Below are 69,614 nucleotides of genomic sequence, written 5' to 3'. Positions count from 1 at the left end.
GGCTGGGTGGCTGAGCAGACAACGACCTTGTGCGCCATTTTTAGCAGCAGTGCTCAACTTTACAGGACCATGAACCCGTACACAGAAGACCACTAGAAACTAGTGATTACACGCAGGTTTGTTTAAGTAAGGATTAATACTGTGTAGAAACAAAGTTCTGTAAAAACGCAAGCAAACAAGACTTGACTGTAGAGTTACACTGTACAGATTGGCGAACGCTCGGCGTGACAGTCGTAGCGATGGAATGATAAACTGATGAGAAGACGTCTGAACATTTTCTGTGGCAGAAATGAAAATGAGTGTTCCAGTCTCGAGGTTCCCACCCTCACAAACGACCGAGGCTTTGTTTTGGCGACTTAGCGAGCATCCACGGAGGACAGACCATAAACTGTTGTGACACTTGAGGAACTGCAGCCAACCGTGAGTAATGTTAAGGTTCACGAAATGCCTCGGAGACTGCAAATAAAACCGTGCAGTCAAAGGCTTGTCACAACTCTACGTTCTCGGCTCCATTCTTGGATTTTTTTGGGGGGGGGTCGTAGGAGGATGTTCTTAATTTAAAGGTTGCCTTGGGGTCAAAGAGCACATCAACTCACTCCTTCAGCAACATGTGTAAACATGTGTCTGGACTGGATTATTTCAAAGGCTTGTGTGATGTTGATCATGTTTTTTTTCAGACACCAAGATTAACTTTTGAAAAGCTCTGAGCACTCAGAATGCCCACCAAGTGCCCTTGTGCACCAATGGGGAGGTGGGGGGGGGACCACACACACCGTCTGTGCTTCATTCCTGCAGCCTGGCACAGAGGGCAGTGGAGGAGAGACACAGATGAGGGCTGAAAGGCCCGTGCAGGGATGTTAGCCAGAGCCTCCTAGAAACACAGGAGTTAATGGATGCAGCCAGAAGTCAGCAGCTGCAGCTCCACTACCCCACTGAAGCTGCTCTCTGCACAGGAAAATAAAATGAAAAAAAAAAAAAAAGAGGCAGGAATGGCTCACCAAGTACAACAAATGGACTGGGATTTGTCTTGGATATTACAAGGAGAACATTATATCACATATCCAGGCAGGAAAATGTCTCCGAATAGCTACGTGTGTGTTCCTGTGTGAGGCGTGTGATGTAACAGCCTCTCTACCGTGGGCAGGAATGACTCCGGGCTGATCCGAGCACATTCGCATTAATTAAGTTGATGCATCGTGGCAACTCACATGTGAACAGACATGTATAATCACACAGCCGCAGCAAAGCAAGCTGTCGGTGAGCACACATGTTCGCAAACGGAAGGCAAAAACACAAAAATTCATGTATGAAAGCTCGTTGTGGATATGGACGAGTCCGCCGCGTTCTTGAGGGTCTAACGTGAAGAGCACTCAGGGCGACGCATGACCCTTTCACGTTTGTTTCACTTTGCTTCAGCGGCTGATGTGTTCCTGTGCCGATTGGTGGTTTTACTTCAGCGCTGCTTTTTTAGAGGTTGCTTTGTGTGGAAACTGTGATAATGGGATAGATGTTGCATTATTGCATGATTATGGCTATCCTCGTTATTGTGCGGAATATAATGATTGTGATAATCAACTAAACTATAATTATTCTTGAGATTGGTGTCACCAATATCCCTGCTTTGCTTCAGTGCAGATACTCCTTTTCCTTGTTCTCTGCTTGGCTGTTATTTTTGTTACTTTTTCCCTTGTCTCAACACTTTTAAGGAGGTTTCCTGTAGCAGGTAAATTATTAGGAGGATAACTTATGACTCTAACCTGTGCCTTGGACTGCACTTGGCCTCCCTGCTCATCAGAATCGATGAAGGAAACGTGAACGTCACTCTTTGGTTTGTAGACATCAGCATTTTTGGCTGTTGCCATGTTGGACACGAGAGTGACTGGAGAGCAATTGTTATGTACAATCGAACACTGAATAAGACATTTTAGCTGAACAAACAATGAACTTTCATGGAGTCGACTTTCAACTAAAAAACACATCGTGAAAGGGTTAAAGTGCTAAGATGAAAACACGGACAATTCCCATCATGCTGTACTGAAGAAGACTTCAAATTACAGATTGAAACCATAAACTCATGTTTATAATGTTCACTGAGATAATAAATCAAGTGAGAAGTTGAATCATTTTCTCATTGAGTTTTTGCAATAAGAGTTGCCCCCTGATGGACAGCAGGAGTAATGCAAGTTTAAGGCTCTTCAGCTTTAGCTTCTTGAGGTTGCCGCCTGGTGCCAGTGTTACCCAGCTGACTAATTTTCAACTGTGTCATTGTTTTTATTACTGAAGAAGTGCCAGAGGACTGGCTCTGTAAAACCTGTGTATGAAAATAAATATTTCTACCTTTAATCTGTCCTGGGGGATGTAGGCATTTTTTCAGGGCAGATGGCAGATCTGGAGTACTGGTGTACCATTTATGGGACACCCATCAGACAGGACTCAGAGGGCGCACAGTGATGAACAACAGCCACGGCGCCAAGAAGACAAAACATCACAGCTTCAAAGTCAGCGTGTTAAAAACCAGTCAGTCAGTCCTCCCTTCACTCTCAGCCAGTCTCACCCCTTTTGGGATGCACTGATGAAACGCTGGTTAACGCTGGCATTATATCCGTCCCCCATCTCTCGACACATCCTGTCACTGCACACAACTAAACACATTCTGTAACACCAAGTTTGCTGATAACGAAGATGACAAAAAGAGAAAACGGCTCCGCCAGCAAGGTCACTGATAGTTGGTCTCCTCCGTCTCCCCCAAGCTACCCTCTGGGGGATATCTCTAGCCAACTAAGATCGGATATTAGGGAAGTGGATGTGATGTAAATGGATGCCCCAAGGCTGCAGTGCAACGTCTCGAATCACCGCCATTCAAATCAACACAAAGTTCAGTAGCAGTTCAATCCTACTTCTACTGTCTGCAATATGCCTCTTCTTCCTCTTGTTGGGCATGGACCATAGACTATGGACTGTATAAGTGGACACGGTCATCATGATGGCACCCATTGGTTTGTGGACTACGGTTCGAGTTTGGCATTTTGGCCATGGCCATCTTGGATTTTTGCAACTAGTTAACAGCAGTGACTGAAGTTATCTTAGTAGCTAATTGCATTGGTTCATTGGTGGTAGCGATGGTGTGCTAGCTCCGTAGTGATCAGTCAATCATAAGGTAGCCTAAAGCATACTCTGCTTTCTCGTCTATTGGACTCTAAATGGACCATTTAATGAAATGAACATAATGCAATTTTGAAGAAACACAATGTTTACTGAGATAATAAATCAAGTGCGAAAGTAAGGTCATTTTCTCACAGACGTCTGTGCAATCATACTTCTTTTTGCAACCAGGAGTCGCCCCCTGATGGCCAGCAGAGATAATTTAAGTTTAAGGCACTTCAGCGTTGGCTTCACTTTGACAGAAGTTGCTGCCTGGCGGGGACCCACTGGCTCGTACATTGGCCCTCAACCAACTCCCAAAAGCAGGTTTTCAGGTTCCTATTCCTGTTTTGATAAGCAGGAGAAAGTAGTAGCATATATGAATTGTTGTCAGACACAAAATGCTAAATTTAGCTTTATTATCAGGTCTTGTTGAGCACAATTTGACTTCATGTTTATGACTGGCAGATACCAGGGCAGCAGTACCGAGTTCACCCCTCCCAGCAGTTTTATGAGCGAGTGCGAGGAAGGAGGCAGAGTCTTTGTTTAATAACACTAACCAGTGTAGGCAGATGTCTTATGGGAAATTTGCTCCTTTTGAATATGTTGCTTTTCATGTCGAGCTGCATTTCCAAACACCTGCCACCTAAATATAGCGATGGCTGTCTGATGACTTTGCTGAGCTGCTGTCAATCATCTGCATTGCCTTTGACTGTGTAGTTGAGTCTCAGTCAACCATCTTGTGGCTCAGCAGAAGGTTCTTTTCTGTCAATCAAACAAATCCACAAATAGTTAGCTCGGCGGTGGGTTGAGTGACTTGGTTTGGCTGCTATCTGACCCTTGGTACAGCTGACAGTCGTGACCTCAGTCCACTGATACACTTTACGTAAGAATTACACGCAACCTTTGTTGTTCATACGGCCCGGGGCCAGGTTTACGTCACTGCCTTCGTGCTCTTGCAGCCACTCTGCTGCGGAATAAGTCCCTTTGCGTTCAGTCAGGCTATATTAATGAGCCACTATCCTTTAATATTGCATTAAGACACTGAAACCTTGAATGGGATCAAACTCGCTCGTCTCTGCATTAGATGTCATTAACCTGGTCTGTGCTTCAATGTTTCCCCCCCCTCCGCTGAGACTTAGCTTCAAAGGCTCGCCTCCCGCCTCGGCCCATGCTGGATTACTCATCAGCCCCCACACACAGACGTGGGCAGCGGCGTTGTGCATGACTCACGTGGCTCCCAAATATGTTCATTTTGAAATGCACTGACTAGGAGAGACGGGAACATTGTTTGCCGCCACGGTGAAAATGGAAATTAGATGTTTGCGGTACATAAAGGGCTCCTGAGTGGCCCCTTGGAAAAATGTATGCATGTACCTGCCTTCATAGTGAGCCAGTCGGAATGAGCTAAATAGACAGCGCTGTTTTCCATGACCTTGAGCTCATTCATCTGCGATTGTTCTTTACATATTGAGCCGTATTTATTCCCATCCACTGAGAGCTGAATAGCCCACTGGAGCGTTCACGGGGAGTAGTCTTGCTCAAGAGCACCTCAGCATCAGCAGAGACAAGTGAAGGATTTAAAAGTCCACAGATTTAAACCAGCAGTCAAAAGTATATTTTCAGAGATATTAAAGGACTTCAACACCCTCATGCCAACTAATATTTAGTTATTTTCTTCCTTGTCCATCAACCGAGGACGTTTGCTGCGTAGTTCTCTGGCTACAGGCTGAATCACTACTGTGACGGCGACGGTTCGAATGTTCAGCTTTGAGAGGAAAAAGGAAAGAAAAAGAATGACGTCCGTCATCTCAGATAACACGTGAGGAGATGGGGCTGTGAAAGCGCTGCTGTCAATCCATCACAAACAGCAGCTCCGTGGCACGCGGGCTTCTGTGTCTGGTTTCCTTGGGCACACAAAGAGCATGTTAAACATGCAGATATGACGTTGACAAGGTAACATTTCATTGATGAGGATTAACTGAAGACACTCAGACCTTCAAGACCCACCCTGGTTTGCTGCCCTTTACACCTGTGCTTTGTCCATCCATGGCTTTGAAGACTTTTCAAAGAAATACTCAAGCCTTCCCAAATACGTCGTGAATATGCTCTCTTGCGATTCGATTCTTTGTATTGGTCTTGTTGGGATGTTTATATAACTCCTGATGTGTCAGCCAGGTGTGCGGTGCTGGACTGTGACAGGTCGCATGGTTCGCGGGGACAAGCCGTGACGGACACTCTCTCCCAGCTGCGAGGGAAGCATCTACGCGCGGCCGTCTGCGTCACGTGGCCAACAAGGCCATCGCCTTGGCGAGGTCCATGACGCTCAGGAATGCTAATGTCTTCAGGCAGCCTGTCACATAAATCCCACATCCTGTCCAGCCTCCGGAAGTTTGATGGCTCCGGCATCCGTCCCTGACTCCTCAGACGTCGTCGGCCCGAGCTCGGGAGCTCACCTTACCTTCACCTTCAGCCGTGACACGTGCAGAGACGCTCTGATTGAGCCAGAGTTAATTGAATTTGGTGAGCAAAAGGTCTGACAGTGGGGGAAGAGGCAGGAGAGGACGGGACGCTAGCGCTCCAGCAGGGTTGAAGATGATGAGTTTGCCTTTGGGCTGAAGGCTTGATTCAGTAGAGCATATGAGCTGTTTTCAGTGGGTTTCATCCGAGCTGGCCGCATGTTGTTTGGGTTGGGTAGGGGGTAGAACGGTTACCAATACACAGGATCTTATGTAACGACTCCTTGTACTGCACCGGGCGAGTGGCTCAAAGTTTGGATTAGAGGGACGTATTTGTTTTGCTTTTCTGTAGCCAACATTGGGGGAAAACGTCATTTGGCTATAAAAGTAAATGTTCTTATGATGACAACATACATCAGTTGGGCTGGAATTACCAAGCTAGCTATCTTGTCCACTTTCTCCACACCAACACGATGGAGGAAAATTCATTTTACCTTGCAGGGCTGCAGCACAGACCCTTTATTTGAATTTCAAAAGGACCATTTTGTAAAACCCCCAAATACACACATTTCCCCTATTTTACCTTGCTGTGTTTCATTTTGCTAATTTATTTAAACCCAAATCTATACATTATACACCATAAAGTGTAATATCAACTGAAAGGTTTGATTCAATTTATTTCGTATTGAACTAGATCTCATAAGACAGGGCTAGAAGCCACCTTAAGTTAAATTTTTGTTATGCTGCTTACTTTTGCAGAAATGTAGATAGACAGAAGATAAGTCCTACAGAAACTGAAATGATTTGTTACTGTGAAGATTTTTGTTTTGTGCTTTGAGCACAACAAACTGAATGATATGTTCATTGTTAAATCAGAGTTCAATTTAAGGCCAAATAAAAGCAGAACTATTGTATCTGCTTGACTAAATATTATTAGAGGCAATATGTTTCTGTTGTAATTGTGGTGAACTGAGCCTTTGATGAATAACTACAATGTGTCTGTGTCTCCAGATAACAAACTGATTGTTCATGATCATTTCAGCTTGCATCATTGCTCGCTTTGCTATATCTATTCCTTCCTCTCCTGTTGCTGGTGCTAATTACAGAAACGAGGCTTTGCTCTACTGTGGTGTTGCTTGTACATCCGGTGTTTTGACACATCTTAACATAGCAAGGACTTCTTGTGACCATCAGTGAGAGGCGAAGAAAGAGGAGGCCGATACATTTGTCAGTCAGTCTGTAGTCTGCTGTTTGTCTGCTGCAAAGTCGCCACAGAACCTGAGCAGGCAGACAAACAGAGGAAGTGACAGGATGAGGATGAGCCCCACCTCCACCCAACCCCCCCGATACACGTGCACACAGACACACACTGACTCATACTCCCTCCTCACAGGAACAACACAGCCTCCCGCTAAATCACTGTCTGTGTGTGTCTGTGTGTGTGTGTTAATATTTGGTGTTTACAGATATGAGGCCTCTAAGGATAACGGGGATTCAGAAGCAGTGATGTGTGAGGGCTGAGATCAGATGAGGTCATCAGGCAAGGCGAGCTTAGAGGAGTTTGTCCCGAGCTGCAGCTCTGTGAGGAAGCAAGCTGTTTGTGTGTTGTTTTTTTACGATATGGGAGAGGATGCTCTTAGTTACGGCATATGTCAGGGTTTGTCAACATGATTTGTCCAACATTTAACGTAGGAAAAACATCAAATAGATCAATAGATGATCAGATGAATCTGGTAGTTACAGCAGGTGGAGATGGGCGGATTGACAGTACCAAAGTGTATGTGCTTCAAACCATAATGAGTTAGGGTTAAAACACAATTTTCACGGCGGCGTTAACAAGCTCGCCATTTGCATGATTGGAAACAAATGTCGGACACCTATTTATAGCCTAAAAGAATGCCCCCGTTCCGACGTGTCCCGACTCCACAAGGCCTTGGGTTTGCGGTGGTTCAGCTGTTCTCCGATTGGTTGTGTCCGCTGAGACCGTGTAAACATCAGTGCTCAAAAAAAACCTTTCCAGTGAATGGACAGACAGAGAGGCTGCACGCAAAGGCAAACAAACATGCACACGTGGTCAGTGAGGATGTTTTGGCGGGAGTTGGGTCAGTGTGGCAGACAGTTAAGACTTCAGAGGCTGCAGGCGGCGCATCTTTGCCATAAGGGGCTCAGAAATCCAGAAAATTGCTCTCATTCCTGAGGCGAACGCTCTCTTGTCTGCCCTCTTCCCTCTTGTTTGCTTTGAATCCTAGAATTCACCCATTTTTTGGGGAGGAGGCTGGCCACGGCAAAGGCTGGCCAATGTGGAGGTTTTCTGAGGTCGGAGTGTGGGAGTTGGTGCTCATGGTGTAAACACACCGAGACTGTGTTTATTTGAATGTAAATACAAGCCGAGCTCTGCTGTGACTCAACGGCATGTGACTGGGAAGCGTCATCGCTCCAGTGACGGCAAAGCATGTTTGTGTGTGAGGATGTGAGCGTTTGTGTTTGCAGGAGAAACGGGAAAGAGGAGCGTGTTACACACTTGGGGTCATAACTTCTGTCATAACTTCTCATTGTGCTGGTGGGGGATGGGGAGTTATGTAACAAGGAGAAAGGGATGCATGTTGCTGGCATGGGCGTGTGTGTGTGTGGGTGTGTGTGAGAGAGAGAGAGAGAGAGATGAAGCTCTATAACACACAAGAAACAGATGGAGTATGAGGCTTCAGGCAGACCTCAGGGGTCATAACAAGATGACAAGATATATAGAGAAGATACAGCATGCTGCATCATGGGAAATATGAAGTGTGTAATGAGTCAATTGAGAATGGCATTAAACTGAAGGTACAGGACGCCATATGGATTAATTAGCCCAATAGGCTTGATTTAAAAAAAAAAAAAAAAAAAAATCTTTGTGATGAACGTTAATGAGACAAACAATCACATAGGATGTTAATTTGCCAGCTCGAGACAGGGATCTAAAGAGGTCAGATTATTAAGTGCCCAAACAGACGCATCAGTTATGCAAGCTTGTGTAACTGAAGTTAATAGTCAATGCTAAAATGTAGTGTAACAATTGCACAAGTAGAGAAGAGTCGTAGTCATAAAATTGTGTCAGTAAAAGCAGTTCACAGCGATAACTATCTAAAGTTTGGTAACATTAGCTAATTTTAGCCACCATAAGTAATGGTCTTAACAGGCCAAGTAAGGCTGAAGCAGCACAATCCATGAGAGCAGGCCCGCCCGAAGAGCAGGGATGTTTAAAGAGACTTTAATACAGCGTTGGATGCAGGGCCCCATTCACTCCTATGAAAGTTCCTCAGTGAAGTAAGAAATCTTCTTCCACTTCCGTGGGGCCCTGAGAGCTAGTTTCCTTGAAGCCCTCAATCCAGCCTCTGTCTCCTGTCATCCACGTGGACGGAGGAAGGATATTAACTCCTGACCTGGCTGTTTGTGCATTTTACAAGTTTTCGGACCTCGTGATAAGGGCAATTAGTGTTTGTGGTCAGAGCGGTGGTCAATGTTTACAACTTCAATGAGAGGATTAACTATCCACGAAAAGAAAAAACACAATGAGAGTGACTTGCTGGAACAACAATCAGGCAGACATATGTTCTTTCCACTTCAATGACTGGCATTAACCTTAAGTTGTGTGCTAGCTTGCATCTCTCAAGCATGTCTGTCATGCTCACCTAGCTGCTAGCTGCCAGTGTTTTGCTTGCTAGCCTCTTCCAGGGCTGTTCAGTGATGGAGAGTGAAATACAACTTGACCCATATCTGTTATGTTAGGTATCAACGCGTTTATGCATACATTCATGTGCATGTGTTACAATGATTTATTCTATTCTATAACTACTAATACACAGCACATATTTTCTGTGTTTTTCACTCAGTTAAAATGTGTTCAGAGGTTGCTTTTTTTACCACACAGAGCCAAACAACAAACCAGCTCATCCACCACTCAAAGCAAGGCGCTGTCACATTTAAAAATAATTGGTGATGTTTTCCTGGTTTCTGAGAATGTGTCTGTGTGAGACTTGAGAGGCCTGCTGTCTATATTGTTCATACGCATATCTTTATTTATTCTGCTCTAAGCCTGTCTATGCTGCTCACTTTGCACTTTCTGCTTGTTTTTGCACTTCTGGTTAGACACTAAATGCATTGCGTTGTCTCTGTACTTGCACAATGACAATACAGTTGAATCTTATCTAATCTAATCTAATGATGTGGAATGTTTATCTGTGGCATGCTAAAATGTGGTGTAACGTTAGCACAAGTAGATAAGAGTCAAAAGGTGCAAGCATAATAGCTAACATTAGCTAGTTTGTTTTGATTGTTTGTTTTGAGGTGTGAAAGAGAACAATGGTGTTTTTAATTATATAATCTCACTTTTACTGTTTACCAACCCTTACATTAAGGATAGAATTTGTCAAAGATAAGGACATTGTGGACATTTACCATCTAGCTAAACTCTGCTAACTAGCATCCAACCTAATGTGACCGATATATGTCGTTTTTTTCCCCCGATGTCATTAAAGTATAGCTGAAACAAATAATGCCCTTTTAACCCATTTATATCACATCCCTGGTCATATTTTGCACCTATTTAATAATATATGCTGAAAAGATTCCCACCAAATGTATTTTTTTGTATTTTTTATTTATTTATTCATCCTGTAAAACAAAATATGACACATGCTTACATCAGCTAGTAGCAACAAATTTCAACCAATATTATCATCCATCCATCAATCCATCAATCTGCAACTTCGAATGTTTTCTCTCTGAAATAAGTCATGATATGGAGGCTACATACTCTTGAAATGCCATTCCAGCTTAACTTTAACGTTTTTTTTAATAAAACTGCAATGGGGTATAGAAATGAGAGAATGTGGCCTCTGAACTTTAAAAACTCTTGAAAACTCATATAAATTAAAAGTTTAGTAAGAGGAGTGTTATTGAAATTATTTTCAAATAGAGGACCTTTCTCACAAGCATGGGATTATCTTCAATATATTAATAAACTGCAAATGTCACGAAAACAATTTATTGTAAAAAGGCTGTTGGAATTAAAACCCTTCATCATTCTCTGTTGCTCCCTCTCCACTGACCTTCACCCCATCTCCAGCCAGCTCGGCGGCCATTTTTCTCCATCCCTGTCTCACTATGCTTACTCTCCGGCTTGCTTTATCTCATCCTCCTGTCATCCGTTCACCCTCACACTGCCGATTGTTTGCACCTATTCATAAAAGGGAATTTTCCGGTTTTCTCATTCCATTTAAGCTCAGCCAGCACGAACCCATTGTGCTCTGATGTTCCTCTCAGGCAAGAGGTCTAAATGAGGCAGGGGAGACGGGGGAGGGATGGAAGGATGGAGGGAGAGAGGCTGGAGAGATGGAAGGATGGAGGGAGGGAGCATGGTGGGGATTTCAAGGGAGGAAGGAAGGAGGGCTGGGGGTGAGGAAGAAGGGGGAGAATGGAAAAGAAGGAAGGGTTAGAAGTGGAGGAAAGGCATAGTAAAGCAAATGTGTGAGCGCAGTGAGGGAGAGGTGTAAAAGAAGTACAAGGGGAAAGAAAAGCTAAATGAGCAGAGACATTAAAGCGCCTGAGCGGACTGAGCAGCCAGCCATATGCTCATTATGTGGACTCAGATCCCACCCATGACCTTTCCTGCTTGCCATCTCCTGCCCCTCTTCCCTGTCTCCTGAACATAAAACTGACTCTTGTCAAATTAAAATGTTCCTTATATAACATACTGACATCTCTCTCTCATTACTGTCACTACATTTCACTTTCGGCCGTAGTTGCTTGTAATTCTCCTGCTGGTTAACAGCTGCAACTAAGTGTCATAACCACTTAATTAAATGTGGATAAAAATCCACTTGTCATTCGACGTCCGACACACAGATGATATCGCAGACTGTCTCGCTGTGCAGCGACTGAGCCCACTTTAGCCCCGGCGGATACAGCCTTGCAATAAAGCTGCAATAAGGTTTAAACCTACTGGAGCTACTTAACGCTAATACAGGTTCACGCAGTTGAATGCACAGAATTGGAGCATGCTGATATTAATACTAGTCTGCACATACATGGAGATGGGAGCTGCACACGACGTAGGTTTTTTTAAGTGACTTTAGCAGGTTGGCAGCAGTTTTACAGAAAACTTGCTTAAGTGTGCAGTATGTGTGGATTAGACAACACTAGTCAAAGCATGTGTGGAGAGATATGGACAGGTGTGTGTGTGTGTGTGTGTGTGTGTGTGTGTGTGTGTGTGTGTGTGTGTGTGTGTGTGTGTGTGTGTGTGTGTGTGTGTGTGTGTGTGTGTGTGTGTGTGTGTGTGTGTGTGTGTGTGTGTGTGTGTGTGTGTGTGTGTGTAAATGGAACTTTTAACAGCACTGCCCCTTGCAAGAAGTGTAGTCGTATTGGATTGTGGTAAAATACACTATTGCCCAAAGTAACGAGGCAAGCAAACGCTGCACACATTTTGGATTTATGAACATCTCCTTCCAGACACATGTATGTTTATATGCTATTATATCCGCCTCGGCTTTTTGGAACCTGAATGCAGATTTTTGCCCTTATTCTATCGTGTCTTGATGAGGCTTCTCCACATGCTGGTGGTGTCCCCTCTGGTGTGTTTTGCTGTTTCAGCGCAGCAGCTATCAGCTATATCTCTGTAATCAGCTTCATGGAAAAGGTGATTATACCATTTTGCATGTTTCAACCTTTATTAAAACACTGTTCAGGGAGTATGCTAAGGACATACTGCAGTGGTGTTGTGGCAGAGTTCGTCTCTCGGCAGCTCCATTTATTTCAGTGAGCTGTTCCACAATGTTTCTGACCATTTGGGGTCTTTTTTTCCTCTTCACACTTAATTTCACAACCTAGTTCTGCCAATTCTCGCAACATTTGTGTTTCATCCTTCTCACTCTTGATCTGCACATTCTTCAGCTGTGAATTCTGTCACTCGTGCGTCTCTTGGCAACAGCTTTTCACACGTTCAACCTTGCCAATGTGTCATTTGAATCGTACGCTCGGCTCCTGATTTCAGTTCCTAAATGCATGCTTCTATACTGTAATAAGAAAAAATATGAATAAGAAGAACAATAATAACATGAACCCTCAAATAAGGTAGAAACTGTATAGGACAATTTGAGAGCATGAGGAATGAAGGAACGCTCGTTTCTTTTGGGCACATCCTGCGCCGACGAAGCGAGTGAGTTGCCTCGAGGCTGAAGACAACTGTTTTGAGTTTGTTGGTGAGGGTGCACAGGGTGACTCATCACGCCTTTCACTGAGTGATGGAGAAGAAGATAATCCCCTACCCTCTTCAAGCCCACTGCTATGACTTCTTATGACATACTATATTGTATATTTTTCATGATATTTGTATTCAAATTTGACACGGCAGGATAAAAACATGTTTTAAATCCTGAAATGTGTGACATAATGAGCAAAAACATGACAAGGAGAGATCTAATCTCAGTCGCTCACCACCATATTTTCATATTAGCATTCATATCTTGTTCGTTGCTGCCAGATTGTTGAGGAATAATAAAAATGTAAACACCGAAAAGGATAAATAGACTGTTTATTGTATCTTTTAGACTGTATTTGCTGAGCACATGCCCCATAAAATACAGTATTAATATAAACAGCTGTACTTAAGGGAAAACAAAAGGTGTTAAATCTGTGGTAACAAATCTCAAGAGAAGTTTCAGATCCAGTTGGATGCAGCTTTAAATGTCAACTCCAAATCTTCCAATGGTCTTCTTTTGCTGTGTCGCAGGGCGATAATAATCAGCTCATGGGGAAGTAGTTGATGTTCGCTGGGGGGACAGTTGCCATGCTGACATGCGGTGTAGTTCAACACCTCCTAGAAAGCCTGTGGGGCATCAAACCACCGCTGCTGGGGTGACTCGCTCCCCGCCATATGGTGCCGAGCTGCCGTGACCCCACCTGTCTGTTCGATCTCTGGTCAGGAGCTGATGCAGGGAGGGACAAATCCCAGAAAAACACCAGCCTGTCCAACTGGCCTCAGATGCTTTCTTGAATTTGTCATCGAGTACACAGAGCATTTTTCACTTCTAATGGGATTAGTGTGATATTTTGTCATCTCGCGAGGAGGGCGCCACTCAAACACTGCTTTCCTTAAGTCAGGCATCCCAGTGAGTTGCTAATGGCGCCGTGCCTTTGTCCCCGCCCGTGTGAATTAAAAAAACTCCCTGAACGTGCATATTGTTTGCTGCAGGGCACATGTGTTTGATGAGTCTAATCCCTCGAGTAAAGAAATAAGGGTGTAACATTCGGCTGCTGATGATAGGCGAGTGTTGGTGTGTGACGGTGTACATAAATCCATCTCCCAATCCCACACAGGCTCCTAATCCGAGAAGATCCAGTGTAACCAGGCTGGAAGTGTGACTGGGCGGGAGCCAGCATGATGCTTTCAGTTATGTTGACTCACAGTGTGATCCCTCCTGCCTCACAACAAACACAGTATGTCATACTTCTGTAAACATTCTTCTCATTTTTAGGAGGGCCAAATGTCCTTCTCTGTATTTTTCATCAGCATTCTACGTCCGCATCGTTTTTCCTACATTATTCCAGACGTATTTGAAAAAGACTCAATGCAGATGTGCATGCAGTAAGGGAAAGTAACGTGTCAGGTCTGTGTGCAGCCATGCATGGCTTTTGCAGTAAACATCTGTGTGAAGGCTTTGCATGCACTTAGCTTCATATACGCGTAACACGGAACTGTTAATTGTCACAGTACTGTAGGCAGTAAAACGAAGCAGAAGCAGGAGCCAGGGAGCAGTGTCATGAGCCTATTTCTAAATCAGGTGCTGTAAGCGCTGCTGTTTTTTCTCTGTATTTGACTGAAGGTCTAATTATCCTGCCACATGCCCCTTTTTAACAAAAGCATGTATATAAGAAGTGGCAATGAGTCAGCATGACGTCACCCATTGGTTTGTGGACGTTCTGAAGCCTAAAGTTTGGTATTTTAGCTGTCGTCACCACCAGAGTGACATGAGTGGGTGAAGTTAAGTTCAACCGAATGCTGAATAAGACATTCTGTTAGGCTACGATTATCTTTAATGAACTAAAAACACACGATGAAAGAGTTAAATATGTAAGACGAAAACACGGATAATGCTGTGTGAGTGATCTGTCAATCACAAAGTAGCCCCACCCTAAAGCATACCCTGCTTTATAGTCTATTTTACTCTTAGCGTTATGGTTTGTAGCAGATTTAATAATAAATATCATGATATCGATTATGAAGCCGAAACCCATCCCATCCCATCATTTCATGAGATTAAATAAAGGATTCAACCCAATTTTAGAAAATAATTTCTGGTTTACAGTCACTTATTGTTACATATACACTCATCAAGTGATCAATTATCAAAAAAAAAAAATTTCTTGATCTAATAACTACACACTAAACACACTAAACTTGTGTGAGTTTACACAATGAGACTGTGAAGGCCGACGAGTCGCCCTGATGAAGTTTTGTAGTCTCAATAAGGAACCGCCTTTTTTAAATAGGGAAAGCCTTAAAAATTCACGAGATAGTTTTTTACTTATTTGATATAGAATATAGATTTGAAATATCTTGATTTATGTTAACATCGGTCCTTATTTTAGGCATCTACCCAAAAACCCATTCAAGAAACCCATTGACTTTGAGACGAGGGAACTTGAAGTGCAAAAATGCTGACTCATTCCCAGGGTTTAAGACTAATTCCTGCAGCACACTATAGCTGTGTCCCAATTCAGCATCCGCATCCTTCAGATGCTGCATTCAAAGACCGAATGCGTCACAGCGGCTGCGACAAGGTTGTCCCGTTTCAACAACTTCAAATGCAGCCGAGAAATGTGGCCTTCTTTTACCGGATCCAGAGGGTTCCAACTGACGGATCCCTTATGGTCCAATTTATCCCAAGATTCATCGCGCGTCTGTGAAAATTTGATTTTTGATTTTTTTTAAATAAAAAAGAATTAATATGATCTCTGGCTCCATTTTTATCACATAACGTTACTTGCCTCGCAGCTGGTTTCTAGGCAACGGGGGCATCAAAAGGTGGGGGGAGGGAACAGCTGGTGATGCAAAAAGGAAATCCTCTGTAGACCAGACCGTCTCATTTCTCCATGTGGTCTTCAAAGGACGTGGTCGTCGTAGGCCGCAAAGACCACTGAATTGGGGCACAACAAACAGAATTTAAAGTCGAGTTGACATGATTGTGCACCAATATATGCCACAAAAATGTTTTATATCAAAATACAAACTCTTTTACATCCTTTAATACTAAATATGATGTGTGCTTACATCAGCTGGTACCAACCAATATCAATAACATCCATTAATCAATATGCAACTATAGCTAGAAAAGGTTGTGAGCTCATCTTTTGAACGGTCAAATCAAATCCCTCCCTATGTTTTGTCCCGCCTAACGATACTGCATCCACCACTTAGTCCGTTCACATCTCAGCTGATGACAGAGGTGACAGTGTATCACAGGAAGGAGGTTAATGCATTTCTTACAGAAAGGGAGTCTGCTCTGACTTTTAATGCCAACGTGATTTTTCTTTGAGGCTCAGCTGCCAGAACATGTCATCGTGTGACGACTGTAGTCGTGTGTGTAATTTACATCATCTTGGATTCAGACCTCCTGCTGGAGCACCTGTAGTCAAGGATCAGTCATAATCCATGAAGGGGGGGGAAATGAGTGAGACCTGCTGGAAACAGATCCCATGGATGTGAAAATCAAAAAGCGAAAAGATATAATGTGATGTAGAAACATGCTGGTTAGGCAAATTCTTTCTTATTATTAAATTTCACAGAGATTACAGTTTTGATCTTATTCACTGCGTTACGTTTCAATCTATTCTCCGGAGGCAGCTTTGAAGTTGGGGAGAGATTTAAAAAGCCAGGCAGGTATAGGCTAACAGGGCCTCTCTAAGCCTGTGACAAAAAGACACTGAGATGCTCTCTGTCTCTCCTGATCCACAGGGAACGGGGGAAAGTAGGCCAGGCTGGGTGTCAGACCGCTGCCAGGATCAGGACGCAGAAGTTGTTGACTTGTAATCAAAGTTCCTTTTCACACTTTGGATGTCAAGAATCTCACACACAGAGAGAGAGAGAGAATGATTTAAAATATTCCTCACACACACACACACACACACACACGCAGGTCATATTTTTAGAAGTGAGGCTTTCCAGCTGAACACTGCGTCACACAGTGTCATCCAGAATCACCCAGCCTTTAATAAATCATCTTTTCTGGTGATGGAAGTTGAACTGTTCCCCATCCAACGCACACAATCACACGAGAAGAAGTAGCACAGAAAGTCCTATAGGAGGCTTAATAAGCATACGACACTAATATTATAAACGGTACTACAGATACATGAGTCACTACAGGAGTATTATGGTGATGCAACTGGAGACAGATTTCTAATTATAGCAGCCCCGGCTCCTGAATGTTGGGGGTGTTGGGGATGTTTATTTACATTTAATGGAGGATGCGCTCAGACTGAACGGCGCATTTACTCGCGCACACGATTCCAGTAGAAATGAGCAAGCTCTGGGGAAGACAGCGACTCATCCTTTCCAAGCGATTATGCCAATAAACCGAACGCATGCCGTGGGTTAATTCGACTAATTTGCAATTAGGAAGCTCTTGACATCGCGGATGACCCTGGGAGAGACACGGAGCACCAACACAGCCAGGAGAAAAAAGCGAGGCTCGTCACGTGCTGTTTGTCCCCCCCGGAGTCCTGCCCGTCTCCACCGGGAGTATAGCATCAGACGGCGAATCACGGGAGCAGCCCACGATGCCGGCGCGCGCCATGCGAGCGCACACACAGTCCGGCGGTGCCTGGGATTGGGTGGAGGGAGTGGTGGCTGCGGACGGAGTCACAGGATTGGTAGAGTTCACCGCCAAACTTGTTGACTCATAACTGAGCAGCTCCTCTCCATCCTTCACGGCGCGGAGCTGTCCAGGGCCAGTGGTGCTGAAGCTGCCAGCTTCCTGGAGTCGATTCCCCCCCAACCACACACACACACGTTTGATTCCGAAAGTTTAAGCGTCACCTGACGGATATTTCTCCACCGTCAACGCTCTATCCAAGAGCGCATCCGAACCATCAGCCTCTCCGCCGACCACACAGAGGAGTCTCCAAAGCGCAGCCATGGCTTTCATGGTAAAACACATGGTGGGAGGACAGCTGAAGAACCTGACAGGCGGACTGACGGAGGAGAAACCCGAAGCGGAGAAATCAGACGCCGCCGCGCAGGGGATGACCCAAGAGGAATTTGAACAATATCAGCAACAGTTAGAGGAGGAAAAGTAAGGCACTGATTGCAGCTTTTGTGGTTGTGAAGTTGTGATGAAAACCCTACAGTATGTGTCGGAGGAGCGTGGCATATTTAAACGGTGCAGCTTTGTGTGTAAATAGCAGCGAGCTCCCAGTGCGCCTTTTTACGCATCATTGCAATAACAGCGCACAGCTGCTCGTCTCCGGCTCTCCGCTTCGGCAAATTGTGTAGTGCCGTTGTTAATTTGGGATTCCTGGAATTATTATTCCACGGAAAATGTCTACAGGGATTCGTGCCTGAGGCGAAACATGTTTCTCTGCGTGCGGCTGGATAATGAGTCCGACCGTGTGGCAAATAAAGTGGGGAGAGTAAAAACTCAAACAGCCATCATTATAAACTCATTTTCATCTCATCATTCATATATAAGTTACTGCTCAGGATTCATGTATATTTGATGTATTGCAGCCTTAAAAGGTGGCTGTTCAAACTGCTTTGGCCTCTGTTATATCTATAGGTTATTATAGTTTATACATCTTAATATTCACTGCTGTGATTCCAGCTGTGCAGCGTTTAATTCTTTCGTCATGCTTGCTGTTATCGTTCAAATCTTTGCTCTCACTTGCAAAAAGTGATTTTTTTTTTAAGTACATGTTGATGTTGCCCTAATTTACATCCTTGTTCTGGGGTTTATCTCCCAGAGGACAATATAAGGTAAAAAAAACAAGGTCACTTAACAAACAGAGTTCACCCAGCAGACAGCAACTCACTATTGATTAGCGTGATGCTTCCCTTAGAGCAGGGCTCCACGTCACATATCCACTGGTCACTGTCCTGGTCTTGAAATAAATCACCTGATGTTAATAACGTGGAATGAAGAACTCAGACCAGACTTTTCAAAAAACAAATTTCAGATTCTCATTATATATTTGAGCCGTTGGGCATCTAAAGCAGCAGTGCATGCTCTCTGCTGCAGGGCGCATGTTCTAAAGACACTGATTTATTTATTTAGTTTCCAATCCTCATTCCCATAAAAACACGTCTGATGAACACTTTTATCCAAAGTGGCTCACTGTGGGTTTTAAGCACGAGTGGGAGGTGAAGTCCTAACAGTATTAACACTCGGCTCAGCCCACCGAGCTCCACAGGAGGCGCGGCGAGATGCTTAACGCTCTGCCGTCATAATGTGACCTTCAGTGGAAGTGAGTTATTAGTCAGAGGTGCTAAACATGGAGCATATATCACAGAGAAACCCATCCTGCTCAGATTAAACTAGGGTTGGGGTTGGGGAGGGGGAGGAGGGGTCACACTGGCATGTCACATGTAGACATTTTATCACCCTCGGCACACGGGCCACAGTGACAGCCCTGGTCATCTGATGCCCTTGAGAGGGGAAGACACAAAGCTCTGCCCATTGGCTGCAAGTGAGCACTGCGTGGGCCATTCGGTGTTCGGCCCACTCATGTTAATAGAAAGTGAGCTCAGGCTCACACGAACAGCACCACGAATGCTTGCATCTCCAGATAAAACGACCTTCCCCTGACACATCGGGTACAAACACTTTGCAAACCGTGCCCATGGTCCTCCAGCATCCCCCTGCCTCTAAATTGTGATGCTGATGTATGTGCAACGCCACCTCTGCCACTTTGAAGAATGTCATCTTTATGTGTTTATTTTGTCACGAGCACCTTCACTGACTAAATAAAATGTGGTCCTTCGTTACTGTATTTGTGCTATGTTTGGCCCCAGGCCATATGAGCAACTTTGCTAATCATTATGTCATGTTGTTGACTCATGATGTTAGAGGCATTTCAGCAAATTTTGGCAAATTACGAGGGACAATTATGAACGACACTGAAGCCATAAATATTCCAGTGACGTTGAGGAGTGCCAGCAGCCTAAAGTCTGCCCTCTGCTGGAAGCATCACATACTGCAGGATGGATTGTTTACAGTGAGTTTTAAAAGAGAAATGTCAGCAGGCAGATTCATATCAGACAACATTTGGTTTCTCCAGGACAGATGCGTATAATTTTACCAGGCATTTAAGTGCAGCTAGGAAGGCAGACCATGGTGCTGCACAGCTAAAGCGAGGTAACAGGATATGTAGGATGAGTAGACAGCTGAAAGTGGGGGAGGGCAGATAGGTTACCTCTAGGGGTCTACATCCCAAGAGGACTAAAACCCTCAGAGGGCTGACAGGTTGCTGCATCTGGGGCTTCTCAACATCAGCAGAACATCTCTTCCTGTTTTTCCCCTCACAGCATCATTACTGCTTTAGTTAGAGTTAAGAGGAGACGATGGCAGAGGCCTCCAAGGTCCAAATCCAGCAGGAGCCTTACAATGCTCTTAAAACAGCACATAGCAGTAACTATGTGTGGTTTGTTTGTAACATCGTGGGGATGTTAATTGGACGTGCGCTTCTTTAGCGTTGCTTTTGCAGAGCTTCTCAAAGGTGAAATGTGCACAAACATTTTCGAGCAGACTGTGTTTTGGTTTTTGGATCTAAATATGTATGTTCAGTGAAATTTTGCCCTTCCAAAAAAATCCTTTTCCTCCTTTCTGGCAGACAAGAACGAGAAGCTAATTTTGCCCAGAAGAAAGCTGAGAGGGCCACAGTCAGAAGTCATTTCCGGGACAAGTATAGACTTCCAAAGGTAAACGAATCCAGCTCTGCTTTTGTAACGATTGAAGGGCAGATCATATCAGGACACACATACAAACGTCTCCAACGGGATCACTGCATTTGTAACAAACCCACACATTCTCGCAGCCAATAACCACATTTCTGTAAAGTACAGCGGGATATAAAAGCTTTCTGTTCTAAATGTGTTGTCTCTTGTTTCCCCCCCGTCCTCAGAACGAGACCGATGAGACCCAGATCCAGCAGGCAGGGGATGACGTAGTGTTGCCCACAGAGCTGGCTAAGATGATCGCTGAGGACAACCAGGAGGAAACGCACAAGCAGTCCGTGCTGGGCCAGCTGTCCAACATCCAGAACGTGGACATGGACCAGCTGAAAGACAAGGCCCAGGCCACGCTGGAAGACCTCAAAAAGCAGACGGAGAATTGCAGCCTCATGTGATCTGGCCAACTCTAAGTCCCAGAAGATTAGAGTTGTACTTGTACAAATATTTTCCAAAGGCAGAGCTACTCTGGAGGTAGACATATTCTTATTGCTTTAGTGGAATGTCAGTTGGCAGAGCCACATAATAACAGTTTTTCTAGACAGAGGCCCTGCGCAAAAGCAAGTAAAAGAAGAGGAAGCTGAAATCTGGAACTCGTTTTACTAATTTGGGGGGAAAAAAAAGATTTCTTTCCACAGAGGTTAGCTCGTTCAGTTAGCTTCCCTGTCGACCTTCAGATATCCCAAAAAATCATGAATGTCAACCATATAGTTTCTTTTTATTGAAATTAGCTTACTTGCACTCTGAAAGATTTATTTGGCTCTTCCCATTGAGATTTAACCAATGAGATTATTTCTGCCTTTAGAGCAACTCCTCCTCTGAGGAATATTAATCTATTAAATCCTTTACTCCCCTCATTCTCTAATTCCCCCTCCCTGTACCTCACGTGTCCAGTGATAACACAGTAGGATTCTGCAGCAGAGGTTTCAGGTGTGTGTGTGTGTGTGTGTGTGTGTGTGTGTGTGTGTGTGTGTGTGTGTGTGTGTGTGTGTGTGTGTGTGTGTGTGTGTGTGTGTGTGTGTGTGTGTGTGTGTGTGTGTGTGTGTGTGTGTGTGTGTGTGTGTCACACTGTGAGGAGGCCACATGTGTGTTGTGTTGAATTTGGGAAATTTGGCCATTTATTTAAGAAACAAATCAAATGAAGAAGCCATTTTGTGGGGTTGTTTATATTCCACACACAAAAGCACAAAATAATTTTCGAGCAACAAATGAGGCTGATTTTTGTCATAAGTAGCTTACTAATGTTGGCCCCCTGCTGCCCCGATTAAAGCTCCCTGTGAGCTGCATAAATGTTATTTTTAATCTTTCCCCGAGTCATATTGTAAAGGCTTTTTAAAAAAAAAAAGCTTTTTTCCGTACTTCAGCGTGCCTTGGACGTCCGTACAAGGTTGTCTTCTTTAGAGCTCCAACATCTGTAAGCTACTTTTTTTTTACGAAGACGGGCCTTCTGGTTGGTTTGTTTCTGCAGCAGATTTCTTGTTTTAAGTTTTATTAAAAGCAACAAATGGTTTGTGAGCAGGCAGAAATGATGCGCTGCATTTTGTAGGTTGTAAGATGTCACAGATAATGTGTGCATGATAACCGCTTCCACAATTTAACCTAGCATCAACTACAAGGGGAGGTTAAAGGGACAGTTCACCCCAAAAATAGACATTTTTCCTCTTACCTGTAGCGTGTTGTCTGTTGATTGTTTGAAATGGAATTTATTTGTTATTTTTATTTGTGTGTAATAACTTACACCAAAACAATATGGCTTGATAAATAGCACTACTATTTTTGATTTTGGCATGGACTGTCCCTTTAAAAAACAATGAAAGCTGCTCAGATGAGAGACATGTAAATGCTTGAGAGGTTATAATGCAAAGCTTTGTTGAAACATTTGACCGACATGAAGGGAAATCGCACAAATATGTCAAGCTGTGTTAACTGTGGTGTGAGTATAAATCCACGTACAAATATTTATGTTGTGTAAGATGTCAACGTATCTGCTGTGTGCCTATACCGTCAACAGCGGGTCGTTCTTCGCTCTGTTTTTATCAACTCGCTGGGTCTCGTAGTGTGGTCACGTGACCTTTGACCTGCCCTCTGTCCCGTTGAGCCCCCCGCGTCTCCGTGGTTTCGTGCTGGTGGATTCGTGTCGTTTAGCCGATGTGATGCGTTTCGTGGTGTGTTTGCAACAAAAAGAAAAACTGGTCCTGTGGCTGAGAGTGCTGGCCCGGAGTGTCAGACAGCACACAGTCGCCGTGGGCTTTACTGCGTAACTCAGTATTCTGTGTTGTTTTCTAGCCAAACGTACAGTAAGTGAAGGCGTGGGCGACTCAGGAGGGGATGCCGTTGATGTTGTGTTCCATCCATATACACAAGTGTTTGGTTTTATGTAGCAGTGGTGTCGAGGGTGATGTCAGCGTTGATCTCATGTCCGTCCTTGCTTTTCTTTGGGATTATAAAAGAGTAAATATTTTACTTTAAAGTGAATATGGGCACAAAAAAAGTTTTTTTCTCTAAGAGGAGTGGACTACTGCTGAATGAAAGCAACACTTAATCATTTCAGTACAGTAGTTGTTTTCATATGATAGACGAATAATATATTCATAATATTTCAGTGATATAAAGCAGAGCAAAAGTTGCAATAAGTCCTTTTATAATAGAACTGCTAGGATCTGTCATGTTTGATCAAGAGATATCAATAGGTGGAACAGAAGCCATAAAGTAAACTGTTTGCTTTGTATGAGTGTGTGTGACTTGAAATAATAGTTCAATAACTCAATTATAATAATAATAATATACAAATGTCATTTTTTTTGTGTTGTCATCTGTGGAAATGATGTTTCAGGACATGGCTGCCATGACACGCAGTTTCTTCTTGTTCTTTGTTTGACAGTATCTCTATCATTCTGTCTCTGAGATTATTTCAGTGATTTTTTGAGTTTTAACTGCAATAAACTGATTTTTAGAATAACAAACATTCTTTCTGTTTTTTTGTGATGTACGTATATATTTTTTGGTTGTGGCAAGTTGTCTTCAATTAGCAGTAACCACAGTTTGTAGTCATTTTATTGCTCTATTATATATATTTTAGTATTGAGGCTGTGCTGTATTATACTATATTAAGAATCAGAATCATCTTTATTGACATACAAGGAATGACTCTGTTTGTCTCCAACAGACACAACAAAGCTGGACAAATACAACTGAAGAATACACAGGACTGTTGTGTACATATTTTTAAATTTTAATTAAATTTTTTTTAATATAAATTAAATCTAAAAAACACACCTATGACCAACAGGAAATTAAGTAAAGTTGTAAATAGTGCTACTACGAAATAAACAGTAAATATTTGTACGTATACAAATATTTACTGTTTATTTCGTATATGATTATGCACGTTTTACTGCACAGTCGGGGAGAATATTGATAGAGACAGATTATATGTACGTATTTCTAACTGTAGAATTATTGACAGTGTGGCTGATTCGTGTGGTTGTTTTGGCACACAGTGTTCTGCAGCGCCCCCAGTGGGGAGACACTGAAACAGGTTGTGTCGTGATGTTTTGCCCTCAGACTGAACATGAGAAACTTTGCAGAGGTCGAATTGAAGGTGGAATGTTTGTATTGCAACAGCTATAAAACCCCCTAACGAGACTGGTATCCTTGAATTAGACCCAACTGTGTGTTTCCTACAGATATTTTCTGTTATTCTGAGAATGTACACACATGCAGGTCTAACGCTGAGCATGTGTCAGATACTGACCTGCTGCTACCTGTCATATTGTAGCCTGGAACAGATCTCAGGCTGGCCATCCATCTGGTTTAGTGGAGCTTGTGCAACACTGGCACAGACCCTCTCAGTGGGGGCAGACCTGAAGCTGCAGAAGGAGAAGGAATCAAGTTAGTTACCATGTGAATGGCAGAAAGGCCCTGGGATGTTGGTAGTTCTCAAGTGTGGTGTGAAAGGGGGGTAGCTGTAAAATATATTGATGCTGAAACCCCTTTCTATTGAACGGCCGCAATGCGTGGACAATCTTCAGCCCCGGGGAGACACTGGCCCACTGCATGGCCAGTCGGACACAATTGGGGTGAAGCGGTCCAGAAAATACTATTCTCTCCCATTCTCTTCTGTCAATCGGGGCTTAAAAAAACCCTGCAGAATGAGAGGCAGGGCTGGGGGGTTGGGGGGTTGGAGGGGGGGCAATTAGCGAGAAGCTTTGAGTGAAAACTCTCAGCGGCAGGGGCAGTTATCGCGGAGGTTTTCCCTCCTGCCCCTGTTTGCGGCTAAAAAGGAACAGATTTGTTTTTCCGCGCTGAAAAAACCGGAGCAGCAAAGTTGCAGATGTGAGCTTCTTGCAAAGGAATGCGTTTTGCAAGCCCCCCCACCCCCCACCCCCCCTCCTCTTCTTCTTCTTTCACTTGTGTTATTACAAGAGGAGCGGGGACCACACAGGTCCTGGGTTTAATGCAAGGAATATCGTAAACATTCTTTTTTATCCAGCCTATCTGGTCCTGTAGTGGGGAGGATTTGTGCTGCTGGAGGCCTGGAAATGGGTCCCACGGCTGACTCCTCAATGACGACCAATCGGTGGCCAGGGTTGTAAATGAGAGAGAGAGAGAGAGGGAGAGAGAGAGAGAGAGGGAGAGGGGGGGTGAAAACTTTTCTTTCTGTTTTTCGACAGGAGGAGGGGTGTAGAGGGCAAATGCTCGGCGGACCGTGAAGCGTAGCAGCGAGGAGCGGGACAAAGACGCACGTAGCGGGACAGAATGCGACAGACAGAAACCTCGTCCGGCTAAGAAAAAAAAACAACAACAACAGGAATGCGTGGATGGACGTTAAGAGTGGCCGAGCTGCGGCGGAGAGAGGAGTCGCAACCCGACACACGGCACGAAAACGATGAGTTCAAGTGTACAAACTTGAGTTGTGGACCATAATAACTGCGGAGTCGGAGTGCGCGTCCACGTCGGAGAGAGATAGCGCCGCGGCGCGTTTGTTCGGTGTCCGACCTCAGATCTGCGCCGGTGGCATGGAGCGCACACGGGCTGCAGCTCGGACTGCGGTTGCCCACTTTTGAATGGACATGCTTCCCGGAATGACTCTTCTCCTTCTCTCCGCTTTGCAGCCGCGCGTGGTGATTTCCCTGAGTCAGGTCCGGACTTCCACTGCTGGAAAGCTCGCGAGGGGGAGGCGGACTTAACGCGCGTGCAAGTTCGGCGACACTTTCCAAAAGGACCGAGTGTGTTTTCTTCGGGTGAGTTGGGAACGCATTTGGACGTATGGAATAGCTCTGGACTCCGGTGTGTGAGATCCAGCGTGACGCTTACACCCTGATCCGAATGTGCTGGTGGAGAAAGTGCACGTCACCGAGCTAGAACTCCATCCAAGCATGAAATGCTGGTGCAGCGCCCTGGCACTTCTCCCATGGGTGCTGGTGGCCTTAGATGCCCAGCTCATCTGCTGGCAGGCGCTCCTTCGGTGCCACGAGGAGCCCGAGTGCGATCTCGCGTACGGCCAATACTTGGCGGCGTGTGAGGGGAACATCAGGGGGACGAGGAGGCAGTGTCCGAGCCACTGCATCAACGCGCTGATCCGGCTCAACCACACCCGCAGCGGGCCAGACCTGGAGACCTGCGACTGCGCACAGGACCTGGAGTGCCTGGGCGCCAAGCGCGCCATCGAGCCGTGCCTCCCCCGCAGACACCCGAGCGACGCCGGGGGGATAGGGTGCATGGAGGCCCGGCAGCGCTGCGAGGAGGACAGCAACTGCCACACCTCCCTCACGGCCTACTTGTCATACTGCGGGCAGCTGTTCAACGGCAGGAAGTGCTCCTCCAAGTGTAAAGCCACCATTCAGCAGATGTTGTTCATCCCTAATGGCATGCTGCTGAACCGCTGTGTTTGTGATGGGGTGGAGAGGCCTTTCTGTGAAGTGGTGAAGGAGAACATGAGCAAACTTTGCTCCATAGGAGACCACTTAGTTATATCAGACCAGCCTGATGTGGATGACATCTATGAGGACGAGGACTATGATCACAGAGACAGAGACGAGGTGTACACCGATCATTCCTCTGCTTCCCAGAGGCTGTCCGGCGGCGTGACGCTCCTGTTTCTCCCTCTAGCACGGATATTGTACTGAGACAATGGCTACTTGAAACATTTGTTTTTTCAAATTGCAGTATTGAGGGGGAGAAAGACCCCTCAGGGGAGCCAGGAGTCCAGCTGGAGTTGGAGCTGGCCTCCCCTGCCATTTCATTTCAGTTGCAGGGCGGCGAGGGAGCACAGTAGTGATTTGTGTACGCTTTCCACAACCGTACATTTGGCATATTAACCCTCCTTTCGAGCACATCTCACTCAGGATTTGTCACTCAAATCTGTCCACCGATGGCCTTACGGTGCTCGCTTGGCTAAAATCCTTCCAGGTGATGACGGGAGGAAGTGAACCACGCCAGACTTTGTTGCCAAGTTGAGCGCCTTTAAACAGCTCCTGTTTGTTTGGTTTCAATGGTACTTGGGAGTGTGGCTTTATTAAGACCTTAGACAAACATTGGACCCATCCAGTCTCTGTTTGCTCTGCTCTCCATTTCAGGGGCCTCCGCATTGTTGCAGCGACCACACTTCAAATATTTGTGGGCACAGTCAAAGGACAGGCAAGGGTGTGGGATCAAGTACTGAAATTAACTGAAGTGCCTCTCCAGCACTCTGTCTGGGACCCCTCCCCCCATGTGAGATTGTTTTATTGAACTTTTCCTGAGACCCCACCGGCCCACCCCCCTCTTCCTCCTCTGCCTACCCCCTTTCACGCCTTTAAAAAGACCCCCGTCTTTATTACTGCTCTCGCACTCAAAGCTGCGAGCCAGGAAGGAAAAGGTGTCTACATATCATACCTGGAGTTTATCCTCCACACCGCTTTGTTATGTGTCGGGCATTTCAAACAAGCCGATCGGGGCGGAGGTTGCTGCAACACGTAATCTTGAGCTCACCGCACAGCTAAGTACATTTTGTGTGGACTGCAAACGGCAGGTCGTCCTCTCTGCCTTGTTGAATCTCCAACAGCACAATATTGACAGCTGTCACTGCAGATCACGAGCAGGAGGCGAACACGTGAATGTATGTTCATTGTTTTTGTGTTTAAGGAGCGTAAGAGTGTCGCAAACTAAACAAAAGCTACATGTAGAGCGCTTTTTAACATGCAGGATAGTCACTAAGTGCTTTTAAAGAAATACAGATGAAGTAATTTAGACAGAGGTTGAGTTCAGTTCACAAATCCCCTGTTTCAGAACAATCCATCACATAAATGTGCTAATAGGGCTGATGTTACCCTATTAGCCAGAGATTCGAACCAGCATTCTTTCAGTCTCACTCATTCCACATTGAGCTGTTTAGAAAGAAAAAAAAGGGAAAGTAAAACAACGATTTGTGTTAGTATTGATCACCTGTAATGAAGCTGACAATTTGCCACTTGAAATTGTGTGAAAACTAATCTTTTTGTTGTTGTGTTATCAAGTTTTGAAGAATGTTGCTAAATGTTAAATTATGAAGCTAGAATATGAAGAATGTGTATATATATATTTTACAATTATATGCAGTAAAATAAGCCGGTGTCTGCCCACGGTCACTTGTACGCATTCGAGACAATACAACACACACACACACACACACACACGTAGCTCAGATTTTGTGCACACACACACACACACACAACCTGACGTGATTTAGACTTTTTTCATCTCATCTTGTGGGAACATAGGCAGTAAACACCTCAGAGCAGTGTCTTCCATGTGGGATGGTGAGTTTTATAATAAAATGTTTATGAGCTACAGTTGTGTTATGATGTGTTCGGTCCACAGAGTGTTGAAGAAAGAAAGTAAAAAAAGATCTGTTACGTTTTTGAAGACTGGTTTTCCTCTGAGTACGGTTACACTTCCCCATGTAATACTTTGTACTACTTTGTCAGGTGTGATATACAGTATCTAAAAAAAACCCAAAACTGAGGTTACGGTTTGCAAATATCATTCTCAAGTCAGCCAAGTGAGCCCTAAATGTGGCCTTCTTAACGGTCTAATATTTAAGGGATTAGGTCAGTGTAACCAAAACCTGGTGAGGAATTTTAAGTGTCTAGTCGCTGAGCAAGCCGTCCTCATTGGAGCAAAAACACAGGAAGTAGGAATCTACTTACAATTTAAGCTCAAGTAATTACACTGCCGTCATTTCTAGAAGAGAAAGGCAGAGAGACAGTAAATTAAGAAGTGATTCAGCTGAGTCAGTATCAGAAGGACCTTTCAGTACATTCACAACCCTTGCTAATGACCAAAACTCTAGCGTACCAACTGTTCCGGAGCAAGCGGCCATTTGGGGCTTGTTCCACACTTACTTTGGTATTTACAAGTCATTAACAAACTGTAAAAGAGTAATTTAACATTTAGGTGTGATGTGTACTCCTGCTTTGGAAATGTAACTTCAGTCGCGTCCAAAAGGTACAAAAGCGTAACGGCAAAAGTTAACGAACTGAGAGAAAAAGCTGCCTTCCACCTTTTTCCTCAAGCTCTTTTCTGTTCCTTGCCTCACAAGAAAAACACGACTGTCACGTAGTTGATTTAACAGACGGCCTGATCGAGTCAGAGGTGTATCATTTGTACACATCAGCTGCTGCCACTTAAAAAAATATGCGTGTCTATGAGCCATGTTTGTCAGGATGTCCCCAGGATCATGTGACAAAATAGACCTCCCTGTGATGAGTAATTACAAGTTTGTTACTTGAGTTACAGGTGGCAAATTTTAAGACGTCGGAGCCTGGAGATGACTACTGCACAGCCTCTCCTGAGTCTTTTTTTTGCTAACCACGGGAATGCTCAACACTTCCCGTCTATTGTGTCTTAAGAACAGCAAGAGAGAGAAATAAAGTGCCCCCCCACTACAGTATAGCATGACTCCCTCTCGTTTAGTTAGATTGTCTGTGGTCCAATGTGTCTCAACCATTGCCATGCATCTTAAAAGTCCTCCAACATAACCACCCCGCCCCCTTCAAACACACCCCCACCCCCCCGATTCTGGGAGCAAAATCAAAACAAACATAAGCCGAGCAGCCTTGGGGAGTTGAGTGTGTGCGGAGGGAACAGGGGCATACAGAGGCAGCACTGTGCTGGAGCCCATTTTCTAAATTATCTTTATTCAACATTTCTCTAACAAACCCCCTCCGACCCCCGCTCTCGCTTCAGCGCTCCAAAGTGGGAGTGACCCTGGGATTTGGGAGGCTCTTGTCTCTCTCGTAGGTACAATGTTCCATTCATGATAGCCAGGATCGAGGCTCAGTGAATGGCTGACCTGCTCTCTGTTTTCAGTGCAGGGGGTGCTGGAGTCAAGGGTGCCCAGTTCCTCCAGGTCTAGAACATAGAAAGCCCTCTTCATGGGCGACATTGATGCCAATGTGACTCGACCGCTGTCCCATCGACAGTAGCCAGAGAGAGAGACAGAGGGTGGGAGCCTAGCAGGGGAAAGGGCAATCAGTAGTATTGGACTGGAGCTGCAGCAAAATGGAGTCCAATCACAGCCACAATGCCGTAGGTTGCGGTTAGGGAGAGGAGATTGTTGGGGGGGTTAGGTTTAGGTTTCCATTTCACAATCTCCTTTTCTTTGTTGCATTACTGTTTACGATATTCTATGCACTTTCGGGGGGCAGTATAAGTTGGCAGAACTCCCAGAATCAAGCAGCATAACAAGCACCAGGGTCAAAATTGCATTCAAAGTTTTCCTGGCAGCAACATGCTCATGTCATGATTAAAGCAATGAAGCTGAGCCAAAACTATGGGCACTGTGAGCCAATTAGAGCCCCCTCCACGGCACGAACGCAGTGCCCTGTTGCTCCAGGACTCGGGGCTATGCTGCTCTAACCATACAGTATGGGAGTGATTTGCACCTGGCATGCCAGGTGAATGTGATTAACCAGCTGGTAGGGCAGAAAACAAACATTACTGTGAGTCCTGGGCACATCTGAAAACCACTTGTTAAACCTCAGGCACCAACATTAACATGCTGCATTTCACTGCTTGTAGGAAAACTAGACATACTCTTTCAGCAATATTTCTTAGCTATTCGTTGATTCTTTTCCTCAAGATTTTAGTGTTGTTTGAGTCACTGTTTTGCAAAAAAAGCCTCCAAAAAGGGTTAGTACTGCACTTCTATAAAGTTCAGTGACTCACAAGAAACGGAAGGGGAATGGTGAAAATCAAAGCAGCAGAAGCAGAGCTATCCTGATGTCTAGTGTGGGTCAAGCTCCAAAAACACAGGCTCCTACATTTCCCATAAAGCAACTACATTTCATGTTTCAGTACAGCCCCGACCTGGTTACCACCCACGTCTGTCCAACTCCTTCAGTTTGCAACTGAGGCTTCTGTTAAAGTTTCTATATAAAGGGAGTTCAGAGGCCTTAGATTCACCTTATGCTTTGGCCCCAAATAACGCATTTTGCAATTTACTCTGATGTTTTTGGAACTGTTAGTTGAGATCAAGCCGATCTGCCGGGATCCATATACACAGGTCCACATTGCATGTTTAACCATGAAGTATTACAAAAGAAAAAATAAAATAAAATCAGGGAACCATCAATTTGGCAATAGCTAGTAAGCCAGCTAGCGTACTAGTCACTAGCTAGTAAGCTAGCTAGACAGAGACAGCGGTTTAAATGATTAACTAGGCTGATACTGATACATTTCAACTCTCTCTCTCTTTATCTGCTTAGTCCAAACAACAAGTGTATTGTTGTTTGTGTAACACATTTGCTTTTAGTGCATGCTAGTTTATGTGAGCGTGCCCCACTGGTTAGCACCGTTAGCTGCAAGCCGCCACTTCAGCCGTTCACCATGTTGTGAGCCATAATGCATGCTTCCATTTCCATATTTAGCTCCTTTAAATACATAATAATACTGGATTATTTTCTTTTCTGTATTTACACAGGGAACCTTCTAATTGTTTTCACAGGTTGAGTAAGATCAGGCATGACAAGTCAACTGATCATGTTGTGTTAAATTGGTGGAGTACACCTTTAAATCCAAACATTGGTCTTGGTGACTCTAATCCAGTGTTGCTCCATCTTTCTATAATGGTTAATTTGGTTTTGGTCTTCAGAAACCGCACCATTATCGGCTAATTATGAGCAACCAGTAGTAAGTGCAACTGGCGTAGTAGTCAAAATAATGTTGAAGAGACGGGGCCAATACAAGGACAAAAGATTATATACTGGAAGTAAAACTTTTATGTAATTTCCATAGTTCTTGAGATCTGCAGATTTTCAGTAGTGTTCCAGACCTCCACATGAATCATATAATTATCAAATGTCCTTACTTTGCCTGTCTCCTCCCCTTGTGGACATGAGCCAGCTGTTTCTGCAGAGCTGCCTTCCAGATGATGGTGATGGCGAGAGACCAGCACTGCTGCTCCCACGGCAGCACATAAATCTTTCCATAGGTTCTGAAAGACGAGCGTTGGCCGTGACAGAACGCCGCCAAAAAAGTTACACAGCCGAGAGAGAGGTTTCAGAGATTGCCGTTTTTATTTTCCCGTTGATTTTAATTTAATAAATACATACAATATAAAACCACAGCTGTATAAACATTCAAATACAAAATAAAACAACACAGCAGTGTGGACTTGTTTATGGGTTTCTCCTTTGACTCTTTTTTTTCACATATTTCATCCAGTAGCTTCAGAACAATTATACTCATAAAGTAAAGCTCCTTTTTGGATATACAAGCACTTTACGTGACTGAAATGGAAAACAGCATGTGAAGACCTACAACAGCGAGCGTTTCATCCGACTGTTAAGCGTTTTCACTGTTTCACAGAGGCCTAGTTATGAAGGCTTTTCTACTCACTGTATCCCTCAAATACCCAGCCGGTGCCAAACCTAAGAAAATGTAGTCTAGTGTAAATAAGGCAGAGGCCGCACCTCTCCAGTTTTCCCCTCATAGTGGTGGAGAGGGCTCCATCAGTGGGGAGAGCATGGTGAGCCTGTGGTTCACCCACAGTAAAGGCAGTGGCAAAGGGAGGGTGAGGGAGTATGTGCATGTTTGCAGAGGCTTCGATATTATATTCTTAATGCTACAGTCCCAAACTGATGTGATACTTCTTAAAGTCGCAGTTCCCATGTGAGTGTATTTTCGGGTTCTTCACAGTTTTGAGGTGTGCTGCGAATACCGCCGAATGTTTTGGCGCCACAATAAATGCAACCGTCTCCGTTTAACTCGTTTACCATGACAGTGTGCTATTGTCACACAAGCTGTCCAGCATTTACATATCAATGGGGCGTCGGGGAGGAGGGGTTTGAGGTCGAGCAGTGCAACAACAGCGTGTAAAAAGCAGGGAACCAACTTTCACATTCACCAGTGTGCAAATCCAAAATCCAACAGCTACTTTCAGTATTTTCCTCCCCTTGAAAAAAAAAAAAAGAATAAACACAAGCTCTCAACTTGCCAAATCTTCAACTTTCCAGTATAAAGCAAAACACTGACATTTGGCTGGCAACCGTAATATCCCACCCGCACAGCGCTCGGAGTTGGTTAGGGTGAGGTGTGATGCAGCTTTGACTTGGCCCCAACAGAAACCTGGTCAGGTGAAGGCTCTGTGTGCAACGTGAACGCTGACAGGCAGTCTGACGCTCCGCAGCGCTTCCAAGCCGAGTCCACGCGATGGCCGTCCAGCTCACTGCAAACAGCAAGCTGAGAAAACAGAAATGATTGATGTGTGTTAGGATTACAACACAGTTCCAATTCAAATGTACCACGGCATTTTAGTACTAAAGCTGTGACAACTCTGTGGGATCAGTAACCACATCAGTCATCGACCAAAGTGACCTGTATGTTGCTGCCATCAGGATTATATCATAGACGTGGACGTAGTCGTGGCGGCCATTGGTTTGTTGGCTTCTGCTCTAAAGCCTGGAGTTTGGTCTTTGGCTGTCTTTTTGCAACCAGAGGTGACATGAGAGGGTGGGGCTAGGTGAATATGACATACCCTTTGACTCTAAATGGACCATAATTTACCAAATGAACATCAAGTTGTATTGAAGAAGACTTGAAGTTAGCTATTGAGACCATAAACTCACGTTTACTTAGATAAAAAAATCTATTATTTCTGCAACCAGAGGAGTTGCCCCCTGTTGGCCAGTAGAGATAATGCAAGTTTGAGGCACTTAAGCCTTGGCTTCACTTCACAGACCCGGAGGTTACACACAGGAACATTTTCCAAGTCTGTTTTGGACTAAATGTGGTCAACATTGTTAAATAACAGTCATTCATGATCATTTCCAGCTTCATTGTCTATGTGATAAAATGTTTTTTATTGACCTTTTCCTCATCCTCCTGTCTCTCAACCTATCCTGTCTACTTCTACTTTAATCACCAAGTTGAGTATAAGCATTACACTTTACTAGCCATGGATATACCTAGAATTCTGATACCTCAGGCCCTTAAAATGTCCTGTGAGTGTTCAGGGGGACATTGTAAATGTATGCATCGTAACAGCTCACATTGTCTGAGGGGTACAGTGGTATGGTTCTCAGCAAAAATGTGCCGCTTGTTTTTGGTGTAGTCTAAGGTCACCAGCCAGACTTGGGCGTTGCTGCGACCCTCTGTAGTACAGCTGCCTTTGGCTCAGCGCCAGCTAGTACGGCTGACTGTGGTGTGGTTTTTATTAAAATAACAGCAGCAGAATAAGATGCCACGTTATTCATGAAACTTGGCCAGACGGATTGGTGCCCTTCCCCCACCCCCATTTTTTTTTAAATTCATAATTCCCCAGGAATGTCTTACTGAGAACAGGATATTGTCAGGGCTTTTAGTATCCACTACCCATCCAGGAAGATCCCATCCAGAAAATACGGGGAATTAGGCTGTGTATAGGTTACAGCTTTAGAAGTTCACGTAAACGTAACTTATATCAAAGATTCGTTGCTTTAAACGGATATCGATAGCAGTTTGTTCCTAAGGGTTCGGACATGAAATGTTGCAATGTTTGTTTTATATTGTTAACGTTTTTAAATGTTACATTGTTTGTATTTGTATTGAATGAACACTAACATACATATAAAGCAAATCTGCATGCGAGTCTGTGAAAGGAGTGAAGCGTTCATGCGTGCCGTGCTTTCTGGTGTGTGCTCGGATAGTAACTCTTGCCAGCACTTTCACAAGGTAGGCTTTACAAGAGGGCAGAGGACAGAGCAGCCCAGGGCTGCACTGAAATGAAATCAAAGAGCCAGACAGTCTGCGGGGTGGCCAGCACAGCAAGAGAATGGCTCATATTTTACTACTGGAAAAACCTTCAATGAAAGGACGTTCTCTTGCAACGATAGGTGGCCATTCCTCCCCTGACCACCACCTCACCATACCAAAACCTCCATATAGTCACTCATCAGCAGCTCATCCAACACAGGAGTGAAACTCACAGGTTCTGACAGAGTCGGCGAGAGGTTCTCGATCCAGAGACACGTCGCTCTGAGTCTCCTGCATCTGATAAGTGAACACATAATCAGCCAACACTCATAAACCAAAGACAACCAACCATTAAACACAGGTATAGCTGGATCCAAAAATCTCAATCTCTGTTTAAAATCAACCATATTGTGTGCTGATTTATTAATACAGTCTGAATATATCAAAAGGAGTTCATGCTTACCTTGATATGCTTTTTAAGGTACTCAGCTCTGGTCATGAGGTTTTTAATCTGGTGAGAGACATAACGTTCCAATTAATATCGCAGGAGTTCACTCATGCTTTCATATATATTGGTAATATGTGTCCTACTGATGATATTTGGCTCTAGTGATGGATCTCAACAACTATTGGATGGATTGTCATAACATAATGCAGACATTCATGATAAATCCTTCAAATCCAATAAAATTTCTCTGGCACTTCCAGCAGGTGACACTTTTTTTGTTTTTAGGCTGTTTCTTAAAGGTAGAGTGGGTCATTTGAAACGCATTTGCGCACCGAATAAAGTCCCGCCCCTGTTCAAAGCCACTCCCCCAGAACGCTAAACGAGTGATCAAGAGATTGGCAGAAGCATTAACAGACAGACAGTCCGTCCAATTATTTTCTCTGGCCTACTTTTTCGATTGGACAGGGTTTTTACGGTCCTGCCACGGCCACAGAGGACATTTTATAAATGTTTTTATGTCAGAGCATTTCATTTATTGATGGCTATCGTTATGTTAAGAGGATTTCAAGTAATATGTTTATTATAGTATAATAGTATAATAATAGTTTCTGAATAGAATCACCTACTCAAACTTTAAGTGAAATGTCTCAATTGGAAGAATTGTGGTAAAATTTGTTTTTTCATCTAGAGCCATCAAGTCGATTTTAATTTGCTCCTATGTCTGATGGGAATGTCATTAATTTTGCAGGTGTTTGCTCATTAACGTTTAACGTTGTAAGAAAGTACCAATTAGCAACTCTAACGTAGGATGATGAACAGGGTAAAGCTTGAATCTGCTAAGCATCAGCATGTTGTCATTGTGAGCATGTTAGCATGCTGACATTAGCATTTAGATCAAAGTACAGCTGTGCCCGCGTGCAGCTGCATAGAGCCGCTAGTGGCTGTACACTCTCTCTTTTTTCATTTTGGCATGGTCATTTGATGTATAGTATAGTCAGATGATGATTCCATATAAAAAAAAAACTCTATCTTTTTGATTACCAGATACATTTTTGGAGCTGTGCTCGTTTACCATCATCGGCAGCAGCGCGGTGCAGCAGGAAACACAACTTTAAGATGCATGGGGACATAAACAGCATGTCAAATGCATATTTAAGTGATCAGCGCTGCTTCGTGTTCTGTTATTTTTTTTAAACCATTTCATATGGGACACATATGCGAGTAGTAATTGCCGTCGTCATATGCTTGAGGGTGCTCTTTACTGTGGTAATCGGTCCTCTGGTGATCACGGAGGACCTTGGCTGCACCTCATACCTAGCTCCATCACCACTATGTCACAGTATAAGGAAAGCCCCGCTGGGTAGTGCAGTCACATCTAAGGGCCACGATCACAGGGACCTAAACTGATCCATAATGTCCCTTTAAAACACCAATCTGTTGCGGTAAATAATCATTCCGACCACAGGTTTTTGGTACTCAGCCCTGACCCCAACCTTATGTAGCCACAGCACTTTAATCACAATCCCTTTAATCACCAAGTACAATAAATGTGGAGAACATCTACTTGGGATTGCGGATAGTCCAGGGGACAAACTGATAACTTGCAGAAATGTAAGGTCCATCTGCTAAAACACAGGCCACAGAACAACAAGACCTCACGTATGTTGAGCCATTATGACGCTATGTCAACATACACTGTATAGATCAAAGCTATGGCTCTCATATGAGAATTTGGGATATTGAACTCCAGCTTTGAAAGGCTAAAGTGTGCTCGACAGTAGATAGGAATGCACACGGAGGCCAGTCATGGCAGCATGTGCTGCTTCTTTTGGGTTCTCACATAACACACGTGCTTTCTATTCAATCCCCCCGCCCGCGCCTCCCTGATGCTGTGTTAGATTATCACACCCGCATCTGAATTTACTTAAGAAAAGCACCCATAAAACTTCAAATAGGGAGATCTATGAGGCCCACTCAAACCCCCATCACCCATCTGGGGGTTGCTGGTGAAATACTGGTGTCTGTTGTTGTCTCAGTTACTGCCTAAACAATGCACAAAAACACAGGGCTTTGGGAGGATTAATGGCACACATGCACAAGTCTGTGTTTGTCGAACTATGATATTAATGCTACAGCTCATGGTTTTGATTCCTGACAGTTAAAGCCAGGAAAACTACTGGACCACCAACATTTAGAGTTTTCAAGCATGTGTAGGTTGGTGTGTGTAGGTCGTTTGTGTAGCCTACAGTAAAGGTCTTTTTATTGCTGAAAAAAACAAATGGCGTTTTGCTTTTTAATTAAAATGGATAATTATAACTATCATTTATTTAATTCACTGAGTGGAACACTAAAGCCAATTTGCTATCCAAACAAACAAAAAATAATTTACTCCTCAACTTTTATTAAATTAGGATGATTATTAAAGATGGTGACAATTAGCAAGCATCTTGCATGTTTTTGGCCACTTGGGGGCAGAAGAAACAAGCTGTAAACGCAACGCTGACATAATATTACCTTATATGGTAAACCTGTTAGCAAAGAGTTGCTTATTTGCACATCCAGCAGATACAGAGCAACATTAGGACTCATTTGGAGTTGCATTTCTAGTCTGATGAATGTAATATTCAGCTGCTCCCTCTCTTTTCAGCTCTTTTTCTTGGTTTCCACCAACGCCTGAGGGAAATATCTTAGCTAACTACCAGCTCGTCGGTAACTTTGTCGCTGTTTGCTGCTGGGCAGGTAGAGTATGGTTGCTTGGTAGAGCCATTTCGCTGATAAAATCTGCCTGTTGCGGCCAAACACAACGATAATGAAAGCAGCAACCAAAAACAGTAAAGTTGTGGGTCGTAAAAACCAAACCAGTGAGCTGATAAACATTATAAAACTTTGTAGAGTCGAGGGGAACTGCAGAGTTGGGTGATAACAGTCTTGGTTTCCACACATTTTTTGTGGTCAAAGAAATGATTGTAGCTGCATTAAGTGTCCAATTATCAAGCGGACAGTGATGTGTATGTGTACGTAGCATAAAATGACAATATCGACGACGGATTACAGGAATTGGCCTTTACCACAAGAAAACATGCACATGTGACTCATGGGTCATGTAATGGAGCGTCTCCTGTGCTAGGGGATCAGCCGAGGGCTCGATGACGGCAGTTGTTCCTACCGTGAGCTCTCAACCAGAAGCCGCTGCTCTCCTACTCACCTCGCTGTGGAGCAGCTCTCTCCGGCGGCCCTGGGGCTCGGCTAGCTCCCCGAGAGAGGAGGAGGAAAAAAAGATAGAGAGAATGAGGAGAGAATGAGAAGATTTCGGTAGCGTGTAGACAAGAGGCTCAGAGGTGGATTCTAATGTGAGCTGGTGTTTTCACACTCAGTCCTCCTGGAGGGGAGAGTGACAGAGAGAGGGGAGAACTCGCTGGTGGCAAGGCATGTTGGGAAGCTGCTCAACAAAGAGCTCTTAGCCAAACAAAGAACCCACAATCCCCCCTGGTGGTATCTGCTGGGCCAAACAACAAGGCTCCCTGACGCTGGTAAGGATGGCATGGGATTAGTCTCATATCATCTATTACTGATCCACTGACGAGACAAGGTCGTAGCACTGACAAGGTTATCAACTCAAGTCCTGAAGTCTTGATGAACCTCCAATAGCTAGAAGACAAAGAAATGAAGTGTGCTGCCTGAATGGGAAGCAGATGGCAGGGCTCATATACCACACACAGGGTGCTGGCACCGGGTCTCATCCCAGCTCAAAGCCACATCTGGATCACTCTATTCCACCTCTTCCATTAGGCCGATCTTCCAGATGAGCTCATGAGCCCCGGCCTAATGGACGCCAGGCCACAGCGAGAGAGTCTCTGTCTGTCGCCTATTAAGCGTCCCCGTCTCTCTCCAAGTCTATAGCTTCACTCGGCCTCTTGTCCCCCCTCTCTGTCAGTTTGTCTTTTACACTTTCTAAATCATGTCCTCCTCCAAGTTATTTTCCATCTCAAACACTTTCTGGATCCATCTCTGTTAAAAGTCTCTCCGTTTGTCTCACTCTCTCCGTTTCCAGTTAAGCATCTCTACGTCTTTAATGTCTCTCCAAGTTGTTTTTGTCTCTCTTTTCCAGCCATTCAGTATCACTTTCTTTGTTCCAGCCACTTCTTGACTCTTAAATTCATTTCCCTCATAGTCTGCTCATGCACTCTCCATCACTTTAGGTGCCTATCTGCCTTTGAAAAGGACTCCAAGTCTCTCTTACTCTGTTCCTCTAATAACAAACGTGTGCCACGACGTCTCTGAACGCAGAAGAAGTATCAGATGTGGCACCGCCATGTGGTTTCGATTTGTTTCTCGTCATCAACTGCTGCTAAAGTGTCCTCGAGCAAGGCACTTACATCTTGGCTCCATTGGAGTGGCTTAGTGGCCAACAGCAGTAATTGTGGGGGGAAAACAACCCCAATCTTGTTTAGAAATAAAGGAGTTTATGTACCTGCTAGCGCCAACAGTAGTTCTCCTAAACACTGTTGGTACACGTCCAGGGTCTCGTGAGCATCCGATCCACTCTCCTCCTAGGATGGAACATTGAAAATTAGGGGAAAATTCATAGACGCTTGGGCCACCCTGGTACTGGCACAGTTCAGCTATTTCAGTTTGTTACCACTGCAACATTTGTTTATACATTATTGTCCACTTTGAATGAAAATAGGCAGTAAACGGCTGAGACACACGTAAAAAAAAATAAAAAAAAATAACACAATGTCAGCAAAACAGAGGTTTTTGGTTTGCCAGGGATCCTAATAGATGTGGTTTGGAAAGCAATCTGTAAAAGGGGAGTGGCTTAGGTTTTTTTTTGTGGTTGTATTGCTTCACCCTGCCTTTGTGTGTATCTCTACAGCATCATCCTGCACCACCTCCTTCTAACCTGAGCAATGGCAGCAGATGCCCTCTCCAGAGCAGCCAGCAGTCGCGGTTTGTCTCGAGACATTTCTGGAGTAAAAAGAAAACACTTTTGAGTCCGAGCGTACATCGGTCTAAACACACTATCACTGCTTTCTGATAGAAAATATGCAACACTTTGTAATCAGCATGCCTCTGCAGAATCTTTAGACTCCAGCATTGTGGACTTTGATTTCTTTAAAGATTTCATAAGAATGATTTTGGGGCATTCTGTAGGTGACCCTGACCTATGACCTCTGGGCAGGGTAAAAGACGATTTAAATTTTCCTCGCAGCACTAATCAAATAATCATTAGAAAAGGTCAAACATCTTCGTTATCCAGCAGTTTTAATGTAATATAGCACATTTTTTAAAGATGCCTCGGCACTGAGATGTGTGCGTTACCTCGGAGGACATCCCTGGAGGTCCGGGCCTCCTCAAAGCTCAGTCTGTTGTCTGAGGCCACCAGGGCTTTCAGCTCCTCGGCTCTGGACACATACTGGCTGACCTGCAGGAAGTCCTCTTACATTGACTCAACTTAATAGACACCATATGGTATTTATAGAAGAGAATGGGTTCCAAGTGAAAGTCACTGGAGTGTAGAAAAATAAAACACCAATTGAAAATAGAAAGTAATCAAAATGTGAATGCTGGGGGGTGTTTTCAGGCCTACCTTCTGCCTGAGGGCATCTTTACGTTGGCGGTCTGTCTCGTCTAGGGGGGGGGGAACGTAGAGATGAGATGTTTAGGTTTTATATTCAGTGCATTTACTTTGCTGCTTTATTGTGGTGGAACAAAGGTGGTGCGTTGTTGACGCTGTTGCTTACAGTGAATAGAGGGGACAAAGTGCTCGAGGGCACTGCAGTACAGAGAGAGAGCAGCGGACCTCTCCCCCTCCTGGTCCTTCTGAACGGCCTGCAGGACCAGCTTTTTCTGAAAAGAGGAAATAGGAACTGGCGTCACCGCCACGACCCTCCACTGCTTATGCATGCATGCATGAAGAGTCATGCGTGACGGCACATGTGGGACAGGCATGAGTGCAATCCTACGTGCACATGTGCTCGCTCATTTACACACATTATTCACGGTCATCTAGAGCAGACATACACATGCCAGCATGTAGTTCCCTTTCTTCGCATTCCCTCACCGCTTTCACCAGGCTCTCTGCACTCGGCATGTGCTCCATATCCACGAATGGGTGGGTGAAGAACTCCGCGAAGGTGATCCGGGTGTCCGGATTTCTCTCCAGCAGCCGTAGCAGAAGGTCTCTGCAGTCCTTGGATACCCTGGCCCCCGGAGGGAGCTGATGCACAAAACATGACCTTATTATTTTGTACTCAATCCTCAGGACAATCCCAGGGAAAAGGACAGCAGATTGTTGCCAGAGACCTTCTCGTCTCACATGGCCGTTTTTTTTTTGTGGGTTTTTCTTTTATCAAAAGATGACCTTAAAACTTTATGTGAATCCCTGGGTAATGGGCCATGCCAATGCACCCATTAAGCTCAAGCCTAACGTCTGACACAAGAGTTGAAGTCTTTTGAAAGCCCTTCATCATTAAAAGTACAGTAATTTTTCACAATGGTAATTAACATTTGGTTTATTTGTGCTGGTAAATCTGCAAAGACCTAATAATCGCCAGGAAAAGGTTATGTTTTAATTTTAAAAAAATGTCCCCTAAAAAGCATTTTCAAACATTAACAGGTGTTTTTTTACACATATAAGATTAATTAAATTTTTAGATAAAACACCAGAATGTTGTGGTTTTAAGCGGTTCATAATTGAAAATATTCTATAGGCCTTTTTTTTTTACAAACAAAATAAGTTTCTTCACTTGCATCTCAGGTTGGACATGAGTCTTTGTTTCAGCTGCTAGTCCTCTGGAGCAGGGTGAACGTGTGCCATCTAGTGGTTCAACGGTGGAACTTCACAAATGCAGTGAGAAAACAAACTAATGAGGGAAAATGTGTTTTTAAAATTGGATTAATAATATAAATAAACCTAGCACTTGAATCAAAATGTAATTTCATGGATGAAATACTAACAGATGTGACTTCAGCCATTAAAAGACTACTTCATGTTTTTTTTTTTAGTTCCCTAATTCCAAGGTGATGTCCTGGTTTGGATCATTTGATTTCTATAAAAACAGCCAGTTAGACCCCAACAGAGTTACTGTAACTTGAAAATAAATATATACAGGACATTGTGCACTGACTTTTGATATATTTTAAAAAACAGAAGGTTAGAGTAGGGTTAGCATTGTTTGATATGAATGAGCTGAACATACTATGGACTGAGAATCACTGTTCAAACCTATTCAGTCTAACCAGTTCCCCCCCCCCCCCCCCCACATATTAAAGCAGGATTGATGAGTGTCTCAGTCAAGCAAAGCACTGATTAGAAACTCATTTATTGCCCCAAACTTGCCTCAATAGGTTGGTTACTCCGGATCTTCTCCTCCAATTCGGCGTATGACCGTGATGCAAATGGTGCTCGCCCAAACAGTGCCTCTGTTGACACAAAACCAATGTTGAGTGGACTGTTCCAATAAAATAATCTGCAGGTCATCTGAATATATACCGGTAATGACACAGCATTACAATTAACAGATTCTCTGAAGCGGTGTGCGATTCATTTTTAAGTGTATTCCTAATGCGAAAAGAGACAAAACGGTGAACCACAGCACTCACCATAGAGAATAACCCCGACTGACCAGAGGTCCACCCTGGAGTCGTACTGGCGTCGGCACACCATCTCAGGAGCCATGTAAAGAGGAGAACCTCTCAGGACGCTCTGCTCGTCCCACGGAGACATGTACTGGGCAAAACCAAAATCTGAGAGCACATCGGTGTGTTAGTGGGACAAGTTCCAGTGGATAAAAGCCCCCTTCAACTGCAGTATTTGTTATGCAAAATACACAAAGGGGTCAAAGCAAAGTTAAAATTGATGATAAAATCCTATATCGTCCCGTCCTTAGATTCCAACTCTTCTGGTGTCTGGCACATTACTGAGATTTATCTCAATCTCCTGTGAATCAAATTGTGTTTACTTGATTATTTGCCTGTGTGAGTGGGCATGAGATCACCTGCTAGTTTTAGGACCGAGCCGCACAGCAGAATGTTCTGAGGTTTCAAGTCCAGGTGTGAGATGTTACGCTCATGAAGAAACTGGAGGGCACAGGCTGTTCACACACGCACACGCACACACACACACACAATCATAACGGTTGCTTAAAGAAGCTGTTGACATGGAACCAACACTGGTGTGATCTGTTAAAAACGTACGACCCACCTATCTGTTGCAGGAAGCGCCGGGCCACCCTCTCAGGTAAAATCCTGCGACTGCGTATGAAGCGGGACAGATCCCCACCGGAGCACCACTCCATGATCAGATAAATATTGTCAGCATCCCACTGGTGAAAGAAGAATTCAACCAGGGAAAGATGTCAATGGTAAAGATTCGTATTTCTTTGGACGCTCAATTTGAAACCATCTCCACTGGGAGAGTGATATCTTACTGCGGTGCTTTCTAATGATTCTAAGTCAACATTCAGCTTGCATGGATAGATGACAATCATTGTTTAAATAACCAGACAATAGCTCTTATGAACTGACTTTAAAATAAATCCCACTGGATCCCTTGAACGAGCTAAAAACACAAATGATTTTACCTGAAAGTCTTTAAGCTGGACTATGTGAGGGTGACTCATCGTCTTGAGGATTTCAATCTCTGTGAGCAGGTTTTCTGTAGATGCCCTGTTTAGAGTCTTCTTCCCGACCACCTTCACTGCCACCACCTCTCGACTGTCCCCCTGCAACGTCACAGTCGAGGACGAAGCTTCACATTCACATTTAACATGAAAAACCAGCCTGGCCTTCAAATATAGGTGCCGTCCAGTGGTGCCACATGACTTTTAGCCAGTAGATAGTATTTTGGGAACGATTTTCCCTCCTGACTCCTCCACAAACTCACCTTTCTGTAGGCTTTGTAGACTGTAGCATAGGTACCGCTGCCCAGCCGCTCTGTGAGGATGAACCCGGACAGTTTTGGAGGAGCGAAGCTGGAGGCTGAGGAGGCCATGCTGACGACAGTCGCATCAGATTTCCCAATGGTCTGGGCTGAAACGTAAGATCAATATATGTATTTATATATTTATGATGGTCACCCTTCTACAAGGACAGCTGCAGAATAGTTATGCTAGCCTTTGACCAGGGGGACAAGGATGAGATGCTTTATAACAGGAGGAAATGGAGAATTCCTAGTTAATAATAGAAGTACACTCATAGCTAGATTTTTTTTCAGTTTTCTTCCTTTATTTTTCTTATTTTCTTAGTGATATCCATGTATAAGGGTGGATATTATGAATGTTATATCTTAAGGAGGTGTGACTTGTTTAAAATAGATTACTTGACTTGTAATATACAGTGTGTCATTTCCTAAACCATTCAAATTTAAAACGGTTAAGAATACAAGTTAATCATTTCACCAATGGGTTTGTCAATAATTCACAGAGTTGAACTGTATCATGTTTTACATGTTTAGTACAAAGTTTACTGAACTGGTTTACAGGTTACTTTCACTTCATGTATCCCGAACACACGCCGAATTTCGTCGTGCGTGTGTCTTCCTAACAGTGAGGAAACTGTCAACAGACAGCCGGCTGAAGTGAATTTGGTGGACATCAGTTTGGGAGTTCTAGCTAGCTGCTCTGCTAGCAATGGACAGTTAGCAAACGTCTAGCTAACGATATACAGCTAGTGCATACGCAGAAGTCCACTGTTAGCCCATAACCAAGCTGAAGCAGGTTGTTAAAACATATATGCTAGTAGCTGACACTTACCTGTAACAGATCCGCATCACATAAATGGAAAGTCTGTTTACGTTGCTGACCGGTTTGGTCAAACGGTGTACTGCAGCGATCAGCCGAGATCAGTGTAGAGTACACGTTACTGCCCCCTAGCGTTGGTACTCCATTACTGCAAAATTAAACGCTTCAGGCGAAATCTATTCCAGAGATTTAACCAAAAAATAAATAAATCTTAGCTCCAAACGCAGAATGCAAATATGAGTAGCTATGCTTATATTCAGAAGCAATATATAAATTCATGGGTGACCGATGTCTCGTATGGCTACTTGCTTGGAGATGACCTGGGCGGCTTTATTTTTTAAAGCCCTCACCGGAAGTTAGCTAGGTGGTCGTCACTGTGGTTATGGTGATCAGTTAAAGATGGCGGAGTGCTTGGCTGCACGTTTGTTTGCCCAGGAGGAGCAGATTCGGCTCCTGTCAAAGGAAATCTGCGCTCTGCGGGACGGATTGAGCCGAGGTCCGGAAGCCGTCGGGCTCGCGGGGGTCTCCCCGCAGCTGGAGAACCTGCGGACCGAGAATGAAAAGCTCCAGTACCGGCTTCTGCACCTCCGGAGGGGTCTGCGGGCGGAGCTGGACCTGGAGGAGGCACGGGACAAGAAACGACCTGTCAAATGTGGCAATGCCCCGGAGAAAAACAGCAGCAAACAGCAGCAGACAAACAACCGAGCTGATAAAAAGGTGAAGGAACATAATATTACCCAGTTAAAATGTGTAAAATGACCAGGGGCTGAGCAGTCATAGTAGTAGTAGTAGTAGCCCACCTACTGGGCCTCGGTCCAGTGAAGCCAAATGACAAACTACACCACCTCATTTCCAGAAATAGCTGCCCACTAAATGTGTGTGTGTGAGATGATGTGACTCAGACAGAAATAGTGGTAAAAGCTTATTGATGGTAGTCCAAACACACACACTAAGCCATCTCTTTGTTTGTGGACAGGTGCAGGTCGCAACCCCTGATACCAAACCAGCTGACAAGAAGGAGAAGAAGGAGAAGAAGCTGGATAAGGGACAAGGGAAAGAGGTGATTATTAGAAGAAGCATCGCTCCATGAAGTTACCCTGCTTCCCCATTCATGGTTTCTATGACAAAACATTCATGGTTTCTATGATCTTGTGCAGAGGTCGTTGCCTGCATACGTTGGGGATCGCCTCGGCCTCTATGAGGAGCTGAAGAGGGAGAGTGATGCCCTGCTGGCCAAGAAAGCTGCAGACAGTAAGCCCATTACCGTGGCGCTGCCAGACGGGCGAAAGGTGGCAGGCAAAGCGTGGGTCAGCACTCCGTACCAGTTGGCTTGTGATATCAGGTGAGTACTGAAACACCTGCCCACGACTCTGAAATGTTTCGTCAGAAAGTTAAAGGACCGGGACCCGGACATTTCCCCTGACCCACTCGACCCCTTTCTGTCCTCATGAATTTACACCTTTTTGTCTTTTTCTAATTTGTGTTAATTGGGTACCATTTGTGACATACACTCCAGGTATTACACATATTTTTCTTCGAAAACATAATCGATATCTGCTGCTCACCCTGGACACCTGTTTATGTTTTAAAAGTCTGCATCCAGAATGGTTTGTTGCCAGAAAGTTTCTGAGCAACAGATACTGAAAGCGTGCATGTAACCATAGTAACGCACTCCGACTCCTGCATGCGTGTGCACAGTGCAAGGCGAGAGGTCGACACGCTGACTGAGATTACTCTCATCCGCATGAATTAATTCCAATATAATAGATTACTTGCTGCTGCTCTGCCTTGTCTGTGTCAAAATCTTCTATATCTATAGACATATATATATATATTTAATCCACAGTGTTATCAGTTATGAATTTGTTTTCACTGTGTGAAAATAGGCAGGATTTATTGTGGCAAAATGTCTGCTTGACATGCGACTTTTTCTCCAATATTGTTCTCGATCGTTCTTTTCGTTATGAAGGCAGAAATCACTCTGAATCACTCACTGAGGCGACTTTCTTGCACTTGATCTGTCAGCCAGGGCCTGGCTGACAATGCTGTGATTTCTCGGGTGAACGGGGAGCTTTGGGACCTGGACAGACCCCTCGAGCAGGACTGCTCTCTGGAGATCTTACGCTTTGACAATGAGGATGCTCAGGCTGTGAGTGCACTGAACTCATCTTCACCTACAGCAGTATCTGGGATCTGTTTTACATTGGCAAGTGCCATGATTGACTAAAAGCTGTTAGTGGTGGGAATCATCAGTCACCTCACAATTTGATTCGATTAAGATTCAGAGGATCACTATTTGATTATTAAACGATGCAAATCTATTTTGGCTCTAAATATGATGAGAATATGTCCTTCAGATCTTTCAAACCAATTCCTATTTGTATGATATAAATAGCAGTCGATGTGCTACATTACTTATATAAAAAGTTATTTTTCTCCATGATTATCAGTGCTTGCGAATGCAGACTATGAAGCCGTTGCATTATGTTATACCTTTTTAATGTCTGATGTGTAAGCCCCAGTGCCTAAATAACATCTTACCTTGATTTGACTAAACAGTTTGTTTTAGATAATAGAGGCAGTATAAACATGTTCATCTTGTGTCCTAGGTGTATTGGCACTCCAGTGCTCACATCCTGGGGGAGGCCATGGAGCAGTTTTATGGTGGTTGTTTGTGCTACGGCCCCCCCATTGAGAATGGTTTCTACTACGACATGTTCCTGGATGGACAGAAGTGAGCAAGTCTTTTCTTTACCAGTGTTCAGACATGACTTCTCGTCTAATATGTCTACACATTCTTAAAGAGCTATTATACGTTTCTGCTTTTCCCTGTTCCTTTAGTGTGTTATATAGTGTTACTCTCCCCCACAGAAGCAGCACAGCCCAGATAGGAAAAATAAAGAACATTAAAGCATATAAACATGTTTTTGTAGTACCCTGAAATACAAGTATGCACCAGAAAAGGAGCAGAACACGTCCTCTTTAATACATTCAGTCTTAATCATGTATTTCACTGCTTTCCAAATCAACTGTTGATTTTTTTTTTGCTCTGTCGGGGCAAAACAAGTGTTTACAGCAGAAAAGAGAATGTATTTTCCTTTAAAACTTACTAAGCTGAAACACAGGATGTCCAACACTGCTGGGTGAAACGTCATGAGTACGTGTCAGAGCAGCACTGAACTGAACACGTTTGCTTGCTTCCAGGGGAGTGTCCAGCGCTGAGTTTGGGGATCTGGAGACTATGTGTAAGGCTGTGGTGAAGGAAAAACAGCCCTTCGAGAGGCTCGAAATCAGCAAGGAGACGCTGTTGAAGATGTTTAAGGTGAAAGAAGCTGTTCCACAAACAAACAATCTCCTCAAGCCACCAACTCACATAGCCTTCTCATTATTATTGTTGTTGGTTTGCAAAAAAAAACTCCTTCCATCCAGGATAATATAAAACTAACTATTAACTGTTTGCATTTTACAGTACAACAAATTCAAGTGCCGAATTCTGAATGAGAAAGTCAACACCCCGACTACTACAGTCTACAGGTACGTCATAAGATAACTGGAACCATTTCATTTAAAGAGGATGTGAGAGTTCTTCCACTTATCTGTTGTGTAATTTATGAATCTGGTTAGATGTGGGCCCTTGATCGACTTGTGTAGAGGTCCCCATGTCAGGCATACAGGCAAGATCAAGGCCATGAAGATCTACAAGGTATGTGGAAATCCAGTGTCCAAAGTCCACAAGCCCCAAACCAATTCATGCTGTTCTCAGATGAGTTATTACGTATCAGCATTAGTTGCAGTAATATTTCTCTTTTCTCCCTCTCTGCCATCAGAACTCGTCAACCTACTGGGAGGGCCGCTCCGACATGGAGACTCTACAGAGGATCTATGGGATTTCCTTCCCAGACTCAAAGATGCTGAAGGAGTGGGAACGTTTTCAAGAGGAGGCCAAGAATAGAGACCATCGCAAGATTGGCAAAGTGAGTCACCGTAGGCAGCCATGTCCAAGGTTAGGCCGCCCAGCTGGCTGAGGCCTAAAGCCAGGGATTGAAACTCGGTATAAAATGATTTTCACATCGTAATTGTATAATGTGACAGCTGAAGCATGACTTATGAGGTCTTTTGTCGGAGTGTTTCCTCGCGAGAGTCTCGGTTTGTGGTTTTATGGATGTGGTGAAACCTGCATCACAGCTCCCAGGAAAACACGAACCGTAAAGATACATTCAACATATCAGCAAAATCAAACATTAGGCAGAGGGTAGGAAGGGTTAAGTCCTGCTTTTCAATCTCCCCCAGTGATCAAGTGTAGTTTGCAAATGTTGTAAACCTATTCTGTTTTGCATTAACTCGCCTGTTGCTGCTCGTGACCAGCTGAGGGCGCTGTGTTTCTTCACATGGGCACATTCGGCACCGCTGTGAGTCATCTGAGCATCCCAGCTGCTTTCTCAGCATGGGAGACGCAGACGGCAGCACCTCGATCAGCCCCGATAACAACACAGTTCCATATTAAACCCGACCGCGAAGACGAGGCTGTCAAAGCCAACTGAAGGAAGTGACAGAAGAGCCATGTTGTTTTAAAGATGGTGCTCGGTGACTCGATCCCACGCTGACTCCGATGCATCACAAAAGCACTGCATTTTGGGTCGATGCAGTCCCAATTGCATTAAAAGCATTAAAGATATATAAACAAATCCCATCAGCTGCACCGACAGGGATCCGTCTGTCCATCTGGCAGATCAATTCAATTAATTGATTGTGTTATGGTCAATAATTGATCATAAAATAATCCCACAGCAGGGAAATTTACAGGATTACAACAGCAAAGAGGATAGCACAACAAAACAAATATAATAAATACGTAAAGGTATTATAAAGTTGAGTTAAGTTCACATTATTGCACACATGAAATAGAATTAGTGAAATGTTATATTGCAAAGAACATTTCTATTATTGTTATTGCGCATGAATGAGTGAATTATTGACACTTATTGATATGTCTGCTCTACTGGATGCAGTGTTTATTGTCTGACAGCAGCAGGAAGCACAATAAACACGGCATCATCTTATTTAAGATTATTTGATTTTTTTTCCACTTAAACGGATGTTCACTGAAACAAATGACTTGTCACAAATATTTGTTTCTGAACAAAATGTAGTTAAAAGGTTTAAAGAATATGTTGATGATTATTGGGATAATACCATGACTCACTTTTATTTTGGCAGGATAATGACATGTTCATATTGTCACATGCTTGTTTAGGGTGCAGTGTTATGAAGTAGTATGTGCATGCATCAGTACTTTGTGAGGGCAGCTGCAGCATCTACTGAAAGCACAAAGGAAAAGTATGCGATTTTGAAATCAGTGTTGGCTTCATGTCAGGATGAACTATGTTCCAATGAATCTGTCAGACGCTGCACGGAGCTCATCCGTCAGTTTGCAGGTCAAGGCAGGTTTTCATAAGCCCTGCTTTTCTGAGACTCCCAAAATGTCTAATCCCACACTTTCATTTTCAATCAAGGGTATTCTTTTTTTTTTTTTTTTTTTTTTTTTACATTTCAGTTCCAAAAGCCTAATTTGTTTTGTTCCAAATGAAAGTGACTTTGGCAACACAGTATCATGATTATAGTGTTTTTTCTGTTGGATTTGTTTCCGTAATCAGCTGCTGTCACTAGAAAGAGGGAGAGGTCAGGTGGGGGCTTGAATTAAAAACTCAAGCACAAGGAGAAAACGTTCAATGCTCTTAAATGGTAGTTACAGAAATCACTGGTTCTGTGGACACTGTGCTTTTTTTAAGGCAGAAATGAATAAGAAGCTTTCCAGCTACCAGGTCAAATCAAACCCATCTCTCTCTCTTCTTTTCCTCCACTCTTGAATCCACTGAGTTTTTTATTTGTGCAGCCAGCCGCTGAGCGATGGCCTGCTGTGTGAAGATTGGACACCTCCCTGCTGTGAATGCTGGTGTTTAATCCTGGTTGTACCTGCAGATAGCGAGGCTATGTGATGTCATTAACAGCCTTCTTAATGTGCTTCGTAGGATCAGGAGCTGTTCTTCTTCCACGATCTCAGCCCTGGAAGTTGCTTCTTCATGCCACGTGGAGCCTACATCTACAACACTCTCACCGAGTTCATCAGGGTAAACTGACCGTCTGTGCCTCTCATTAACAGTATGCTTGCCTGTTTCATCTTTTAAAGTCTTTGTTTTGTTGTTTTCATTTGCATATATTACCATGTCCTCATAGAGCCACAATGAGTCAGCGCAGCTCCAGAGATGTGAATGAGGACTTGGATCACTGAAGGTGGTTTGGGGTTATTTAATGAGTGTATACTTGAATGTTCCCACTCCAATGGAAGATGGAAGGAAGATGGAGAGGAAATGTATTAATAACAAAAACATTTTTCTTTTTATCATAGAAAAGTGTAGTTTATTCCAGGATCTCCATTGAGGAGATTTCGTACAATTACAAAAATAAAAATAAAAAGTACTGCAGAGATGATAATCCATTTCAGAGTGAAAGCGGGCAGGCAGGCGGGAGGTAACGTTGGAAGGAATTTGATTTGATTGTTCTATGCAGAGTGGAAGCTGCTGGAATTTAGTTTTACAGGCAGAAAAAGAGATTGGATTTTGCAGATATATGAAGAAATGGGTTTTGATTTATTTTTTCTGCATATTGTGTTTAATAAGTGCAAAATTATGACCGGGGATGTGATCTAAAAGAGTTTAATTTCAGCTCGACCTTTTAAAGCACTCTCAGTCCACGAGGCTCAGGATTTGCTTAACATTTCCAGTGAACTTGTAGTGATTGCCAGCTCATTGATCTACAGACCACTAACCCTTAACTTCTGCACATTATGCGAACTCCAAGGAGCTCAAAGATGAGCTGTGAGCGTTATAGTGACCTGAATTTTTTAGTTCAGCTCAGTCGACTCAAATTCTACTCAGAGCCCAAGAAAAGCTCAGGCCAGTTCTGACTGCTGTATGAAGTCTGAATGAATCCTGAGTGCTTCAAGGGGTTTCATAGTCAAGCAGCAGTAGAGTGTCATTGGCCCAATAGAGACAAAAAGCCTACAAATGTCCACATTTTGGAAACTGCAGTCTTGTCCAACGTTGAGCAAACTTTAGCGTGACTGTACAGGAGCTGGTCTGTGTAATTTATGTGACATCTTGAAGACTTTCACAGCACACACCAACACATCAAACCAAGCCAACGAGACATACATCGCCCAGAAACGGTGCAAGATCATTATCGTGTCACTTCAGTCTGTTATGAATGTGTGAAAGAAAAAAAAAAAAAGCCAGCATGCTATGCATTTCCCTTCTGTGACATATTGCGAAACAATTTTTTACCTCTCCAAACATTTCCACATCACGACTGCAAAGGAAGAGATGCGATCAGTCATCGCGATTTTGTATCACTCTTCCACTAAATTTGACTTATTTGGGAGAAGCTGCTGATCATGCATCTTTTTTAAGCTCCTCACAGTCCCACACATTCACAGTGGAAATCGTTCCAATAACTGTAGTCTTCTGCTGTTGCTCAACTGAACATTAAAATGTTTTGCTTAACACAAAAAAAAACAGATAATTACAACCTACGGGATCTGCTTTCCATTACAGTAGCTCGAGATTCGTGCCAGAAGTCACGATTCAGCTCGGCTCAATAAAGGAAGTTGTCTGGTTGAGCTTGTTTGTGTGGTTTTGTTGTTTTTTTCTAGGATGAGTACTGGAGAAGAGGCTTTCAGGAAGTAGCCTCCCCCAACATCTATAACAGCAAACTGTGGGAGACCTCTGGCCATTGGCAACACTACAGCGAAAACATCTTCTCCTTCCCCGTGGAGGATGACATCTTTGCACTGAAGCCAATGAACTGCCCCGGTCACTGGTAACTTGAGCTCAATTGAAGGGTTTCCCAAACGCTGTTAATCAAACGGTTCATACGGTATTTAAAGTGTGTGACAGTGTGTTGATTTCCCACTCTGGTCGTCCTGCAGTCTGATGTTCAGCCACAGGCCTCGCTCGTGGAGGGAGCTTCCTCTGAGGCTGGCAGATTTCGGGGTCCTCCACAGAAATGAGCTGTCAGGAACGCTGACCGGGCTGACCAGGGTGCGGCGTTTCCAGCAGGATGACGCTCACATTTTCTGCACGATGGATCAGGTGACCACATGAGTAGTTTTCAGCTTTTTCAAGGGTTCCTATACATGCAGGAGCATTTTAGGTCTTTTTGAACAAGTGAAAAACAAGAAAGCAACTTATTATGAGTCACTTCCTAAATTCTGTGCCATTTCTTTTTTTTTTTTTTTACAGATAGAATCCGAAATGAAAGGCTGTCTGGACTTCCTCCGCTGTGTCTACGATGTGTTCGGATTCTCCTTCCAGCTTCACCTCTCCACTCGTCCAGAGAAGTATCTGGGTGACATCGCTGTGTGGAACCAGGCTGAGAAGGTAAACTGCAACATGCATCTAGTGATGATTTATGGTCGAAATTACCATGATAGCGAGAGTCAAAAATAGAGCCTGGTTTTATAGTTTATTTATTATAGTATTTATTATTATTATTTATTTTTTTATATATATATTTTTAAAGCATCACAACAGAGGAGACTCTTTTTTTTAATGAACATCTTTTTTTAGTGAAAAACGGATCAAATCATCTTATGTCAGAAATCATAAGGGCTCCCTGTATAAATAAACGATAAATACATTTCTAAATTTTTTCTAAAAAAATCATTTTTATACCATGAAGGTGATCTACACCAGTGAGTCTCTTTCAATTCACTCATTTATGATTATTATGGAAATTCATCACAATCAACTTCTGTGATAAAACCCTTCATCATCCCACCCGTAATCGAGAATCGTTTATTCCGGTGAGGATAATCATGACGTGAAATTTTCATATAGTCTCATGCCTAGACGGAGCACAATAGTAGGTTTAAGATGAAGATGCAGTATAATAATATCATAACTGTGATCCATCGACATGCTTGTAATGTAGGTGGTGTGTTGTCAATAAAAGACATTGCAAGAGGGAATTGGTTAAAACGGATATATTGAATAGCATTAGTGCAGACCGCACATTCTGTACTTAATTGAGGACTGCAGTATAATTTGGCCTGCCTCACAGTTATTGCTTTTCAATGAGATTAAAGTATACGTTCACTATGCCTTCTGATTGGCAGCAACTGGAGAACAGCCTGAATGAATTCGGGGAGCCATGGAAACTCAACCCAGGAGACGGTGCTTTTTATGGACCGAAGGTGAGAATTGATGATATTTCCTGCAGAGACGCGAAATAATTTAAATTCTCTGAGGTTTGAAAGTCCCGTCGCACCTTCTATGCTGTTACAGATTGACATTAAGATCAAAGATGCAATTGGGCGCTACCACCAGTGTGCAACCATTCAGCTGGACTTCCAGCTGCCTATCCGCTTCAACCTGACCTTTGTAGGGTGAGTCACCTAATACTAACATTGAAACACTCCTGAGTCTGTGTGCTTTGACCCTATTTGCATTCATACTGGCACATTTCACAGGAAGCCATAATATTCTCTCTGACGGTATTCTCTTCCAGGAAGGACGGCGATGACAAAGGCAGACCAGTCATCATCCATCGTGCCATCTTGGGCTCAGTGGAGAGGATGATTGCTATTCTCACAGAGAACTATGCTGGGAAATGGTGAAGACTTACTGGCTGCTCTCACATATTTTAACTACCACCAGTATATCGCTGTGAAAATCATTTCATAACTATTTGTCTTTAATCCCAACAGGCCTCTGTGGCTCTCTCCACGTCAGGTGATGTTAGTGCCTGTGAACCCCTCCTGTGAGGATTACGCCAAGAGGGTATGTCTTCCTCTTAACCACGTTTTAGTACAATCATAAGAGTGATTTTCGATTCATATTTGCTTTGATGCTGTACTAAACATGTTTTTTTTTTAGGTGTGTAAGCAGTTTACAGAAGCTGGTTTCATGGCAGATGCTGACCTGGACTCCAGCTGTCTCCTAAACAAGAAAATCCGCAACGCTCAGTTGGCGCAATATAACTTCATTCTCGGTGAGAAAACGTGGTGGTATATGTACATTTGGGAGCACTGACTGATTCAGGAACATTTTCACACCACATTGTTTGTTGCTCCCAGGGTGCTCTCACAACAATTCCACCTCTTTTCAAGACAGTATTATTGTATCTTTTTGTTGTTTCCCTTGAATGCTGATTGGGAAACCTAAGAAGTCAATTTTAGCTGCTAGAAGACACTACAATAAAGAGATAGGAAGTATATTTGGCAGAACATTTAAAGGAGCAAATCATACCAAAACTTAAACCGCATCGATGACAATTAGGTAACTACAACAAGTTTAAGACAGACTGTACTCATTTATTTAGTTTTATCAGTTACATTACTGTTGTTTCAGAAGAACTGCTGGCTTTTAAAATCCCTCTGCAGTTACAATCTTAAAAAGGCTTTTAAAAATCAACAGAAAGAACATATGTGATATGCAGAAAATGAGCTAAAACGTGAAAGAAAGAGAGTGTTTAACCGTGGAGTTGTCTGTGAACTTGCCATTAGTATGATAATGAGTAAAAATAATAATTAATGGGGTGACTATTAAGCCTCCAAGCTGGCTAACCACCCACAGTTGTTGGTTTCAGCGGGGAGTGTGTTAGGGTATCTGTGTGCCTGCGTATATGTTGTGACTTGGCCCATATCAAGCTGTTGTGTCTCCTTGTGTCTTGGCAGTGGTCGGAGAGAAGGAGAAGATGACAAACGGCGTCAACGTGCGCACGCGGGACAACAAAGTCCACGGAGAGCTGTCGGTGTCCGAGGTGCTGGCTCGCCTGACCCTGCTCAAACAGTGCCGCTGTCCTAACGCAGAGGAAGAGTTCTGATCAGGAGCAATCGCAATACCTCAACTATAGTCAGATGAGCAGTGAAGGGACAAGTGATGGCACATGGAATGCTGGTGCAGTGAAAGTGTAGTGAATAGAGCAGAAATCGGACTGATGAGCTAATTTTCTGTCGGTAAATGTGATGAATGGAGCTACAGAATAATTTTTAAATGCCCGCTCATCATGTGTGAAGGGTAGAGAAGGACAAGTTTGTGAATGTGGTGTGGGTATTAATTTATGTTGAAGTAATGTAAGTTAATCTGAAGGGAGGTTACTTGATAATTTAAGGAAACAATGCAATCATATGACGGTTATGGATCAGTTCTGTCTCTGTGGGAAATAAAATCTGAGACATGCAGCCTTACAGGAATTTGTCATGCTTGATTGGTGTATTCCAGGCGACAACCTAGTAAAGTGAAGCCAAATCCAAAGTGCCTTGATCTTGCTTTCTCTCTACTGGCCATCAGGGGGTGACGAATCTGGATGCTAAAAGAAGTCTGATTGCATGGAAGTATGAGAAAATTACCCTACTATTCACTTGATTTATTGTTTTAGTAATCTAAGTAATACTGGTTGCAAAAAATCCAGGTGGTAACAGCCAAAATGCTGAATTTGAGGCTTCAACATTGTAGTCCACAAACCAATGAGTGACATCATGATCTACATCCACTTCTTCTGTGTTGTATTAATTTGAAAATGAGCAGTTGTTTTAGCCAGTTTTAGCATAGGTTTACAGTTGTCAACAATGGAACTACTGTTAATCGTAGCAATGATCATTTTCACCTTTTGAGCAATACAGAAGTCCTACCCTACAAAAAACAAATTCAAAGTAACATAATTTGTTCACCGTCAAGGGAAAGATAGCAGAAACTATTTCCCATTATTTTTCTCTTGGCCTTTCCACACTTCAACTCAGGGTTTTTAACAATAATGTTGATGCCACCAGTACTACATTAAAAATGTAAAAGCAAAGATTTGGCAATGATAGTAATTGAAGTTTAGACAAAAGATGATATAATCAAAATGGAATATGCATATACTGCAGGAGTGCTGCTGTCAGGAAAAAAAGAGAAACTTTCTCAAAATAATGACTTAGTATCTCAGAATAATGACATGCTACACTAGGTCATTATTTTGAGATACCATGTCATTATTTTGAGATAAGTCATTATTTTGATACATGTTTAACTATATTGAGATACTAAGTTATTATTTTGATAAAATCTCTTTTTTCTGACAGTGGCAGAAATACATATCATAGATCTATGTGATGTCCTACAGAGAAATTCTGGTGGAAAGCTAATTTTTGTTTCAATATATTAGGGGATAATTTATATATTTGTAATTCTTTAATTAAAATCCCGATCCACACTCCATACCAGTTAGTGGCGGTCATGCACCATGACGTTGTTTGCCAACTGCCGTAAAAAAAAAACCAGTAGAAGAAGAAAAAGGAGGAAGAAGCATTAAATCTGCAGCAACAATGGCCACTAACTGTAAGATATGGAGACCGGACCGAGGACGGTGTTTCAAAACCTACGCGGTTGTTATCGTTTTGTTCATGGACCTGGTCTTCCAGTGTGTTAACGGTACGTGTGTGCGGACAGTTACAGCTTTTAACCATCTTGACTCGCGTATATGGCTAGCTTGCATTTGTCGTTAGCATATAACGTTAGCTTCCTCCCACTGAGTTAGCATTAACGTTAGCCAGCGAGCTAACTGCTTGTGCATCTAGCTAGTTGGCAATGGAAACAGTGGATGTAGTGAGTAGCGCCAGTTGAACAGTTGTGTGTCAATACAACAGACATGTTAATGGTTAATTATATAGTGTTAGGCTTGTGTTTAATGTTAAAGGGCCCTGCTAATTTGAGAGAACTGTAAACAAACGAGCGTTTAACGTCAAGTTAAAGTTAGGCGGTAATGTTGGCTAGCTAAGCTTAAATGTAAAAATGTTTTACGTTATCGGTGTGTCTTTTTCGTAACACGCCAGTGCAGTAAACCTAAGTGAGCATTCACGCTTCTTTACACTCTGTTATGGATTTAGGTTTTATATCTTTTTCACTGGTTGCTTGTCAGGGTACCTGAGCTCTCCTCACGTTGGCCAGGAGCCTCCCTACAGCAGAGATGCCCAGCATGGACCTGTCATCACCAGCCCAGTGGTCCCTGCTGCAGCCTCAGGTAAACACACGCGTGCTACAGTTTAGAAAAAGATGTCCTCCTTTGTAGCCTGAGATTATTAACTATAAATCTGTGCATATCGATATTTTCTAGTTATGTTACCCCTGTAATGTAATACAGAAATCTTGAACCAAAGCTTTGTAACATTATGTTGATAGTTCTGGCTGGAAATGGAAAAACGTCTGTAACTAAATGTTTTCCGTTTTCCAGCGTCTCCTGCGGATGAGGAGAGCTACACTACCAAGTGTCCGAGTGGGGGTTCATGCAGTCGCCTGCCTGCTGACTGCATGCACTGCAATTACCAACACAACTGCACCTACATGAAACCTGCTTCCTTCATTTGTACACCCAAAAAAGGAGTTCACTGTATAGTGAGTAGCAGTTTGTTAACTTGTGATAGATCTATGGTGCATAAAGGTAGAGTAAAGGTGGAAGATTTACAGAATTCTATACCGTATTTAGCTCATTGATAAGAAAGGAATTGAAGCATAAAATGTTCTGGTTAAAAAAAACGTGAAACTGATATTCCCTCTTACAATATTTGAGATGTCCTGATGTTTTTTTTTTTTTTTTTGTATTTGTAGGGAGAATCAGGACAGCAACCAACCAACTTCTCTCTCTCCATCACCTGTCAGTTCTGCTGGCAGCTGGACCCGTCCCAGTACCGCTGTTCAAACTCTACCAACTGTATGACAGTGTCCTGCCCACGCAAGCGCTACAACGCCACCTGTGACGTGTTAGACCATGTACATTGTTTAGGTATGAAAAGGGCTCTGCTGTAAAGCGTGCTTGGTTTCTTTACCCTAACTGTCCGCTCAGTCAGGCACTAACAAAGTGTTTTGAGAAGTGAGAGTTTTACAGATTTTCTCACCTGGTTAAAATGTATAAATATTTTTACCTAAAAAGGTGATTTGATATCCATTCATGGCTGCCCTTAAACAAATACTTAACCCCCCAAATGATCACTTGTATATCAAACTCACCTTGTGTCACCTTGAAGAAAAATTCACATGATCCACACAGAAGCAAAACAATAGAGCTAAGTCTTCATGAATTTAAGTAAATGGGGCGGAAATGATAAAAACATCCATTAACAATTTCCTTGACCTTTTGCAGTGTAATCCATGTCTCATTTATCAAGTCGTAGTTTATTTTGGGTTCATACTGCTGTAGTAAACCAGCCAATGTATACAGCATCACTTCTGAAGTTGTGATGTTATGAACTCACTCAGTCATGCTCTTTTATTTTACTTTTTGTTTGGGAGCAGCAGGACCACTGTCGTTAAAATCTAATTTTTCTTCCATAGGTAACAGACATTTTCAGAAACGTTTATTTTGTAACTGGACTGGTGGATACAAATGGTCGACGGCATTAGCACTCAGGTAATCCTACCACTAGTTATGACCAGCTGAGATGCTGGAATCATTCTACAAAAATCAGTTAAAATCATATGTGCTCTCATAGCATCTTTGACTGTGTTCTGTGTTTTCTCTTGTGTCTTTCTGCAGCATTACGCTTGGTGGTTTTGGCGCTGACCGGTTTTACCTGGGCCAGTGGAGAGAGGGTCTGGGCAAACTGTTCAGCTTTGGCGGCCTGGGCATTTGGACTTTGATAGATGTTCTTCTGATTGGTGTTGGGTACGTGGGACCTGCTGATGGTTCTCTGTACATCTGAAGCAAAGCTCGGAGGACATGGCAGGATAGTTTGTGCCCTCTTCCCCTTCACACTGCTTCACTCTCAAAGATTAAACATCTGAGATGCTGTCTTCTTGGCACGTTTGCCTGCCTGAGCTCGCTGTGCAACACGTCCTCTTCCCATCTGCTAACAAGCAGGAAGTGTTATCCTCATTACACAAATGATGACACTACCCACACAACCATCAGATCAATCCCAATCATTCTGCGTCCATCTCCCATTGAGATTGTGCAGATGGATGTGTGCGCGGGGATGAGGAGCCAGTCATTACGTCTATCTGCCTGGTTTCTTATCTGGGGGTTTGGTTTCCTGTGGAGTGGTGCTTTCACAGACATCCTGTCACCTTAGAGCCACATGTTGCTCCTCCCTTATTGCCAGGTCAGTGCATCAGTGGGGGGGGGTGGTCCAATGGTAACCATGGCTACAGAGGGTAATATTCAGAAGGGAATTTGTTGAGGTATCTTTATTGACAACTGACGATTTGTCAGGTCTTGTGGATGAGTTTAACCGTTATTTTACATGTTCTTTATTTTTTTACCGCGACATTGAGTCAGGCCACAACTCTAACAACATCGCCTCAAGGGCTAGATAAGTGATATCATTCATTCATAAACTCAAATCAAATGTTGGAAATAGAAGGTTTTTAGATAAAGTTAAGATATTGAAAAAACTGGAACTGGTAGAGAACCAGAAAGGAGTGCAGGGTAAAAACTCATCACTTGTGGCAACATTTAATCAGACTTTTAGGTAATGCAGAGATGATAATGTCAAAAGTGTAATATTGAAACACCACAAATGTGTTGCATTTGCACACTGCAGTTTTTTGTGATTTCCCTGCTTTGGGGATATGGATATGTGCATTCAGCTGGTATTTTCCCATAATTCTTCACTCTGTAAAAATATTTCTGTGTACTACTAACACTGTAAGACCTTTTGCTTGAGACTGCGTGGCACAACTGGGCTCACCTGTCACTTCATGTAAATATGTTTTCTGTTTTCAATGCCAGGTCATCTGTTTCGAACACTGTAAATGACATTTTTAAGTTATATAAATAAATTGTGAAATATGTGTGTATATATAATTGTAGTTTCAGTACTAACAGGTAGCTTGTTATTGTAGCAGTTCAATGGACAACAGTGGTCAGCTGCATGGTTTGGTCAGGTGTTACAGAAAGAGAGCTGATTTTGAAGCCATTAGAAAGGGTGAACAAGCCATCAGCTGGATAGGCTGAGCTCAGTTTTGACTTCTATGTTGAAAATCAACATACGGAGCAAGGCATTGGATTGCCAAACACAATTGTTAAACATTAACTGAGAGTGACGGTTATTTCAGTGAATCAGCGGCACTATTTCACTGTTACTTCTGCTCATGTTCCATGATGTGAAGGTTTAAAAAAAAAAGGGAATCTCAGTCAACATAATTTCTTTTCTAGTAAGTTTTTGTGTGTGTCCACTTCCAATTGGCTGCTTTGTTGAGACTGTTTTTAATTCACTCAAATATCCAGTTCCTCAAATTTGTCACCGCCCACTCACAGCCACCGAGGCTCCCTCCCACAGACTGATGCAAGCGTGTCATATACTCTGAATTGAGGAGATGTGAAATGCTCTCCTATATTATGCAAGTAGACCATTATTTTATCACTTTTTTAGAAACGTCATTTAAACACTGACAGAACGCTTCACACTCCTTGCGGCTGTTGCTGCTGACTGCCTCAGCAGTTTATCTGAATCACACTGTGTGGTTGTATACCTGCCACAGAGAGTGTGTGTGTGTGTGTATATATATATATATATATACACATGTACATATGAGGAAATTATATGATAAACATATTCAAAGTTCTGTGGTAATTTTATGTCAGACTTAGAATAACACGAAGCTGTCGTGAAATAACTGCTAACCCTGATCTCAAACAATGCTGGAAGGTTCTTTAACACATAATTATATCTGAAATCAAATTTGTACTAAATAGCTGAAGCACTGCACTAAATATAATTGAATTCATACATCAATGGCTGCTGGCCAATTACAAATAATGGCCAGAGTAGTATTAGGCATTGCTATTATCTCTCTTTATGATATTCCCATCTTAAATGGTAATTATATTGTCTCATGAATAATGGTTTAATTTTGGAGGTACTTATCCAAAACAGTAATTCTTCACACAGAATGACGAGTCACTGGGAGTTGAGCTGAAACATTGTCTGTTTAAGGCAGACGAGGTCAGGACTTCCTGATTTTGAGTCGCTGTGAGAGGAGAAAAAAAAAAAAAATTCATTCATTCCTCTTACGCAATCTAACTCAGTCCCATTGCAGCTCTGAATGTTGTTCTGACCCCCTGTAACAGACTGTGGCCTCCCTTTATGTTCACTCCTACAGCAGATAACATCTTTCAGGGGGAAAAGTGGATAAACGGAATTCTGAAACCACATGAATTCACAAAGTAACGACTCTGCAAGCATCAGACTCTGTGCTCCCTTCTCTCACACTTGGACGGTTGCTAAAGAGCATTTCAAAACTGGGCCATGATTCAATGAATTCACCCCAATGGACTTTTGTTCCTCCCCCTCTCCCCTATTTTGTTTTGTAACATTGAATCAGAATAGTGTAATTAATTTGCTTGCCAATAATCAGCATTGAGGGCCATTTAATGACAATGAGCGCTACAATGACCTAAATTAGGAACAAATATGAAACTAAATTATTGAGCTGCCTACATGCTCACGCCCACATGCAAATAAGCACTAGCGCAGCCAATAATGTTTTTAAAAAGGCACATTATTAGTTGAGTGGAGATCCCCCTGTGTAATCGATAAATGACGAGCAATTTCAGGATCAATACGCCTGTATCTGAAAAATTCAATAGGTTGTTAAAAAAATACAAATTCCAAAAGGAACATTGCAAACAAGACTAAATATCCCTCAAACGCCACTTTAAAAATAGAAAAAAACTAATGTCACCATGCACACAGAATCCTATGCAAGTCAAACAGTCAACACAAGCAGAAACCCTCCATCCCCAGCATGAAGCCTCAGGTGCAGCATCATGCTCCTCTGCTGCAGGGCCCCAGAAGGAAGGCCTATGAAAGGAAAGGTTAACATAAACTCAGCAAAAATACAGACAAATCACCCAGGAGCATCTGCTGCAGTCTGTGGGGAATTGCTCATTTTCCAGCAAGACAACAACTCCAAACATAAAGCCAAAGCCCGGCAGGAATGTTCCCTCTTCAAAACAACAATGACACTCCCCAATTCAGAATCCAAAACCTCAATCCACTAAGGAATCTGTGGCGAGACACGAAAATTGCCGTTCACCCAGCCTCCATGCAACGTGACAGACCTCGGACAATGGATGAACGGGGACGTCCACATGCCCACCTGCCCACTTAGACTCAAAGCTGCTTGTTGTTAAAGTGCCTCTGCTACATATTGAATAGAGGAGGTAAAGCAACTGCATGGTTATATTGCGATGTATAATTTAGATTCAATCTTGTGTATGTATTTATGACATGTTTTCCTGTTGATCTGTGTCAAAAAAAATCTTATTGTAAAACATGAAGGGTGGTAAATACCATTTTTTGGCATTGCATATAGAATACAGGCAATTTGACTACACTACTTGTGCAACTGGCCTCATGTTTGTAGAGGGTTGATATAGCTTATAATCCATCATCTCCCTTATCCTCCCATCTGTGCAATCGGTTAAAAACAAACCAACAAACCCTGCAACAGTGTGCCAACTCTGCTATCCAAGTGTTGAATCGCTTCTACAACGATCTCTCACTTACACATTGAAATGAAAACAAGATTGGATCATGGTTGTTTCTGACTACGCAGACCACAAAACAAGAGAGAAAGTCAGGCCAAATTGCAATTTTAAGTGATTTATTGTACAACAGGAATCGAACTGTACAAATACCCCCAGCTCAGATGCAAAGGCAAGAACATAAGAGCATTTTCTTCCTGCCCGACCTGAACATCCCTCAAAACCTCACCGTGAGCTCAGACTGATGGAAACAGATTCCAGGAAAAATAAAAAAGAAATAAAGCTAAAAAAATAAATAGAGCAGCTACCTGCCAAACAAATAATTTACAGGGCGAGAAAAACCCGACCCAACTAAGTGCCAAAGCGTACTGAAAATACGGAAATTAAAAAAGTCAAAATAAAAACAAATAAAATAAAAATAATCATCATCATGTCCAGATGTAACTGTCCAACCGTTATGGCAGTGGAGCGATTATGGCCTCAGTTTTAACAGCATGTAAAAAAAAGAAAATATGAAACTCACAGTAAACAAATACATAAAAGGCATATGGTGATATCTCTATCAAGTCCATGTGCCTATGCCACTTACACAGTTATACCATCCACAGAAAATGTTGTGAGCTTTTACATACAAGACGGGGACACTTTTCCAATTAAAAAAAAAAAAAACAACCAAAACAAAACAGTTCCCTCTCCGACCTCCCCCATGTAGACCAAGTTGACAGCAGGGGTGACATGGTCCATTATAAAGCAATACCAACTAACGTTCACTCAAATTCCCCATTAGTAAATCACTAATGTTGCCATGGTAACTCAAAACGTATAAAAATATAACCGAATAGACTGAAAACTGATGCACTCAACAAAAATATATCTAGACAGTCTCAAAAGTGGGGGTTGGGGACCGAGCGCCATGGCCAAGAACAGCTCACATTTCCAATATATCACTTTATTTCTGGGGGGGGAGAAGGAATGCTTAAAGGGATGGATGCTCCACATATCAAGTCTGAGTAGAAGCAGTCTTTCCCCTCTCAGCAACAGAGACACAGTGAAAACCGCGGGTACCGTCGGGACCCCTTGGCAGCCTCATCACGCCTGGCGGCAGGCCATCGGCGTTCTGGATCTTTCTAGCCAGCATGGGGCTGCCCACCGGACTGCTCTCCTGAGACGCCACCTGCTTGCGCCTCTGAACCCACGGACTCCCTGAAGGGGTGAGGCTACTGTCCGAGGAGTAGTCTGCCCAGCGGCGCCCGGGCTCGGGGCTCAGCCTGCCCTCGCTGGCTAAGGGGAACTTGTGGGAATGTGGAGATTTGCGCTGAGGGCAGGGGCTGGCACGGGGGCTAGACCAGGGACTGTTACGCGGGGACATACCAGGACTAAGGTGATTGTTCTGAAAGTTGACACCTGCAGTGGTCGGGCTGAGCTTGTTGCAGGACACGGACTTTCTGGCCAGCCTCGGGGACGTGGGGTTGCTCTCGGTATCGGAGGAGCTGCAGGCCGAGTCCTCCCCGTGGTACTGAAGCTCTCGTACTCTGCTGTTGAGCGAGCGACTTTTGCGCATCCCTCCTTCCTCGCGTGGGCGGTCTTTGGGTACCTTCTTCTTGGGCGGCTTGGTGCCAATCAGGACGACCTTCAACCCCAGCGACCCGGCCCCTCCATCCTCGCCCCCCACGGCTTCATTGGCTTTAACAGCAGCCTCCACCTCCTCAAACTCCACAATGGCACATTCCTCAGCGGAGAGCTGAGTGTAGCGGCCGCTCAGCCTCTTCAGGTCGGCCGGCAGGTCCTTCCCGGGCTTCAGGACCCTGACGGAGGCGATGGTGCCATACGCGCCGAACTCCTTCAACAGCAGCTTCATCAGCTGCTCCTGCTGGGTGGCTCCTCCCTCGCTGCCTCCGTTATCATTTGAGAGAGCTGCCAGCTCCGGCCACCTCTGCAAATCACTTAACAGCAGCATGCGGCTCGGCAACGACTCGCTGGCAAAGACGGGCACTGCGGATTTGCGCCGCACCTTCCGCCCCTCCTCGTTCAGCTCAAGCATCTTGGAGTGCCTCAGAGCATGAGCAGTTGTTCTCCAGTCACGGGTCAAGTGTTTCACCTGCGAAAAGACAATGCTTGCGTTACAAGAGTGAGATGCTAAGTACATGAAGAGGGCCCGCTCTTAACCACTGGGTCACGTATCGATTGCTTCTCTTTGGGGTTTTTTTTTTTTAAATGGCTAAAACAACTTAAGACTGTCAGCAAGATCAATCAGTAGCGTGTACCATCTTCCTTTCAGTCATACTTCCTGAATCAATATCTGCACCAAACATCCTGGCTTCACTGCGTTACTCAACTCACCACGGTTATATATGCTTTAAATGAGTCACCTCGCAGCATCAAGGTCATGTGTGAATCCTTGTTTAGATTAAAAACTAAGCATGTGTGTGGAGACCGAGAACACTTGTGGTATAAACAGGGTTTTTCTCTAAACAAACCCCCAACAAATCTGCATGCATGGGCTTAAGGAAGCAGCAGCTGGTGTGAATCCATGTGAGAAAATCATTGCAGCCCAGCAGCCAATCAAGTTGACATAACAGCTTCTTTTCAGCCTGGCTTTAAATTTAAGCTGGATATTTTAGTCAAGCTTCAATCAATTGTACAGGAATATATAGCATGGAAAGGCACATAATGAGCACCTCCATGCTAACTTCTACCTTTATAGCATGTCAACACTGTAATTTAGGCCGTAATGGCAAAGGCTGCGTGTGTGCGTTCTAGCTTTCATCTGGACAGGGAATTACAATTATTTCCCGTTGTGTTTCCAGACTATACCAAAGAGCTTTGCAACCATGGTTACCTTTTTGAAAGAAGTGAGCAACTTGACACTGACAAATCCCAGTTTGTTGCGTCTGACATGTTTAAGCAGGAAGGCGTCGTGCTCCAGGTTCTCATCGGACAGGTAGTACTCGATCTGGGAGACCAGCTTCTGGACGAGCTCTGGATCTGGGGGCTGCCAGCTCTCCTCGTCCAGCTCCCCACCACTGGTCCCGGCACCGCTGTGTGTGTGTGGAAGACAACAGGCGTCGTGGTCAGCAGAGATACATCACTGGCGACAGCAGTTACACATTTCACTTTTATTAATACAAAGTAATTTAGCAGGAATGCATCCTCATCCTGAAATTCCCCCCTCTGCAGTTTCCCCTTGCAGCAGTCGAGTCCTCCGTTACAGTCACTACGCCTCGGTGCCAGACCTCGACATCAGCGCCCCGCCGATCGTCAAACTGCCAAGGGCAGAGAGTCACAGGCTTTCCCTCCCACACAGAATATGGTGGATCACCAAATCAAAAGTTCACCGTTTTTGGGGGGAAAAACTGGTACCAACGCTGCATAGCCGAGGCTTTTTAGGCACATTTTGATCTGAAGCCTTGTAGCAGCGCAGTCAGGTAGCCTTGCAGATTATAGAGTGAGGGTCTGATGAAATTTTGTGGATGACTCATCACCTCCTCCCCCCTCCTTTTCCTCCAGTGCACACCCTCAGTCAACAGCTTTCCAGCCCGCTGACCACACAGCTGGCACGAGCCAGCAGCTTCCCCGGGACTTCAGATAAAAGACAACCACGAGCAAGGGAATCATGTCACTCAAGAAACACAAAAGATCATTGATGTGAATTAAAGAACACTGAAATGTTAGTACTCTTTTACATAGTTGGACTACAGGGATTTCTATAGTTTTCATCTACAATATTGCTGTTGCAAACAGCTCCAAACATGCTTCCCATCAGAGGTTCGGTGATCTTAAAATACACTGTGTGGGGAAAACAAATATGCCAAGAAGCACCAGCCTGTAGGCTACAGGTGTGAAGCCCTTTTAAGTCAGAGAAGTCATTAAGGTGTGACCTGCAGGGCCAACTGAAAGGCTTGCTACGGACGGAGCGATTTATTTTCCCATTTGACCTTTCAATCACTGACTCACTCTTTACGCACGTAGACGAGAAAGCAACTTATAGGCCGGAGGATAAAAATAGCAGGCCATGACGCAGGGGGATTAGATTAAAGTGAAGGTGGCATCCTTCATCTCTCAGGTGTCTGGTTTTACCGGCGCTGCCTACAGGTGGTTCAACACTTCTTCACTGTCTTTTTTGGAGCTAGAACATCCCTACACGTATGTGTGTGGGCGTCCATTGTCCTCCGCGCACGTTGTGATGTTGCCTTTTGTTGTCGCCGTCACACACCTGTCAGGATTATGGCATCCTTCAAAGCGCCTGGCATTCTTTCAGTGAGTCGGATCAGTCCCGGATGTACTGCTCATGTGCAGGCAGTTCACCCGCCGAACTCACGGGCAAATACAGTAAAAACTATCCCACGCAGAAACGCACCGCTTCAAATAACCTTGACACAGAAACGTTTCATTCACCCTCGCAAACCCGCTGAACCCAGTCTGCCTGGAGGCTGTGGAAGGAGAGCAGGTCGTGTTTACTACAACGATGATACTCGACTTTACAAACAAGCATCACAGACGGAGAAGAAGCATGAAAGAGAGAATCAAACCCTTCAAACCTTGACTTGTCATGTCTCCCGAGCTCGTCCTCGCTGCAGCTGCCTCCGAGGAAGTCGATGTGATTCGATGACACTTCCTCGGGCTCCTCGTCCTCCTCCGCCGCTTGAATGGCCACCGTTATCGTCACCGTCCCCATCTCCTGCGTGTGCTGATCCACGGTGATTACCTCATCGATGCCGCGCTCCGCTGACGCATCGAAGACGCACTCCGCCGGGTTCGGGTCGGGGCTCCCCACGGACCCGCTCATGATCCTCGAACAAGTCAAGGTGCCTCCACCCGCTCCCTTCCCCGCCACGGTTGTAGTGGTTGTAGCAGCAGCAGCAGCAGCAGCGCCTCCCCGGCAGCTTCTAATCTTGCTCGACTCGAAGGCACACACAGGATACGGGGCGCGTAAAGCTGCCTGCCGCTTCTTCGGACACCAGTGGTCGTGCAGGAGGACCCAGGGGGCTCCGAAGACGCGCTCCACGGCTCGCCAGAGACCCCCAATCCAGATCCGACCCGACGCAGGGCCCTGAGTAGCAGAGGGGCTTGTAGCAGCCGGCGAGACGCAGCCTGGAGCTGGTGAGACCGACGGGCTGGAGGAGCCTCCTTGGGCTTCTACCGCTGCCGCTGCTAGTGCCGCTACTTCCTCATATGTAAGAGGCTTTCTGCTTTTGAAACGAGCTCTGGGATTGGGCCGTGGCCGCGTCTCTTCGCACTCATTCCCAGCCCACAAGCAAAAGCTGACACAAAGCCAAGAGGGAGGCAAGAGGAAGGAGAGGCAGCGCATGAAGGCGTTCACCAAAGCGTGCATGTTCCTCGTTCTCTCTCTCTCTTTTTTTTTTTCCACACAGATTTTTTTTACACACAATGTGTTTTCTTTTGCCGCGAAGACACGAGTGATCCGTTAGCATGGCTCTAAGTAGGGGAGCGAATTCACGTGTTCCTCTCTAATTGAGCAATTGGCGTGACAAGGACGACCCCCGTCTCTAATGCCGCTAATTGGATAATTGGCTCCGGTGTTTGGAGTCTAGTGGTTGCACGCACGAGGCGTGTAGTAGGCTAGCCTACCTAAAGGCAGCAGGAAACACATGGCTCGGTGATAGTAGATACACGGAAGTCAAATCAGCAAGCCATTACTGGGTAGAGATCGAGGTGATTTGGTACAAAAGTGTTGGCCATAAGCATAATTTTTAAAATATTTAAATAATTCCCTCAGTGTCCCTCCCTCCCCCCTTTAAAAATAGGGGAAAAAATGTTGTTTATGCCACATTTAATATTGTTCATCATGTTTCCCTGCCAAGTTAATCTAATATAAATGGTGAATTGTTCAGTATTTTTTATTATTTTACTATAAAACTTGGAAATTTAAGAATCAGAGTCAATAGGCCTTCTGAGGACATGCGCTTAGTGTTCTCCCAAAATTAAAGCATTAGTATTTTTTATTAATTAGAGACACTGCAACCTCAAAGAGTGGATGTGGGAGTTAATTTCTGGAGTCACTGGTTTCATTGATGTCTATTCGGAGCACCAGAGTGCCATATGTAGGTGTTTGGTGAAGGCATTATTATTCCAGTCTAAAGGATATGCCTCATACCTCCAGTCCAATT

General features: G+C 43.9%; 6 protein-coding genes across 7 annotated transcripts; 4 read left to right on the top strand and 2 right to left on the bottom strand.

The window, feature by feature from the left end:
• Positions 1-17,662: 17,662 nt before the first annotated feature.
• cplx3b (complexin 3b) lies at positions 17,663-23,512 on the top strand. Of its 2 annotated transcripts, XR_014597091.1 has the most exons (4): positions 17,663-17,929; positions 20,463-20,550; positions 20,754-21,546; positions 21,659-23,512. XR_014597091.1 is itself a non-coding variant. In XM_084008808.1 (3 exons), the coding sequence occupies exons 1-3, from the start codon at positions 17,772-17,774 to the stop codon at positions 20,976-20,978; spliced, it is 471 nt and encodes a 156-aa protein (XP_083864934.1). In that variant the 5' UTR covers positions 17,663-17,771; the 3' UTR covers positions 20,979-21,550. The 2 variants fall into 2 exon arrangements, 1 of the variants encoding a protein (XP_083864934.1); XM_084008808.1 differs by lacking the exon at positions 21,659-23,512 and having other exon boundaries at positions 20,754-21,550.
• Positions 23,513-25,269: 1,757 nt separating this feature from the next.
• LOC311013760 (growth arrest-specific protein 1) lies at positions 25,270-28,441 on the top strand. The gene has a single exon (XM_084009943.1). The coding sequence runs from the start codon at positions 25,959-25,961 to the stop codon at positions 26,706-26,708; it is 750 nt and encodes a 249-aa protein (XP_083866069.1). The 5' UTR covers positions 25,270-25,958; the 3' UTR covers positions 26,709-28,441.
• A 3,653-nt stretch (positions 28,442-32,094) lies between these two features.
• Positions 32,095-45,116, bottom strand: ulk3 (unc-51 like kinase 3). The gene is made up of 17 exons (XM_084016728.1): positions 44,977-45,116; positions 44,109-44,254; positions 43,807-43,947; positions 43,428-43,548; positions 43,222-43,317; positions 42,827-42,970; positions 42,564-42,646; positions 41,286-41,441; positions 40,966-41,071; positions 40,812-40,852; positions 40,544-40,646; positions 40,125-40,189; positions 39,693-39,771; positions 38,427-38,467; positions 35,237-35,284; positions 35,007-35,070; positions 32,095-33,282 (listed from the first exon to the last, which is right to left on the bottom strand). Exons 2-17 carry the CDS (start codon positions 44,214-44,216, stop codon positions 33,266-33,268), a joined length of 1,413 nt encoding a protein of 470 aa, XP_083872854.1. The 5' UTR covers positions 44,217-44,254; positions 44,977-45,116; the 3' UTR covers positions 32,095-33,265.
• A 219-nt stretch (positions 45,117-45,335) lies between these two features.
• tars3 (threonyl-tRNA synthetase 3) lies at positions 45,336-56,207 on the top strand. The gene is made up of 19 exons (XM_084016676.1): positions 45,336-45,681; positions 45,941-46,024; positions 46,122-46,306; positions 46,990-47,113; positions 47,574-47,698; positions 48,169-48,286; positions 48,434-48,498; positions 48,589-48,667; positions 48,792-48,938; positions 50,994-51,092; positions 52,673-52,839; positions 52,949-53,111; positions 53,262-53,399; positions 54,137-54,214; positions 54,306-54,406; positions 54,529-54,633; positions 54,728-54,800; positions 54,897-55,011; positions 55,697-56,207. The coding sequence occupies exons 1-19, from the start codon at positions 45,364-45,366 to the stop codon at positions 55,843-55,845; spliced, it is 2,433 nt and encodes an 810-aa protein (XP_083872802.1). The 5' UTR covers positions 45,336-45,363; the 3' UTR covers positions 55,846-56,207.
• Positions 56,208-57,287: 1,080 nt separating this feature from the next.
• On the top strand, positions 57,288-60,788 carry tm2d3 (TM2 domain containing 3). Its single transcript, XM_084012045.1, has 6 exons — positions 57,288-57,434; positions 57,922-58,023; positions 58,234-58,394; positions 58,608-58,782; positions 59,331-59,406; positions 59,533-60,788. The coding sequence occupies exons 1-6, from the start codon at positions 57,329-57,331 to the stop codon at positions 59,696-59,698; spliced, it is 786 nt and encodes a 261-aa protein (XP_083868171.1). The 5' UTR covers positions 57,288-57,328; the 3' UTR covers positions 59,699-60,788.
• Positions 60,789-63,588: 2,800 nt separating this feature from the next.
• On the bottom strand, positions 63,589-68,833 carry larp6a (La ribonucleoprotein 6, translational regulator a). Its single transcript, XM_084011634.1, has 3 exons — positions 68,025-68,833; positions 66,326-66,524; positions 63,589-65,584 (listed from the first exon to the last, which is right to left on the bottom strand). Exons 1-3 carry the CDS (start codon positions 68,816-68,818, stop codon positions 64,487-64,489), a joined length of 2,091 nt encoding a protein of 696 aa, XP_083867760.1. The 5' UTR covers positions 68,819-68,833; the 3' UTR covers positions 63,589-64,486.
• Positions 68,834-69,614: the final 781 nt, after the last annotated feature.

The sequence above is a fragment of the Eutrigla gurnardus genome, assembly GCF_963514095.1.
Source record: "Eutrigla gurnardus genome assembly, chromosome: 1".
In the NCBI taxonomy this organism is placed as follows: Eukaryota; Metazoa; Chordata; class Actinopteri; order Perciformes; family Triglidae; genus Eutrigla; species Eutrigla gurnardus.
The sequence above is the reverse complement of the archived record's forward strand: the minus strand, read 5'-3'. Positions and strand labels throughout refer to the sequence as shown.

Excerpts from the sequence above, each read along its gene's own strand:
- cplx3b (XM_084008808.1), top strand. The coding sequence starts at position 17,772 with ATGGCTTTCATGGTAAAACACATGGTGGGAGGACAGCTGAAGAACCTG. Across the intron at positions 17,930-20,462 it reads CAACAGTTAGAGGAGGAAAA|ACAAGAACGAGAAGCTAATT; the intron begins GTAAGGCACTGA and ends CCTTTCTGGCAG. Across the intron at positions 20,551-20,753 it reads ACAAGTATAGACTTCCAAAG|AACGAGACCGATGAGACCCA; the intron begins GTAAACGAATCC and ends CCCCGTCCTCAG.
- LOC311013760 (XM_084009943.1), top strand. The coding sequence starts at position 25,959 with ATGAAATGCTGGTGCAGCGCCCTGGCACTTCTCCCATGGGTGCTGGTG.
- ulk3 (XM_084016728.1), bottom strand. The coding sequence starts at position 44,216 with ATGGCCTCCTCAGCCTCCAGCTTCGCTCCTCCAAAACTGTCCGGGTTC. Across the intron at positions 40,853-40,965 it reads CTTTGTCCCCTCTATTCACT|ACGAGACAGACCGCCAACGT; the intron begins GTAAGCAACAGC and ends CCCCCCCCCTAG. Across the intron at positions 40,647-40,811 it reads AAGATGCCCTCAGGCAGAAG|GTCAGCCAGTATGTGTCCAG; the intron begins GTAGGCCTGAAA and ends GACTTCCTGCAG.
- tars3 (XM_084016676.1), top strand. The coding sequence starts at position 45,364 with ATGGCGGAGTGCTTGGCTGCACGTTTGTTTGCCCAGGAGGAGCAGATT. Across the intron at positions 48,499-48,588 it reads CCGACTACTACAGTCTACAG|ATGTGGGCCCTTGATCGACT; the intron begins GTACGTCATAAG and ends GAATCTGGTTAG. Across the intron at positions 48,668-48,791 it reads AGGCCATGAAGATCTACAAG|AACTCGTCAACCTACTGGGA; the intron begins GTATGTGGAAAT and ends CTCTGCCATCAG.
- tm2d3 (XM_084012045.1), top strand. The coding sequence starts at position 57,329 with ATGGCCACTAACTGTAAGATATGGAGACCGGACCGAGGACGGTGTTTC. Across the intron at positions 58,783-59,330 it reads AGACCATGTACATTGTTTAG|GTAACAGACATTTTCAGAAA; the intron begins GTATGAAAAGGG and ends TTTCTTCCATAG. Across the intron at positions 59,407-59,532 it reads TCGACGGCATTAGCACTCAG|CATTACGCTTGGTGGTTTTG; the intron begins GTAATCCTACCA and ends GTCTTTCTGCAG.
- larp6a (XM_084011634.1), bottom strand. The coding sequence starts at position 68,818 with ATGCACGCTTTGGTGAACGCCTTCATGCGCTGCCTCTCCTTCCTCTTG. Across the intron at positions 66,525-68,024 it reads GGGAGACATGACAAGTCAAG|CGGTGCCGGGACCAGTGGTG; the intron begins GTTTGAAGGGTT and ends ACACACACACAG. Across the intron at positions 65,585-66,325 it reads TGCTCACTTCTTTCAAAAAG|GTGAAACACTTGACCCGTGA; the intron begins GTAACCATGGTT and ends GTCTTTTCGCAG.